Here is a 72,089-nt window from a genome sequence, read left to right on the forward strand (position 1 = left end):
GCTATTCTACTAGTCCTACCACACAAGATCCTGAATTTCACCATCTCGTGGTCGCTGCAACCAAGGCAGCCCTCAACCTTTACTGCTTCGACCAGACCCTCCTTGTTAGTGAGGATGAGATCCAGCAGCGCTCCTCTCCTGGTTGGCTCATCCACCATTTGCAGGAGGAAGTTATCATCCATACACTGGAGGAACCTCCTGGACTGTGGCTGGGTTGCTGAGTAGTCCTTCCAGCAAACATCAGGGAAGTTAAAATCCCCCACGACGACCACGGCCTGTGACTGTGAGGCCGCTCTCAGCTGCCTGTAGAAGGCCTCGTCAACTTCCTCACCCTGATCTGGTGGTCTGTAACAGACACCCACAACAGTATCGCCCCTGCCAGCCTGCCCCTTAATTCTCACCCACAGACTCTCAACTCGCTCGTCATCTGTCCCTGGACAAAACTCAGTGCATTGTAGTTGCTCCCGTACATAAAGAGCAACCCCACCACCCCTCCTGGCTGGCCTGTCTTTCCTGAAAAGGACATAGCCCTCCATGACTATATTCCAGTCATGTGAGCTGTCCCACCATGTCTCTGTAATTGCCACCAGATCATAATCTCCTGACTTAACACAGGTTTCCAACTCCTCCTGCTTATTTCCCATGCTGCGCGCATTGGTGTACAGACATTCCAGGGAGCGAGCTGAACGCACCGATTTCACTCTAGGATTATAGGAGGCCTCCCAGTCTTCATTATTCTGGAGTGCTGCCCCACTGGGGCAAGCCCAGCTACAACCCCATCCCCCTTCGAATCTAGTTTAAAGCTCTCCAAATGAGCCCTGCTAATTCGTGCCCCAGCATCCTTTTGCCTCTGTGAGATAAACCTTTCCCACTTGTCATTGTCCAGATTGGTGCCCTATAAAACCAGCTGTTATCAAAGAATCCAAAGCCCTGCCTTGTAGCACCAGTCTCGAAGCCAATCGTTTATGAACTGAATCTTCCCATTCCTTCCCACATCATCAGTGGAAGATGGAAGGAGTGAGGAGAAGATCACTTGAGCCCCAGACTCTTTCTCCATCCGCCCCTAGGCCCTGTAGTCTTTCTTCATCCCCCTCAGACTGCGGGAAGCAGCTTCCCCCCCCACCTGTCTGGAAGATCAGCAGCGGGTAGTAGTCTGTCAGGTGCACCAGGCTGGGGAGCGCCCTACTGATATCCCTGATCCGGGCTCCAGGCAGACTACACACTTCCCTATGATGAGGGTCAACTCTGCATATTGGCCCCTCTGTTCCTCTCAGAAGGGAATCGCCTACTACAATGACCCTTCTTTCCTTCTTATCAGAGGCAGTCTTGAGGTGCAAAGTCGACCGCCTTTTCCTATGTGGCCTTGTAGGCTGGCCTTGCACCACATTCTCACCGACCTCTCCTTCAAGATCCTGGGCCTTGAACCTATTACGGAGGGACACCTGGGGAAGCAGGGCAGGAAGGAGGGAGGGTTTCCCACAACGCCGAACTGGAACTTGCTTATGTAAAATTTCCACTGGGAAAATAATTTTTATCAGACAAAACGAAAGTCGTAACAGATGAACATGTTCCCCAAGACACAATCCCTGATATGGTGCTTAAGGACATGGTTCAGTGGTGGACTTGGTAGTGTTAGGTTAACAAGCTGGACTCAATGACCTTCCGGGTCTTTTCCAATCTAAATTATTCTATGATTCTACAATTCCTTCAAATGCTTGTCAGCTATTTCTCCTTCCATTCTAAGATATGCTAATGATAACTTCCTGAAATGTGGTTTGAGCCACAAGAAACTTCATTTATGCTTAATCTGACCTATGGGTTTTTGAACATAGAAGGGTTCAACCTTCTTTGCCTGGTTCTGAGACAAGTCATACAAACCTCAACTTACAACTAGAAGATCTACTGCTTCAATAAAAACAGCCACAGAATACATTTTGCTCTTGAGGTAGAATGTCACAGTTTAGCAAAAAGAGAAAAGTACTAAAAAGATACTGAACACTATAATTTACTCTTTCATAAAAATGGAAAAGGCATTTAAAAATTTGGAGGGAAAAGAAAATATTCCCAACCTTTCTCTGCACAGCAGAAGTAGGTCTTAAGACTTGCATACCCCACAACCACAGGCTTTTCATGGTTCTGAGGCACGGCCTTTTTTCCAAGAGGATGTTCCTCCTGCTAAGCCCTAGACCTCAAAGCTCACAGGTTCTCTGGTGACATTCACACTTATCTTCAGACTTCTCTAATGTTTTATACTTTTTTAATGCAAATGGCTCTTGTTGACAACCAAAGAAACCCCATGCAAACTTCGACATCCACAAGTACACTTGGAGTCGAACCAAAACAGCACTTAAAAGAAGTGATAATTCCTCTGATTCTCTCTGCTCCATCCTCCCTTCCCATATTACTGCTGCTTCTTTTCCCTCCCTAATGTTCTCTCCATTCTAACAGGAGTTTTGAAAAACAGGAAAGGATGTATAACCAAATGTTTCCAATAAATAGTCTCATTAATCTTCATGTAGCTTCAAACATACATGAAACAATCAAATATGAAATCAGATCAAGGAGTTGGAACTAGATGATCTTTAAGGTCCCTTCCAAAGCAAACCATTCTATGACTGTATGAAGCTACTTGGCCAGAATAATTAGAAGGAGAAACAACCACGAGCAAGGTTTGTTATCAAGTTTGATGCTGTACTTGATTTTCTCTGCTTGTACTTTCACAATTATTTGTTTATCCTCTCTTCCAATGTCTCTTGCACTGCTGCTACTATTCAGTTAACAGAAGCATAGAATAGTTTGGGTTGGTAGGGAACTTCAAATTCATCTAGTAAGAACTCCCTGCAATAACCATCTTCAACTAGGCCAGGTTGCCCAGAACCACATCCAGCCTGGCCTTGAAAGCGTCCAGGGATGGCACACTCACCACCTCTCTGGGCAACCAGCTCCAGTACCTTACCACTCTCACTGTTCATTTTTTTTTTCCACACATCCAGCCCAAATCTGTCCTCTTTTACTTTAAAACCATTACGCCTCAACCGATTGCAACAGACCTTGCTAAAAAAAAACCTCATCTTTCTTATAGGTCCCTTTTAAGAACCAAAAGGCCACAATAAGGTTACCCCAGAGTCTTCTCCAGGCTGGTCCCTTATACACATGAGCAGTTCACAACTCAAAGTACTACATTTCTTCTATGACCATATAGAGATTTATTTTTCCTTTAACATCTGCATCAGTGCCTTTCTATTGCAAAATTCTTACAGGTATCAATGAAATTATTTTGCCTGTGTATCTTGAAAAAGGAAAAAATCAACAGAACAAATACAGTAACTAAGATTCACCAATCATTTTTTTCCTGGTTGCTAAGCTCACTCTCAATGACTCCTGAACACACAGAATATTTTATTGTCTTCTCTAGTAGGTTATTATTTATTCCAAAAGTAAAGGATATAATTCATGAAGTTCACACTGATTTGCAAAGGAGAGAGATGTGTGGTGTTCACAGTTGTGTATTGCTTAAGTTTACACTAGTCCATGAAAAGCTTACTGTTGATAAATTCTTCCCCAGAAATAGGACTAAGTATATGTAATGGAAATTACTACACAGCATTTCAGGAAGAACTTTACTTCTGAAAAAGGAAGGCTAAACAAAATGAACAAGAGGGGAAATAAAACATAAAAAAAAAAAATTGCTTGATATCTCCTGTAACACTTCAAAGAATTTTTATTTTAGCTGGGAGTGCTTGCTAAAGTATGGGAAATTGTTATAGAGACCCCTCAATTCCACTGTTCTTTGGTCTCTTCTAAAAGGCGGAATGCTTCATGTCTCTCCTGAACAAAAAACTATTCAGGAAGGAAGGAAAATTACAACTACAGATACTCAAAAAAATACACACACACACCCCTATCTTGGTACTCTTTGCATAGAAAGTATCTGTTGAATAAGTCTACACATGCCACCAAAGACAGACAATTTTTTAAAGTTTTTCTATTATCTCAAAGTGAATTATGCAGTAATAATAATACTGCTGTGTCTTCTAAAAGTTCATTCTGAATACAATTCACATAAATTGTGTGAAAATAGAGAACAAAGCCAGGCCTCAAAGTAAGAGGCAGGCAATTTAGTTTTAAAACATTTCATTTACTGATATTGTTCTTATTCAATTAGAATAGATTCTGACCTTAGCTATGTTGGTGTAAGTTTACAACACTATTAAACTGCTGAAACTACTTCACATTTAAACCAGTATAAAGTCAGTTCAGAATATAGAAACTAAATATTGAAGTCAATAAAATAAAGGAGAGACAACCTAACATGGAGTCCATATACCACCTGGGTTATACAGATCTATTGATACTGACTGTAACAGAGATCAGACAAAACAATGCATTAATTGGACAGTATAAAACAAGTCCCCTGCAAAGTGGATTGTTTATGATCATTGATTATCTCCTCAGTACATAAGTTTACTAAAATGTAATCCTTTATTCAGAGGAGCTTCCATTAATCAGAAAATATAACATATAAACTTGAGGTATGCCCGGTTTAGATATGCTTCTCAAGCCACTGCTCTCTTAACATTTCCAATTACTCTTAAAAACTCTGCATACCTCAAAGCCATTTGGCTAACATGGGAATTATCTTATTAAGAACCACAAACTCATCCAGGACTTTTTCTTAAAATTTAATACTCATTCTCCATTACAGAGAGAACTAACAAGAAGCTGATCATATACAGATGACAAAATTTGCACTGATTACAGTTCAGATGTGGCTCATAAAGTGGACAAGCCACACAGAAACGCAGCTTGTGTGTCTCATTGTGTGTGTATCCTGGAACATGCATAACGGGCTCAGGGGAGCCCAGCAAATCACCCGAGGCAAACCACTGTCAATCATCTGATGCACTGTATGCCTGGAGAAGCAAGCTGTCTCTCACTGCAACAAGATCAGCGCAATTTTGTATCTGCAAGGAAATAGTACTTCAACTATCCCTGTGTTCTGAACTAAGCAGGAGCTTGCAGCCACTGCACTGTGCTGTCTCATTTCTCCAAGAAAGGTGGTATCTCTCCATCTACATAAACTGCCTAGAAACCCCGTGCGGTACCCCAGAATGCAGAACCACACTGACTGCCCAGGAATTTTCAGGTAAACTTGGACTGCCATGACTATTATCAAAAGAAAACAAACCCAGGCTACTCCAAGAAAAGATAGTGCAATTCTTTGTGGTTCTATAAAACATTAGGTCATGCTGAAACAATTTAAATGTGTTGATCTGCAAAGTCCACAGCAAAAGATGCCTGTTTGATATTGGCATTTGGAGGTATGAAAGTATACTTTTGATAACTCTAAGGTCAAAGAATGGAATTTCTGTGAAATAATGGCTGAATTCCACCAAAATTATAACTTCCATGCTGTTAGATTTTTACAGCTAATGGGCCGGTGTACTAAGAACTTTAGCTTTAGCTGGTTTCAATCCAATTAAAAAAAAAAAATCTTCTGTTTAAACTAATTAACACTTTGGATCACTAGACATAATGTTAATGCAGCCACACATTGATTTTTCCTGTATTTGTTCATCAGAAGTGCTGGTGACCACTTGTAATTCTAAAATTATCCTATGAATTTCAAGGCTTTTGCCATTTTGCAGTGGACCAGAAATGAAGCAGTGGACCAGAAACTGAAAAACCTTTGCCAAGAGAAAGGCACATTACCCAGAATTATAAATATCAAACTCACTAGATCACGCTGGCATAAGCCTCACAAATTAAATAGAACAGGGACTTTAATCTGAATTTGGAGCAAATACTATTTCTGGATAGAAGTCTGTCCGTCTCATGCTCTTAAAAACAAGAAAAAAAACAAAAATATTTTTGGGGTGTATATATATATATATATATGTATATATATGTATAGGGTATATACATATACACCCAAATGTAACTTTTTAATAAAAAAGTCCAACCAATTCCAGCAGCTACCTGTACCAGAAATGTCACAGCTAATGACTGCCATTTCAGAGAGTCTGGGCTTTGCAGCATGGCATTATTCCTTCATGCATTTTAATACAGATTCATTATTTCATCTTTACTCTCTCCTAAATCATACAATCTACTTTAGAGCACTCTATCTGTTCCACCCACAGTTATTCCTCCATATCAGATACTCTTGATTTCTGTCTTCCTTGCAAGTGTGAACAACTCAAATTACTAGGCCAGAAAAGTTATCACTGAAACAACAGCAAGTAGTCACTTTGTCAAACCACTCTCTTATCCTAGATTCCCAATATGCACCTAAACCTAGTTAATGTCATTGCATCTTCAGTAGCTTAGAGAATACCTTTTTCTTTTAAAATCCTAATTATTAAGATTGAAAGCCTGATCTTACAGTCCCTGATCAAGAAAATCCAATACCATCTTAAAGTTAGAAATAGGTTTGCCTTGGGAAAGGCTGAAGGAATAAGACTACAGGCTTAATCAAATTAATTCTAAATCACTTTGCTTCTCTTTCAAGCACTGGATGTTTCTGCTTTGAATCTCTGCATCATCCTATGTAAGTGCAGATTCTGGCTTGTGTGGGAGTGGTTCTTCTGACCATTTTTCCATGATTAAAATTCTACTCTGCTATACAATATCCTGCTTTATTCATCACTTTGTCTAATCCACTATATGCTTACTGATGTTGCAGGCAATTTTAACAGCCACATTCTGAACCACTGGCGGGTACAAATTAAGATGCAATAAAAAGATTCAGCAAGGACACACCTGCTTGTACAGCAGATTGTATCTGAAATAAATTATCTGCTTTCCCACATCTTTGATTAGGGCTAAATAATTAAAACATATACTGCCATGGATTATACCTGAAAACCGATTAAAAGCTACTACTATTTCAAAAGATGGTATACTACCTGCAAAATTACATTTTTTATTACTAGTATGTAACCACCAGTGAAGTGCTGCTGACAAACAGGAGCAGCAGAGTGAAATTAAAGGTGCCCACTTTAACCTATCACCTGGAACTGGTTCATCACTGAAAATCTGGCTCTCCCTTTTCATCATACTTACTTCCTTCCACCTTACTCCTTACTTACTCATTTGTGTCTAGAGCAGTAGAGATCTGAGATGTCTTAAAACTGCACTCTGCAAGGTCCTGGCTAGGGAACAGCCAATCCTTTTGGTCAACATTTGCAAATAAATGGGAGGCAGCAAGGAGAAACTAGTGTTGCCACTAACCGTAGCATTGAGGGATTGTGGGACAGAAATCATTAGGATAACATGGGTTATTAGCAGCTGATTAAATCAGGTCAGGGTAATCAATCACTGTTTTTCAAAGGTGGCCAGTGGGAGCTCAGCATGCAGCACAGATTCATCTAGCATCAACATGAAACAGAGTTATAATACTTAACTCTGCTTTATCAGTGATGTGAAATGTTAAAATACACTTGACAAATACTTTGCACTCTTCTTCTTTCTTTAATAAACTCTCCTGAGAAAACTAGAGCTATTAACCCCAAATGATTTCTTCCTTTCAAGTCTTACCTCATTCCTGCTCTATAAAAAACAGTTTTATTAGCTCCTTGAGAGGACATTGCCACCTAACAGAATACTGTAACTGCCATACTAAGTTATTGATGCATCAGTAAGTACCATTCTCTTTAGACTGACCCCACTTACACTGCAGAAAGGGGAAAGAAAAAAAATAAAACAAAACCAAAACAAACAAAAGAAAAAACAAACAACTGTTTCTAGCCTACTGAAAGACTAGTGTTCTAACCAACTACTACTGAAATAAGATACCTACACATCACAACTCACATAGGACACATACACAATACCATATCAAATGTTCAGGTACAAAATCAGTGGGTTTGCAAGTCCCCCATGTCATGCACTCAGAAATCTTTATCAGCTTTTTAAGTCATGCCCTTTTAGTGTTACTTACTTAGTACTGTAATTTAATTCCTAGCTGAAGACCTTATTTCCTTGCTGCTATTATACTCAATTTTGTATTGTTTGTTTGGTTTTGTATTACCAAGGTGTTCCATGGTTAAACTTGGGTGCCAAGGATGATGCATCATCTGTCCTTCTGTCCTTTGCTCCCCAGATATTTTATATACATTTATCAGAGACAAGACTAGACTGGAATCTTTTCCTCAAACCAAGGACATTTTGGGTGCAGGTAAATGGTAACTCAGTTTCATATAAACAGCAACAAACTGAGCTTTGAAAAGACCAGAGGTGGGGAGTCTTTTTAGCCTTCTGCTCAAGTCCCAAGCTCCCTACAAGTCACCTGTTTTCTCAAGAAAGTGAGAAGCAGGTTTAAATAAACCCCTCATAGCTATTTCAACCTCTTCACAGCACCACTGTTTTTATTCCTGTTTCTGAACTTCCTTTTTTTTTTATATTTCCTTTCTAGTATCAAAATTTAAGGGCTTTTTGGCACAGGCATGTCAGATGATAGTTCAGCTCTTCGTATCTTGGAGTTTGACTGTTTACATACTATACTAAGTACTTATATCCTCCTCAGACTATATGAAAGAGGGAAAGAGATTATTTCTCATAATTGTCATTGTGGATTCAAGATAAACCAGAATTCTGTCCATTACCCCCAAATTCCAAAACATTTACAATAGCTCACATAAGAATATTTCAAAGACATGCAAAACAGTTATGCTTTTACCTTCATGACTGGACTTCCAGCAAGATTTGAGTGACTACTTTTACATTTGGAAGAGAAAAATATACCTCCCTGGTTTTTTTAAGTTTCTTTCGTTTATCACAGCTGTGGAAAAAGTAATCAAGTGCAAATGGCTCCTCTTTGAATTCTGGATACACCTTTATTGATCCAAAACAGGAGTCCTACCCACTCTTCAGTTTGTCAGTTTGTTCATAGTTTCAAAAGTTTCAATACCTTTTTAAAATCAGAGTACCGCTCTGCAGTGATGCTTTCAATTACTTACTAAAAATCTACTTCTTGTTGTTCCCTCATCATATTGATCATATTGACTAACATCAGCCTGGATTCTGAAGCCATGAGCATCAGGTACCTTTGGCATTAACCACAGAACAGCTATCAGGCACTTAGATGCAAATGTTACCAACTATGCAACTACAATTCTTGGCTTCCACCTAAGGTTTCTTGTCTATTTTACATAATTCTGATGCTCAGATTTTTACAATTAAAATCTGTATCTATGAGAAGACCAGAAAAACCTCCCTCCTACTCTTTGTGCAGCTGCAGTGAGCACACCAGGTCCCCATATCATGAGCCATACACACAAACAAAACCATACACAGAAGCTGACAGAGTTGTTTTTTTTAAATAAATTCTCTACCATGTCCCATTTTATCTTCCTTATTATTTGGCTACATACATGGAGATACAAACTGCTTGCAGCTTAAAATCATGCACGACTAGCATTAGAGAAAAATCCAACTAAAGATCTTAGCTATAAAACTATGGTGCACGCAGTGGCAAAGTTGATGGGGGATGCAAAAGTCTTCCACCCCACTACACAGAATGCATACTAAAAAATTGTAACCAGGGGCATATCAGCACTTTTAGCAGAGCAGGGGAAAGAAAAACCTCTTCATCCCCATGACACACAGAAGCAATGGCTACATTATAGAGTTATAATCATAGAACTACCAAGACATATCAGGTGGCTGGAAACAGGTTTGTCACAACTTTTTACTCTCTTAGCTACTGAGACTGATTCATTGTTTGCTTTTAATGAATGCATAAATCAATTATTTTAATTACACAACAACATAATAGATGTTTTTACATCAAGGGGGAATAATAAGCTAAAATACTGGAAATACAACCTATATTCTCATTTTATAATTTATATAGCATGGCTAAATATTAAAGACAGAAAGAAAGAAGGCATCTTCAGAAAAGTCTATGCAAATCAGATGCCTACATGTCCATACTCTGAAGTGCTATACTTGTTTAAAATTCCTGAACAAGAAACCAACACATCCAACCCTCCAGAAGAGTAGAGAGTGTCAGAGTGGTAAATACAAAAGTAAACAAACTCACTCATTTATTAATCTGAGATGGCAATTGGAAAGACATAATTTTAGCATTATTCTCAAATACACAACCAAAATACACTGTCATTCTTAAGTCTAGAGGAAAAAAAAATATTCTAATTCAAATTCATTGGATAGTGTAAGCCTCAAAAAGCTTTTATGCCCTTTGATTTGCATCTCGGTTGCTGCACATCTTTTAGAAAGGCATGGATTATGGATACAAAGGCTACAAGCAATGATCAATGTACTGTAGTTCTTAACTAAGCCATCTCAGTAGTTTATTCTCAAAAACATTCATGTGCTTTCTGGTTTTAACTTTTCAGACTTCCACCCATTGGATCTTGTCGCATTTCTAGGTACTAGAAAAGAGATTTAGTTAAAGTGCCTGTATTTGTGGTATTTCCATGCCATAACCTTCTCCAGACAAGCTACTAATGACTGCATTCCTCAAGTTTTCCATCATAATGCTTGTTTTCTTGACAACAAATAATTCACCTCTACTCTGAACTCCCTCCAAATTTCAGCATACTTTTAAAACTGCTTATCACACACAAAAAAAAAAAAAAAAGGAAAAAAAAAAAAGGTGACAGTTGGTAGGCAACAGTGTCTTTTGAAAACTTGTCTCCAGTTTCTGGAGTAGAACACTTTCATGAACAAATCTCATGCTGTACTGGTTTTGGCTGGGATGAGGTTAGTTTTCTTCATAATGGATATTATGGAGCTATGCTTTAGATTTGTGCTGGAAACAGTGCTGATAATTCAGGGATATTTTTATTACTGCTCAGCAGTGCTTACACAGGCCAAGGCCTTTTCTGTTTCTTGCCCCACCCCATCAGGAAGAAGGCTGGAGGTGCACTACAGGTGACCCTAGCCGACCAAAGGGATGTCCCATACCATGTAACTTCATGCTTAGCATATAAAGCTGGGGGCAAATCAAGGAAGGGAATACCATTCGGAGTTATGATGTTCCGTCTTCCCAAGTAACAATTATGCCTGATGGAGCCGTGGTTTGCTGGAGATGGCTGAACACCTGCCTTCTGATGGGCAGTAGTGAATGAATTCCTTGTTTTGCTTCGTTTGCATGCATGGCTTTTGCTTTACTTATTAAACTGTCTTTATCTCAACCCAGGAGTTTTTCACTTTTACTCTTCCAAAGCTCTCCCCCATTCCACCAGAGGGGAGTGACCGAGCAGCTGTATGGCATGTAGCTGCCAGCTGGGGTTAAACCACAACACAGGCTCAACACAATGCCATTTAAAAAGCAAAGTGAACAATCAAAGGTACAGAATAAAATTGCACTTATTGCATTTTAACAAAGAGAAATACAATTGGACCATAGAAACAAGTCTTAATTCCAAAATTAAGACTTTGAAAATGTAAATTTGACCTGTGTGATCATGAAGACAACTGCAATACTGATAATATGGACTGCTCTGAAGTAAAACAGGTTAAGGGCTCTGTTTCATCTCCTGGAAGCATCATTTCCTATAAACAAAGTCAATTACTGTGTGCCCCAAAAGTATCTTTGATAGAGCCCTCAACTCCTTCAGTTTCTAAAGCAACTTCTCAAATCATTTCTAAATACAACAATTATCCGTAAGCAATCCTAAAAATATTTTAAAATGGAATAACCGAAGTGCTTTCACATAGATTCAGTCCTTTAACACACAATTACCTTGAGGGCAAACAATCAAAATCAAATTAGTAAACCTTAAATTAACATACCTTTACACTAGGATACTGCTTTTGTGGTGTTCACATACTAAAATTCTGTTGTCAACTGTTAAGATTACCACACTGCTGGAGAATTCTAGGCAAAACCTAAGTATCTTCACATTACAGCCAGTACTGCTACAGGCATCCTAAAAGCACTCTTAACACTAAGTTAAAACTAAGAACAGCAGTTTCACTTTGACATGTGCTAAATACCACTGAATATAGTTATAATTCCATTTTTATTGTAGCCATGCCCAGCACTCCTGAAATGACTTCACAGTAAGATAATTACAATGAATGGCCTTAAACTAGTACTGTTCCAGCTGAACATATATATATGGAGATATATATGGACAACTTCCCTTCAATAGAAATAGCGTCCTATATAATAAAAATGGAAGTGTACACCTGCTACAGAATCCCAAGAAGAGTGTTGGGATAGACAGGGATCTATCACTGAGTTTCCTCTTATCCCAAGGTGTTTTACCATTTTTTCCTATGTCATTTCACCTCTAAATATTCATTTTGCAGTGTTCATATTTAGGTTCATACAAAATAATGTTCAATGTAAAGCTTACTTAACATTTATCAACGTTTGCAAGGGATCGGCCTACATTCCACTATTGAATATAAATGTTTTATTTGTATTTTATCATCACCTGGCCCAAGTTAAACATACTTTCAACTAAGTTGGCTAATAAACCATCTCTCTCAGAAAAGTATGGGAAGTCTGTCAAGATGGAAATGTGTGTTCCACTAACCAATAGCAAGAAGGAAAGCTCTGACATGCAGCAATATATTTGGGAGCAGATTTGAATATAGTGGGAGTTCACAGACAGCAACAGTAACTAGATCGGGCATACAGATGCAATTCAATACTTCGTATTTTATTTGGGACACAGAACAGTGAAGAGCATCATTCAGGCTTCTTGACCATAACAACAGATGTCATCCACACAGTTCATAGAATCATAGAATAGTTAAGGTTGGAAAGGACCTTAAGATTATCTAGTTCCAACCCCCTGCCATGGGCAGAGACACCTTGCACTGAACCACGCTGTCCAAGACTCCATCCAACCTGGCCCTGAACACTGCCAGGGATGGAGCATTCACAACTTCCTTGGGCAACCCACTCCAGTGCCTCACCACCCTCACAGTAAAGAACTTCTTCCTTGTATCTAACCTGAACTCCCCGTTAAGTTTGAACCCATTACCCCTTGTGCTATCACTACAGTCCCTAATGAAGAGTCCCTCCTCAGCATCCTTATAGCCCTCCTTCTTCACAACATTTGGAAGTCTCCAACTCCAAAAACTTCCCATCTTCCTCCTTTGTACCAAAGAATTTAGCCACCCTGACAAGTTCCATGCCAGCTTATACATGCACTCAGATTATTTGCAAAATTAGAATCTGAAAGCTCTTTGGGGTTTGACCAAAATATGCTAACAGCTTTGGGGATTTTGTATAAAGAAAGCCAAACCTAAATTCTTGACCTTGCTGCACATTCTAAAGAGACATTTCTGGTGGCAATCTCCTGGCTATCTAAAAACTCAAGACCCTTCTGCCCCATTCTGAAAACTGCCAGTTAAAAATTACTTAATGTGAACCATCATCCCAAACATGCTTGTCCCTTGTATACTTCTACCACTTACAGAAGTTTGGTCCATATTTATAAATCAGACTCATGTGGGCCATTTTAAACTTCCTTTAAAAAGCCCAGTTTTAATTTCCCATCTGCCCTGTAAACTTCATCACTGAATAATCACATTGCTATATTGCACTTTATATCTCTTGTCTAAAAAATAAGGACAGAAGCAGATACCCGTATTTCATTCAAAAGCAGTATTTATTACTGTGACTACACAAAACACTTTACCATGAATGGATTCACATTCACATTGTATACAATTGTCTGTCTCCAAATACATGGGTACGACTCAACATTTTGCCAGTGGGGCTATGAATACACCCTCAGTCTATTAAGAGATCATATAAGTCGTTATCAATTAAATGCGCACACTCCACAAACTCATATACAAATGTCACAGCCTCAAGACAGCTTCAATCTCAAACCAGGTCTGTGATTTTTACACAGTAAACCAAATCTTAACCTTTTCACAGAAAAGTCACTTTCTTTTCAAAGGACAACACAATTTAAAGCATATTTTATAATAAATAGATATGGCAGCTTTTCAAATCCACCACTGCAGATTCTCCAGCAAGCTCTATTGAGATGAAAGTCTCAGTATCAAAACCAGCTAAAATACTACTGAAGAAAAGCAGGAAGTGATATTACACTTAACACACCTTTAGTGCCTCCAAATGCAAAAGCTTCTGCCAACACAGTTAAACAGCAGAAACAGCATGAGGAGCTATATGCATGCCTGACATTAAATAAAGATGTTCAGATTCTCCAAATGGCTTGAAAGTGCAAAGTATTGAAATGGGAAGAGTAGACAAGACATGACAACAGGAAAAAAGATGCCCTGCTCAAGGTGAAATGAAGTATGTTATTGAAGCATACTCAGAGTATGCTAGAAAACCAGATATATATCCCTTTAAATAACATGGAATTTTGCAGAGTCCTGAGTGGGAATTCAGATTACAGAAAACTAGCCCAAATAAAGTGCAATGATGGCCTAAGAAGTAATTATAGAATTTACACTTCCCTGGTTTAGAAACATTCTCCAAGCCCTTTCAGATGTGACATTATTATGTTTGACACAATTATGCGACCAGATAACATAAACACACATTAGTTGCCTGATAAAACATTGTCTTTTGGTTGCTGGCAACCCCATGTCAAAGGGCACAAAGAACTATGCTTAGAGCTGCCAGAGTTAACATCTCCCACCACAATGAAACTCACCCAAGCCAATTGTTTCCTGACCAGCCTATCTCAAAATATTCATGTGTTCAGATACCATCTGTCCCTGAGCCCTTTCCTAGGTTTTAACTATCTAATCAATTACCTGATAAAAACAACTGTGAGCTGCTTCCAAGCAAAAGACATGTTTGACAACACTGACACCAAGTGACAGAATTCAGAAAAATAAAAACCAAAAAAACTCCCACATAGAAATGTTCAGAGTATTTCATCAATTCTGTGAAAGAGGCAAGGTGTCTTTTTACCAAGAACACAAAGTGAAGACCTATTATGAAAGATGACTTTTTCACAGAAGCCACACATAAGTCACAGAAAATATGTCCAACATTAAAAATCTGTTAATTCTATTTCATCTTGACCTTGCAAGCACAAGCCAAAGACCACATACACTTGAGTTTATGTAATCTAGCCTCAAATTCATTTCTAAAGAAGAAAAAAATCAGTGGTTTGCATACATGGTTAATATCTGATTCTATTAACTTGTATGGACTTAGTTCATTTTTCAAGTAAAAAAAAATCCGAAGAGTACTCTTATGCCCTTTAATTGAAAAAAAAAACAAAAACAAACCCAAAAACCAACCAAACAAAAAAAATCCCACCAAAACATGTTAATTCAAAGCTTAATAGTCTGCCAAGTCTCAGTTGCTTTACCTCTCTGCTGACAAATAAAAAAAATGCAGTTCAACATTATATGCATTAAGTAGAACTGTCACCCCTCCTACTAGCTTACCTGCTGACATTACAAGAACCATAAACCCTACTGACAGAACAGTCACTCTAAAAACACATCGGTTTTCCCACCCACCATGTTTATGCACAGTATTTTATGTCTTTCTACCAAGCTTCCATGTTCTTACCTGCTGACGCTTGTGTGCCAAATAATCAAGATTTTCCAGGTCTTTTTGAAACTTCTGGTAGATTTTCTGTAGATCAGATCTACTGGATACATTTCTTAAAGATTCAAATGTTCTTTGAAACTGTGATGGTAAAAAATAAAATAAAATAAGTAATTCACACAGTTGCTGTATTTTCTGCTCCATTAGGACTTCATTCTACTAAATACTCATGTTACGGAGCTGTGTCACCTCTTGGGTATACTACCTTCCGGACATTCTCACAATTCTGTTTTGAAATCAATCCCAAAATTTAAAGCATACTACAAATGCCCTGTTTAATTAAATTAAATCCTCTAATTTGATAGCTTAGACTTGCATAAGACAAAATACTAGCAATCAACACAATCTCTAAAGGTTAGTTCTTTTTCTCTGCCATGTTACAGAAAAAAAAACCAAAAAACTAATAAAAGCACATGCAACTTTATAAAGGCCATGAACTCCTCATTCTATCATGCACAACAGTAGATCTTACATATAACAGGGTACTCCTTGTCAAGTTAATTTGCTTTAGAGTAATTTGCCAGATACTGACCTTGGGCAATGTGCTCACATTCTGTATGAAAGCTGTGACCTTAATTATATTCCATTACAGATCTTACTTCCAAATTTAAAATTTCTTTTATGCATACACTATTATTAAAAATAGTACTGGTATTTTTCAAAGAGATGAACACTACTAACCCAGCTTTAGAGATCTGTAACAGAAAGGCTAAGATTTGTGCGAAAGGAGAATGGGAGTTACAGGTCCTTTGCCACCTTCAGGAAATCATGAACCTTCTCCTCTGACTTTCTCTGTTTTCCCATCTATAAATATTCTTCTTCACCTCATAAGCATGTTGACAGCTGCAAAGCTGTAAGTAGTTCAGAATTGCTATCACAGTGATTACCACCAGAAGCAAGTCTATAAATGCTTATTTACAGTGATAGAATCTTGAAGAACTACATGTCTTCTGAATCCATCCAAAATACTGCCTTAGCTTACTACAGTTACAGGCCCTGTAGATGACGTACCTATTGTAAAAGCTTGCATATGGTACTGATGTCTAGGCAATGAGGCAAAGGACCAAAAGAAATGGACCGCTTTCCAGTCAGTTCTGAAAACCAAGTACTTCACTAGTAACTACAGTTCACATTTCTTTAATCCCACTGAACTGAGAAAATGAACCATAGAAGATTTAAAAAAAAAAAAAAGAAAAAAGAAACAAAAAATACTTCACTCATCTTCAGTTCTTTTACAAAGCTGACAAAATATTTTGACCACTGCTCCACAGTGTGATGTGCTCTGCGGGCATTTGACTGGATTGAGATCAAGCCCAAGCTGTACACAGTGTTGAACAGTCACTACGTAATTCCTCTTCAATGATAACAGAGAGATACATCCTGGATCTTCAGGCAAGTTAGCACTTCTTGTTCGCCATGTTGCAGCCTTTATTTCAGTCTCACTGCTCTCATAACCAAGAAGGAAGTTAAGGCAGTGTTTATATCTTCTTGTAATTTACCTTACTACACCTCATTCAGCACCACAAGAGGTTAGCCAGAGACTCTCTAGTTGCATTTAAAATGTGTGCTATCAGAAATTAAAAGAAAACTTTCTCACCCCATTCACTTCATGGAATTTTGTAACAACATGGGTGACAACATAAATGATAAAACAAAAATGCAAGACTGTTCTTTTCTGTTTGACTTCATTATCTTTCATTTTTCATAGAACCTGTTGTTTTCATGTTTTCTCTGCTCCAGAGGTGCTCTTAAAGCCCTGATTCAGAATGTTTGTTTTCACTGGTTCCCACTCCAGAATAGCCCTCCTAGGCGGAAGCAAATTATTTACAACATCTGCAAACATGACCCAAGTACAGTTTAAGCTGACCAAAAGCTATCCATAGTGCTCTCTATATATGTGTGGAAGAAACAGCTTACAATATATCTGTACAAGTTCATCATATATCTTCAGCTCCAAATCATGCCTTGTATCTGCAGAAATTACCCCAAAGCTGCTGCCCCCTGTAATGGGGTTGAGTAATACAAGGAAAAGGTCTCTAATGATTCCCAAACTCACTAAGTGGACATAAGGTAGCCTCTTCTTTGAGCTTGCTTTTTTGTTTTTTAATCATCAACATGTTAGACTACAGTACAGCTGTAGAAGCAGCAGTATCATCCAGCTAAGGATGTACTTAATACCACTTAATACCATAGCTTCAACTCTTCCTTTGGCAGGAAGTCTACTAGAAAGCTCACCCACTTCCTTATGTTCTGAAGCAACTTAAACTTTAATAATGCATTTAGCGCTATGAAAAGAGATACAAGAACCAGCATGTGAAGATGAGTAAATACAAACCAAATGTGTAATTCTAAGGATAATATACTTCAATAAAATAGACAAGTAATAGTCAGGACATCCACTTGGAAGAAATCTGTCTTTAGATGCAAGGAATATCTTTTTTTTTTTTTCCTCCCCAAAAGTAAATAAACAAGCAATTTTAAGAAAACATACACATGCTCTTTTCACTGCCATCAATATGAAATCAGACAAGTATGCCTTGGACATACAAAATTTTTCAGAACACATGTTAAACTTAAGATCACATCTGGACCTTTGTGTGCCATTCTGCTATCAGGTTGAACCACCATTCTGGGGTGAATAGCAAGACTGACACAAGGACATTAAGGTGCATTCATGAAAATTACAACATTCCTTTCAAAATTAAAAAAAAAAAAAGGTAAAAAAAAAATAAAAATCAACAACTGTAAAACTAGAGCCAAGCACCTTGACACTACAACACACAAGGTGGATAGCACACCAGATACTATGTTCTGAACATGCACTGTCAAGACATTGGTGAACGAAGGTTGGATGCTTATCCGACTGGAAGCCAATACACAATGGATGTCAAACTAAGTGGAGTAACTCTCGCGGTCCTATTTCAGCTATCTTGGAGCAACAAATACCATCAAAACTCTGAAAAGGATGAACATCCCAGATATGGATGGATGAGTGTTATTAATACAGCCACTTCATAAACATGATGCCCCTGATTAGTATGGGAACCTCCTCTCAGATAATGATCTAATCTAATTAGTAAGTGTCCTGGGTTCAGCTGTAGGAGTCATTTTTCTCCTTCTTAGTAGATGGTGCAGTGCTGTATTTTTGACTTTAGTCTGGGAACAGTGCTGATAACACACTAATGTTTTCAGCTGTTGCTAGGTAATGTTTATTTCAATCAAGGACTTTTCAGTCTCTCATGCTCTGCCAGTGAGGAGGGGCATGGGAAGCTGGGAGGAAGCAGAGACAGGACACCTGACCCAAACTAGCCAAAGGGGTATTCCATACCACAGCATGTCATGCCCAGTAAATAAAGCAGGGGAAGTTATCCAGAAGGCCCAGATCGCTGCTTGGGTCAGGCTGGGTATCGGTGGGTGGTGAGCAATTGTATTTTCTCCCCTTGTTATTTCCCTTACTATTATTATTATTGGTGCTAACCCAACTTTAGCAATTTTTTCCTTAACTCTCTTTCTTAATTCATAAGAAGAAAAGTTTTTATCCTCCCTTCTCAGTCTGTCCACCCACCCCTATATGCACAGTTTTCACTCTCTCCCAGGCACGGGTTTTGGAATGGCAACCTATTCCCTCTTGGTGCTTTCTCTCTGTCCTTTTTTTATTTTTTTAACTTTTTTTTTTTACCTTTTTTTTAATCTTTATTCTTCTCTAGAGTGTAGCAGATGGGGGTGATTTTCCTTCACTATTGCAACCCATGACCCTTAAAAAGGCAGTGGCTGAGCAGTAGAAAGGAAGGCTGCATATCCCTGCCACTACTAAGGGCAAAGATCTGCTCCTACTATACTCTGAATTATGCAGACACTCTGGAACAAATGGTAATGATCCTCTCAAATCTACCAAGCATACTTTGCTTATGGAGACCCTTGCAGAATACTCAGTAGGACAGGAAACAGTGAAAGACAAGGTGCCTGCAACAAAAACTAAGAAGTAGAATTCCCAAAGGAGCTGACCCATACCTAAGTCTTAGATGTGACAGCAAAGAACAGTTTTCAGTGCATGTAAAGACACTGAAGAGTATTGCTGATATATCTGCTGAGAGGTACTGAACTAGAAATAAGACTGAAAGTAAGGCTCTACATTGCAAAGAAGCAAAGATTGGATTTGTTTCCAAACCTTTTCATTTGAGTGTGTTTTTAACCCAGCAATTGTGTTTTTCTCTTGGAAATACAGCCACTATATTCCATTGGTTTTCTTGTGCTCTAGTAAAATAGGTTTGGGAGCCTTCATGCTTCACCACTTCAATTCTGGAACTGTAGTACCTGAAGCTGGCTAGTTAGGGTCCCTTCAAAGTCATGTTTCCAATAGGCAAGAAAAGGATAATGCTCTTTTTTTCAGTGATTCCCATGTTAAGACCAAAACCAGGTATTATATAAACAGAAGTGCAGTTGCTGGGGAGTCTGTTCCTTTGGAATGGTTTGTTAGAAACATTAAAAATATGACTGTTTCAAGAGAAGCCCTCGGGGCTGGTAAAGCTATTGAGTCATTAGGGAGTTACAAAGCAGCAGTCAAGAGGCCACAGTATACCAAGAACAGAAGTGGATCCAGGTTTCTCTTGCACTCAAAATTATATTAGCTTTGAAAAGCCCAAAAATAATTCTTTGGAAGCTGCTTTTTCTCTGTCATTTATGGCACATTACAGACTGCCACAGAATTTGCAAAGTTCAATAATAAACACTGTAGCCCTGAATACAAACAACTGTGTTCCACGTACCACATACTGACCTCATATTAGTAGCAAGAATCCTTTTCTGCTGGTTGATGAGAAAATAAGTATGAGCATGAACCAAAGGAGATGCCAAACCCTCTCCCTAAGACTCCTGTCATCTTCTTCATACTCCTTATTTCGGAGATCTCTCTCCATGGGAACAATCCATGCCCACCAAAAGAAAGGTGGGAAGAAAGTAGAACTTAATCTGGCTACTGCCATAAAAGACAATAAAAAAGTTTCTATAAATACATTCAAAACAAAAAAAGGACTAAAGAGAATGTACATCCTTTATTGGATGTGGCAGGAAACATAGTGACAAAGGATGGGGAAAAGGCTGAGGTACTTATTGCGCTCTTTGCCTCAGTTTTTAATAGCAAGACCAGTTGTTTTGGGGTACCCAGCCCCCCATAATCCAAGGGGTTAGTGACCCACTACACCACTTAAACACACACAAGTCTATGAGGCTGAATAGGAACCACATAAAGGTACTGTAGAAGCTAGCAAAAGTGCTCACTGAGGCACTTTCAATCAACCATTTCTCATCAATCCTAGCTAACTGGGGAGGTCTCAGTTGACTGGAAGTTAGCTAGTGTGATGCCCTTCTACAAGAAGGGCCAGAAGGAGGATCCAGGGAACTACATGCCTGTCAATCTGACCTCAGTGCCAGGAAAGGTTATGGAGAATATCATCTTGAGTGCCATCATGTGACATGTACAGGACAACCAGGTGATGAGACTCAGTCAGCATGGGTTTACGAAAGGCAGGTCCTGCTTGACCAACCTGATTTTCCATGATATGATCCACTTAGTGGATGAGGGAAAGGCGGTAGATATTGTCTGCCTAGACTTTATTTAAGCCTTTGACACTCTTTTCCACAGCATTCTCCTGGGAAAACTGGCTGCTCATGGCCCAAATGGTATACCCTTTGCTGGGTTAAAAACTGGCTGGACAGCCAGGCCCAAAGAGTGGTGGCAAATGGAATTAACTCCAGCTGGTGGCTGGGCACAAGTGGTGTTCCCCATGGCTCAGTGCTGGGGCCAGTTCTGTTTAATATCCTTATCAATGGTCTGGACAAGAGAATCAAGTGCACCCTCAGTAAGTTTGCAGATGATAAGTTGGGCAGGAGCGTCGATCTGCTTAAAGGTAGGAAGACTCTCCAGAGGAATCTGCACAGGCTGGATCAATGGGCTGTGGCCAGTGGTATGAGGTCCAACAAGGCTCTGTGCCAGGTCCTACGCTTAGGTCACAACCCAAATCAAGACTAAAGGCTGCCCAGCAGAAAAAGACCTGGTGGTATTGGTCAACATCCAGCTGAATATGAGCCAGCAGTGTATCCAGGTGGCCAAGAAGGCCAACAGCATCCTGGCTTGAACAAAAAACTGTCAGACTACAGAGGTGATTGTCCCCCTGTAGCTGACACTGACGAGGCCGCACCTAGAACACTGTTCAGTTTTAGGCCCATTGCTGCAAGAAAAACAGAGGTGCTGGAGCATGTCAAAGGAAGGATAATGAAGCTGGTGAAAGTTCTAGAGCACTAGTCCTGTCAGCAGCAGCTGAGGGAACTGGGGTTGTTCAGCCTGGATAAAAGGAGGTTCAGGGGAGACATTATTGCTCTCTATAACTACCTGAAAGGAGGTTGTAGTGAGATGAGTGTCAATCTCTTCTCTTCTCCCAAGTAACAAACAATAGGATAAGCAGAAATGGCCTCAAGTTCCACTAGGAAAGGTTTAGATGGGGCGTTAGAAAAATTTCTTTACCAAAAGGGTGATCAGTGGAACAAGCTGCCCAGAGAAGTGGTAGTCACTATTGCTGGAGGTATTTAAAAGATATGTAGATATGGTGCTCTAGGGACATGGTTTGGTGGTGGACTTGGCACTGCTAGGTTTATGGTTGGACTCAACAATCTTAAAGGTCTTTTCCAAATGATTATGTGATTCTGATAATTTTCAGTTTCACAACCTGACCCTGTGACCTCAGGGTAACCTACATTCTTTTTTCCCCCTTTTCATTTTTTTAATGTTTTACTGCATGATACCACACCACAAGAACAGTCAGAAAGTAATGTGAGGAGCAAGTTAAATTCTAGTTTAAACAGTTATGCAAGTCAAACCAAATACCTAAACCTGAAGCACAGGTAAGCCTGAGATGACTTACCTCTCTTTTTTTATGTAACTATACTGTTTTTCTCCTGCTCAAAACATTTTTAATGCTGATGAACACTCTGCAGGGAAGGGAAGAACAGACAGCACTATGCCTACAGGTTCCAAGTTCACAAGTTGCTGCTTATCTGCAGCCCTTCTAATTTTTTTTTTCCTGGAAAGAATTTTAAATAACTGTAAGCAAGCATTTTATAAAGATCACACTGTCTGAGGAATTAATGAAAAATACTGAAGACTTAAACAGTAAATCTACAAGCATGACAAGAAGGGAAAAAAGGCAGATAAAACATGTTGGCTCGGCATGATCTGAAATAGTTTAGAGAAAGACAGACTGCTAATGTGCTTTTGAGTGAAATTCTCAGAATTTGTCACCTTCTTGCTGTTCTCTCCTGATCAATAAATTCCAGCAATTCCATTAGTCTGTTAATTCACTTAATTAAATAATATGGAGCATTACTAACCATAGTGAATGAGGCTGGTAATACAGGTCTGAAACACAGTGCAACAAATGCAATAGCCCTTTGACTACATTTTTCACAACTCGTTTTTTTTAATTAGATACTTCAATCTCTAAAATTAGTATGGAAACTCAGATACAGACAGCTATTTATTTAAACTCTTCCCCATTAAAAAAAAAAAAAAAAATTGTGTTGTTTCAAGAAGGAACACCCTTTTTACCAGTGCGATGTACTTTTTTTCTTAGTCAACTCTAAAATGAACTTGCTGTTTGCACCATACTATCATAAACCAGCCAAATTCTCTTTATCAGTGAAATTTCAGAAAGATCTAACCTAATCTTCACAAAAGTATGGTTTTGGACATTTGGAGCTAAATTCCTGCCAAGTTTATCGAATTCCTCCAAAGAGACTGACCTGTTATTTGTAGTTCAAAACTTGCATTTCAGGGTTTTTGCAACAAAAATGTTTGTATTTTCAGCTTTTTACTCTTTTATATGAAGATTTTATTACACAGAAGTCAAAACCAGTCCAAAGTCTAAGTAAAATATACAGAAAACAACACTCATACACTATATAAACTGGAAGGGGGTAGCTGACATTCCTCTTTTTTCCTAGATATACTTAAAATGGCAGACGTGACAGGTAACACTAGACAAGACTTTATAGGACAGCTAAGTCATATTGTCATTGTTTCCTTTCTATTTTTATTCAGAGATTACAGATGAAATTAAAGTTTAATGATCCAGACTACATTCTATCAGTACATATACTGTTTCAAATGTTTTGAATGTCAGTGCTGGAATTAACCAGCTTTACTGAATGAGCAAGACTAAAAACCTTCATCAGTCTCTGATAAATGGGTTTGAAAAATATATAAATAGATCATTCTCCATTAAATATTTCCATATCGATTGAGAACTGACTAGTACTCTACAGAGTTCTTTGATGATGCTGGACAACTTTGTTTCATTTCATACATAAAACCAGAAAAAAAAAAAATCCTTGGTTAGAATTTTCATTTCATTTATTCTACTATTACTTTTTTTTTCCATTTTAAAAATTAATTTTGTCTCAGTTCTTTAAATTTCTCCACTTTATTTTATGAGAATTATAGAGATTAGAGTTATGGAAATAAAGGGCAATGAAATTTCCCATCTCTTAAATGATTCATAAAGCTGTAACATCCATGTCTGTGAAGAGAATAGGCTAGATGTATTAAACTTTTAGAACAAGAAAAACTGCTCATGACTTTTAAAAAGAGTTGATCTTAAGTCATATGATCATGCAAACATTAAGACTATTAAAGCTGATACAGCAAACACAAGGTCTATTTTCTACGCTGCATCCACTGTATGAATACAGTCTTTTTGTCAGAGCAATTCCACACTGAAGAAAACCGAATTCCTAAGGGAGTTCTAAAGTATTATTAAAGGTAAGGACTCCAAAAAGAGCAAAATTGAGACTCATTAAAATACTTAATTGCATTTAAATCTGGCTCAGTTAGGCATGAGCAAATGTTGTTATAAATTGAAGGATGTTCAGGAGCATATGTTCGAAGTATTCTAAGTTGATTTCCTGATTAGATATCAATATAAAAAGATACCTATACCACTGATAGCCAGGGCAGAGACTAAATAAATACGGGAAGTGTACCACCTTTCTCTAGGTACTAGGGTGAGCTTTTTACATAGACATTTTGGAGAGTGTTATGCCTCACTAATTTATTCTAAGAGTTAATTAAAGAATTCAGTTGTCATTCAGAGAACTAAATTAAAGTATGAAGAAGAACAAGAAAACTTAATTGCACTCTTTGCAGTGTTGGAGTTTTTCCTGAATATGCTTTTCATTTTGATTTTCAAATGGAAAACATGAAGTGAATTATACAGTTGTTTAGAAACACTGAAACTCTAGGAAGGAAAACTACGCATTTTATGTCTCTCATGTAAAACATACTGAAAACCTTTTAGAAGGATGCATCCAGGAATATGCAAAAATGTAATAGGCTACCAATGAGAAAGATTATAATTTAAGAAATTTTCCACAAACGGTTCAAAAGCAGTTCACTCCTCTTACAGCTGACAAATTTCATACATATGTAACAACACAGAAGTTTCTGCAAGTCAGAGCTCATTTAGCTTGTACTGCATCTCCAACAACTGCCAACATTTGATGTTTCAAACACAGCACTGAGACCCACACAACATTGTTTTATTATAAAATGCTGTTACTACTGTGAGTGGGAGCTAGATTTTCATTCCTCTGTCCTTACCAAACTGAACTTGCTTCAAAAGGGTCTGCTTTAAGTGAGCAGGTTCTCTTGTGGCATGAGGCATTATTAGAGGTGGCACTGATTATTCACCTCTACCCTGAAACATTAAATCAGTCAATGGAACTTACAATTTTTATCAGTCTGTCACACATTACTGAAGATGCTAGGAGGAATAAAAAAAAAAAAAAGACAACAAAACAAAAATAAAACAATTTCTTGCTCTTCCCAGCAAAGACACAGACTGAATGGAGTAAGGAGCCAGCGAAGAAATGTCAACAAACACATTTCTGTGGTCAGACACATGATCACATAATGCTTGAAAGATTAAAATCACACTGTTCAAAAAAGGAAGGAAGCTTGCTCACACGGGACACTATGGCTGACATTACAGGACCTTGAATTTATGTAGACAGGAAAGTATGTTGATGTTGAAGAAAAGAAGTGTGGACATTTTGCCTAATTCAGCAATAGTGACAAAATCACTGGTTAGCTTTATATGAGAAAAGAAGAATGAAGCAATCCCTTCTGTATAAGGAGAGCCAGGTGGAAAAAAAAAGGTGATGCAAAACACAACACTTACAATATGCTTCCAAAATACATTATTCCTTTGAGTAAAAAAAGTAGGTGGCTTTTAGAGAATATTTTCTACTGCACATTTTTTAAACCTCTGCCAGCATTAGGGCTTTCTAGTCTTCCATCTGCAGTGTACAAATATACAGCTGGAGTTGGGGGGTTGCTACAGGCCTTTCTCACACATCTTCCCCCTCTCCTTCTAGTTGATGTCTCCCACAAAATTAATTGAATACAGAGATAGATCCTTACCTACCCAGTTCTTTCGCTTGTAAATATCCACATAAAATTCCACCTTCAAGATTCTCTACAAATAAATTATTCCCTACTACTGTCACGAACATCAAGAAGGCTTCATGCATGAAAAGCTATGTAGCAACACAAGCAATAAAATAGGAAATAACAAATCAAAGGAATTTAAAATATAACTATATGGATAACCATCAGTTTCCCCAGATCAAATATGCTCAGTTAGAAGACTTCTTTTTTTTTTTTTTTTGGTATGTTCTACACTATACTTCTACCAATTGCCAAAGTGTTATGTGCATGAGATCCTCAACCCCCAGGCACAAAATAAAAGAATTTTCAATGCAGAAAGAACAATGAACAGGCACTTCTCTGGCTAAAGGGAGCCCAGGTTAAGTAAAATTCTACTCACCACAGTTAAATGTTCCAGTAAGTATGCCACATCAACCATGTCCGCCAGAACTAGAAGCCTTGTGACAGCTGTAAGCAGACATCGTGCTGCTTGGACAACAGCTTGCCTCTTAGGCAGATAGCAGGGATCACTGGTAAATGCCTCTGCTGATACCTTTAAGGCTTGACCTGCAAAGTGAAGACATAAATTCCCTTAGACTATATCACAACAGCGAGGTTGCCTTGCCTTGACATGAAGGTCAATTATTACAGATCATGCAGAATGTTCCACATTTTGAATTATGTCCCCTTCCTGATCTTCTGAATCATTTAATTTTGAAATAATTCCTTTGGCAATCACACTGTTTCTCTTCACTGTACACAATGACGCCAGGAATGCTTTGTTAAACTTTTCCAGTCACTGCTTTTTTATATTACTATGTACTTTGCTGATCTTGCTATTAAATAATTCCTGGTTACAGAAGGGAATCAAATTTTCTTATTATAAGTTAATGGAATGAAAAATCTCAGACACTTGAACATAGGACTGACATAAAATACGTGAAATCTATGCAGTGGAGCTTTTAACAGTGCCAGTAGACAACAATATATTGCTCTGAAACATGAAGATTTGCAAATGAAATTTAACAGCGAGAACAATGACAAACACCCAAGTTTCCTTTCAGCAGTACAACACCTACACTGAGAAAAAAGAAAATGCCATCACACATTTCTAAAAGCATTTTGAAGTCTATTACCATCTGAAGAGCTTTGCTAGTGATGGCACAACCTGGAGAGAAATCACTCTATGCAGAACAGCACTGGAAAAGTCTCGTTTTCAGCACAGATTAAAAAAAAAAAATGACCCATTAAACTCTCTATAACAGCTTGGAAACCAAAGATAGGTTGATCAAAAGTCACAAAAATTAATAGTTTCAGCTTGCTAAAATTAGGAAACATCATCGTATGTACTTTGTACAAAGCATGTACTAATCAGGAACTACTGCAAATTTATAGATACACATACAAAAATAAGGGATTTCCTGTAATTACATAGTTACAGACTTTCATGTGCTCCCTCATTAGGAATTGAATGAGAACTATTCAACTGCACCGGTCTGCCTGACTGGTTCTATGTGTGACTTCATTTCTCAAGACAAGTTTTACTGCTCTTAATAGAAACTGCATTTGAGACAAATACTGAGCAAAGGCTACAGAAATAAACCTATTAATTACTTCAAAGTACTTATACGAGCACCTGAGATAATACTGGCCTGATTCTCAGAACACTGGATACTTCCAACATGCTGAAACTCATCTGTTTTCCAATAACACCCATCTTTAATAGTGCTGTTTGGTTCTCTCTTGGATTTGTTGAAATCTTTGTGCAAATCATGTATCTTAAGTACATGCTTAGCAAACTCCATAAATAAATAAAAATCATACCAAACTGAGATCAGGTTCTAGCACCTGCTACATCATAAGCCAGTGAAAATAAAAAATACCAATTTCTTGTGCTCGGGACAGCAAGTTTGAACTTTTCTCTAGTAGTTGGTGAGATAATGCACCACAGCTGAGCATATCACAACAAATACAACTACAGGAAATTAAAAAAAAATCAAATATTAATCAGAATGACCAATGTTTAAGGTTTTTATTTCCCTAGATGCAATGGACAGAAACACCTCTCCAGATGAGTACCCTTTTCAGTGCTAAAAGTTTCAAATCACCAATTTGAGTCCAGTGAGAGAATAAATCCTGCTAACATGCATACGTATCTTTAGATGTAATTCTGAAGGTGACTACTACAAATATTAATAAATTAATAGCAATTTGGGAAGCTTTAGTGTGATTTTAAGATGGTAACTCTGGAATTTCCTTGTGCCTTAATAAGGACATGGGAAATATAATCCATACATACTACCATAAATCTAAAATCCTTGCCCTTTCATTTCTTTCATGAATAGAAGCAATCAGCAGTCAAAGAATCCAAGGGAAAAAAAAAGAAAAAAAATACCAAACCACTGAAATGAGAAGTTATAAACCTTAGGCAGAAAGACCTAGGAACTTGCAAGATAACAACTTTGCAAAACTGAGCCACAGCTCCAAAGCAGCAACAAAGGCCAGCATTTTCCCATGTGACTGACAACCATCTTGCCAGCATTACTGGGGTAATAAATACATTAACACTTTGCTCAGTCACTCACTCTTAGCTGTCTACTGAATGCATCAGCCAATAACCAACTACTTTTTATTTTTTAAGTTCAGTAGCTCCTGCTAGTAGTCTCTTTGCAAACAATAAAAGGGGTCCAAACAAAACTGGCCGGTAAAGCAGAGCTACAGATTTGAAAGAAACTGGTTGGGAGTGGAAGAAAGTTGAAGTACTCAGTCGTGAGAAGCCAGACAGGAGTGAATGGTGAGCCCAGAGAACTGCATGTGCCTTCCAGAAGTCAACGTTGTTGAAGGCTATTGTGCCTTCCAGAAGACAACAGCCATATAATCCATATGGTGTCCTTCAAGCACCTGAGAAATTTCAAAACTTCAGATAGTCCTAAATCCTGAAAATAGTACCATTTCAATGCTGGTATTTTCTTGGTACTTAGCCACAAACATGATTAAGGGACTAGAGCACCTCTCATATGAGGAAAGGCCAAAAGAGCTGAGGACTGTTCAGGGTGGAAAGAGAAAGCTCAGAGGGATCTTATCTGTATATATAAATACCTGAAGGGAGGCTGCAGAGAAGATGGAGACAGACTGTTCTCAGTGGTACCCAGGACAGGGCAAAGGGCAATGGGCACAAACTGACACACAGGAGGTTCTGGCTGAACACCAGAAAAGTATTTTTTCCACTGTAACTTAGCTGTGGTACAGGCTGACCAGGTAGGCTGTGGAGTCTCCATCCTTGGCAATACTCAAAAGCTGACAAGACATGGTTCTGGGCAGACTGTTGGCCCTGCCCGAGATGGGCGATTGAACCAGATGACCTTCTGAGACCCCTTTCAACCTCAGTGCTTTCGTGACTGAGTGTGTGAGCAAGGACAAGCCAGAAGGATGTGAATATGACTAACTCCTTAAAAATAAGTTGGACATAAGCTGCGATGGCTGGATGAACAACTATAAAATCATGACCCTAAAACAGAGGTATGAATGAGATGCAGGCTGGGCAGACAGGAGCTATGAATACAAGCAGTAGAAAATTACAGCTCCAACAACAACATGATGTTAGAGCTGTCTTAAAATGGAGTACACAGCATGACAGGTTGATGCAGTTTTATCCATTTTATTGTAATTCTCATCAAGTGGATGCTATTCCATAATTACATGTCACAAACATTTAAACATGGAAAATAGTGCCCTTTTAGTGGCACACAAATACAGAAGCAGAAAGATGGGAGAATTCATAGTATTTCAATTATTTTAGACATTCAAATGAGAATTAATTCAAGGTACCAAAGTCAGGATATATCATAACTACATAATTATTGGAAGACAGATACGTCCAAGAATGTCCACTGATTAACATACACAAAAGGAAAAATAAAACCAAAACAAAACAAAAAAAAGAAAGAAAGAAAACCTATGCTCAGGCATGGGGAAAGATAGAAACACAGTTCCCACGTAATTTTTAAAAAAGTTAAGAGGATCCATGCACTATACACAGCACCAAAAATATCCAAAAACTGTCACTGCAATTCCTTTAAAAACAAAGTAAACTGTAATCCTGTTGGTAAATTTGCTGTTGGTAAATAGCTGACAAAAGGCACACACTTCTGCTGGGCTGCTGGCTGATTGCAGGCAACCTGTCTACACAGACACTTGCAGGAACACCAACTGCAGTCAGGGAGCACCACTTAGAGACAGTGTTCAACATCACACTCTGACAACAGCTAAATGTTCTTTATTGGTTTGCACAAGACCATCGGAATTATGCTTTCTTCTTTTATTTCTTTGAATAGATTTTCTTTCTTCTAAATCCCATTTAAGGACCACATTTCCATTTGTTTTTACATCTGGTTTTCTCCTCTCATTTTTTAACAGCAACAGTGTGAAATCCACATGGAATGCAGTGAATTTACGCCATTCTTCTATCCTCCCACAAGGAGGTATAGTTGCCAAGAAAGTCCACTCATCTGAACTGCACCCTTAGAAGCTGGTGGATTTACAGTTCCAGAGAAATACAGTTGTAAAAAGGAGCTAATTGACTAGAGGAAGGAAGGACAGTAAAGAGTCAGTAAAAAGAGAGGATTTTGAATGTCCTAGTCTCAAACTTGACAGAAACAGGGAGGGGGGGTAATCTCAATGGCTTATACTAATAATAGAAAACTTACAAAATTATTTACACTACTATTTGCAAATTCAATTTCCTTAGGCATGAACTAACACATAAGCAGAATCACTACCAGAGAAGGTTGGGAGTCAATGTCACATTAGAACCCAAAACAACCTACCCTTTCCAAAAAACAGGATATTAAGCAATACTAGTAACTGGTATAATCATCTGTTCGCTCCCACAAATACCATCTCCATCTGCTACAGCAAATAAAGGATCCTGCTTCAGCCAGCCAGCTGTAAGTGACACTGTAAGTGTCAGGGCAAAACAGATTGATTCCTTCTGCATGTTCCTAATATTCAACACCATAGTAACTCAGATTCTCACAATAGCTTTCTGTAGATATTAAAGGACATTTTTCTTCTGCCACACAATCTCTTACCCACTGAGATACCACTGTATTCTGTTGCACTGCAATTATTTCAGAACTGCATTCCAGGAAGTTCCACTTCCACATGTCATACAGCTCTTCCTAATGTGTAACCAGAGCCACCACACACCCCCTTCATACCTTACACCCATCTCTTCATTCCCCCTTTCCCACTCAGGAACACCTGATCCAATGATGGTGATGTCAGAAGCTTTTTTACAAGGGATCTATTCTTGGTTTGATTAAAAGGGTGTACAGGACAGGTTATTTTGAACCACTTGACTGTCTAAATTCTGACTCCCAAAATGAAAGTCCCTTTGATGCAGACCACACGCATGTACCTCTTAATGCAGGATGAGAAAACTAAGCTTATTTTTAAGACTTTTTTGGGTGACAAATAAGAATATAGTATAATACAGGAGATCACTATCCCCTTCCTGTAGTAAATATCCTTACAGTATGCTCCCCATCTTGCCAGTGAATGGTAGTTTCTTCTATGCCACCAAAGTCTTGTCTCCCCTGTTTAATGCCAAAAGACATTAAACATGGACATCTGAAATACCTTTCTTTTTTTTTTTTTTCTTATTTCCTGTTAAAGGGTAACTGAAGGCTCAAAATGTAACTCCAACAAGTAACTTGCTTTGAATTCACTGTTATGTGTGATGAAAGGCTTATCTAGGAACATGCTTAGGCCTGATAACAGCTAGACACATGGAACATTGACATGGCAATAGATAGAAACAACTCAGACAACAACTGTTGTGATTCTGACCATATATAGTCAGTAGGCAATGGCAATAAATACCAAACATTTAAGCTATGCTTGTACAATTGTTTGAAACCTATAAGCAACCATACCTTGACATAAAGGCAAAAAATCACTACCCTATGTATAACGCTTAGACTTCAATGCAAATTCCTACGAGAACGTTTCCCTACACAAACTACACTGTTTGTCTTAAAATTGATTAAATATCAGAACTGGGACATCAGTTATAGGCTGATACATAGTGTCAGAAGCATTCATGTTTGAACAATGCTTAGAACCACAGAATCATAGAACAGATAGGTTTGGAAAGGACCTTAAGATCATCTAGTTCCAACCCCCCTGCCATGGGCAGGGAGACCTTGCACTAAACCATGTGACCCAAGACTCCGTCCAACCTGGCCTTGAACACTGCCAGGATGGAGCATTCACAACTTCCCTGGGCCTTGCTTCTTACTTCTTTGTGTAGAAGTCAGTTATTTTATCATTAATTCACAGCACATTATGAGTCAGAAGGCAACTTTTTGAAATCTGGCAGCAAGAATTTTTCAAAATACTTGTATTTGGGTTTATTACACTACTTCAGAATAAAAATGTGAACGTGAGTACCTTTAACAAAGCTTCACCAAACCAGATCAACAGGAAAACATAGCATTTCTAGGTGATGCACACAGTCCACCACTCAGAAGTCTGCCTGATGACTCAGTAGAACTCCAGAAGGTGAATCAAGATGTGGACGGAGATAGGCCATGGAGGTAATGCGGGAAGATGGGGAAGTCCAATGTGTACCTCAAGGGGATTTGATTTTAGGGGAAAACAGCCAATGTTTGTGTGTGTGTGGATGTATGCATATATATATATATATATATATGAGACAAAAGTGACGGTATATTGAAAAATGTGGGATCTGAGCATGGCTTGAATGGTATGGAATAAGGGGGGGATACTGTCCTGGGTTCAGCAGTAGCAGTCATTTTTCTCCTTCTTAGTAGCTGGTGCACTGCTGTGGTTTTGACTTTCAGCCTGGGGGCCAGAGAGCAAAGATTTTGGAATGTCACCAGAGGAGGAGGTGATGTGTGCTGAAGAGGAGAGCAACTGACAACGCAGAGGTAAACCCATCTGCACTGCTCCACTGTGGCAAGATATCGCTGCCTGGGTGCAGAACCTGGTGGTGAAGGCCAATAGGCTTTTGGTATTGCTGCTTTGGAGACAGAGGAAAGTGGCCAGTACTTTATCTCCAGAGCTGAGGTAGGTTTTCCATCCCACCTTCTCATGTCTTCTCCGTGATCCCATAGGTAAAACCACAGGGTGGCCCATGGTGTGTACCTCCTGTATCTTCTGTGTCAGGCAGCAGGAACCCTTTAAGCTTGATATCATCATCATACTGGCTGCAAAGAGAGGCCACTGTTTGCTGAAGGTGTCCCAGGACCACAGAGAAAAATGACTACTACTGCTGAACTCAGAACACCCCTTATTCCATAATCATTTGAGCTTCCTTTCTCAAGAGGAAGCTCAAATTAAAATGTGGAGGCCCTCTGTATTAAAATGATCAGCTCCAAGACTATAAATCTTCAATAAAACTTTGCAGATGTCAAAAGAAGCAGAAACTAGATCTATTCAGGGAACATGCCTGCCACTCATTATAGCAACACCTCCTTCTAGGTGTCACTAACAGAACTCATTTGAGAGACCAAAAGCTCATCTACTGACATTTGTCAAGACTGAACTGTAGTCAGCAAAGCCATAGCCATGTCCCCATTTCTGAAGACATTAGATGAGTCACTAATGCATCAGATGAATTAAATATGACAAATCTTCCATTTATCTTACCTTCACTGTTCACTACATCCTATTTTGCCCCTTTCTTCCCCAAAACATTATTATAAGCAAGATTAGCAGCAGCATGTTGGAAAAAGCCTATCACTCCTCTGAAAGGAATCCCTATTAATGAGCTCCAAAAGTATCAAAGCAGCATTTTCACACTAGCAAATGACATTCAAAAGAAAATAATTTAATACTCATGTTACGGATTCAACTCAACAAGCTGAGTGACACAAGTGAAAATGCAAGAATTGGTGAGAGAGTATTTATTAGTTCCAGATGGTATGCAACTCTGGGAATGATAGTTTGGTTCACATCTGAATGAAAATACAAGCTGTAGCTGCATGTGAAAATTCATAACTTATTTAAGAGCATGTTAATAAACACAGCTGCTAGTCACCACAAAAGTATGCCCACAGAAGATTAAACACTATATGCTATGACATGCATGGCAGGTGATTGCATGCAAGCACAGTTTATGATCCACATCCTTTAAAAGAGCTTGAAGTAAATAACATGAGGCATTTAATAGCAGCAGAATGTGGCTTGAATAACAGGCAATAAAGTTACATATAATGCAGCATATCACAAATCAAAAATGATACACAGCTTCAGAAGACTAAAAATATCTGCAATATTAGCAAACTGCTATTTAGTTTACAGTTGTCCACCAACTTCTTAAAATTAACTTCTGCAGTTTGGCAAATTCTTGGAGGAAGATCAGCTGTGAGCACTAAATTTGTCATTGCATAATGGTAGGTGGTAACACAGACTTAACTTTCTTTTAAAATGTATGAGGTATAGATAGTCTACTTTATATTTTATTTTTTTAGTTATCTCTGGTCTTGGCTGAGAATAAATAAATAACGAAAATGTGAAATATTTTTATATTATCTATGTATAAAAATCAATATGAAACTATGTGTTTTATTCTTGTGTTATCTGCCTGGAATGGATGGGCAAACTTTAAAAGTATTCCACAATTAATGATTTTTTTAAAAGCTTTAGCTGATCAGTGTGACAGATAACAATGACACTTGCTGGTCATAACGCTTTTAATCACAAAGGACCTTAAGGTATCTCAGACACCATACGCATATATCTAAAATGCAGCCACTTCTGGATCCAGAGGAAGCCAATAGCTAGTAATCATTACCCTGAACAACAGCAGAGACTCAGAAACTGCCCCTGCTGCACATCGAAGATAACAAAAAAAAAAAAAAAAAAAAAAAAAAAAAAACCAAACAAAACCCAACCCAACCTGATTAGGTTGCAACTTTAGTAACAGCAGGGTGACATACAGACCCAATTTAAGCGGCTAACACACAGTCCTTCAGGCAGAGGGAAGATTTCTGGTTTTAAATTTTTTACTAAAAGCCCTTAAACCCAGATACAGGTAAATAGGTCTTTTCAAGAGCATTAAAGCATGCATTAACTTAAGCTTGTGCTTAACAGCCACTAAAATTAAGAAGGTCCAACCTGTCTCACTTGGAATGTTCTTCCACAATGGGGTCCAGCTTGCACACTTTACCTCCTTACAAGTAGCATATGAGAACATACAATCAGACTACTCAAAGTTCAGACATTTGCACATCATAATATATTTCTAATGGATATCCTAGCTCATTTTGATAGCAGTGTTACATGGTTAAACTAATTCCTTGTGGTGCCTAAATTAGTTTTCATATACTTACTCTCTTTCTGGACATCAGCAAGTGCTGCATGAAGCTCTTCTTTAAACACAATTGCTTCCTTGGCAATTTTTTCCCCCTTGTCCAACAGATTCCATGTGGCTTCTTCCACAGACGCCAACACGACACGAGCTCTTTTGGAACGGCCCTTTTTCTTACTAGAAGGATTCTGTGGACAGTTCACTAGTGTTGTAACCTACATTTAAAAGAAACAAAGACAATAGAGATGTAAGTTCATTATAAATTCACCTATTATAGTTCTCAGATTTAAAAAAATCAAATATAGTTAAGAGTAAGCAGTGCTGTTCCCCCTGATTTAGAGAGAGACAGGCAAGCTCAGCATACATACTGAGAATGGGCAAAACTCCTGAATTGAATCTGACAGATATACTTTTACTAACATGCCTCATCTTTGTATTCTTTCTGTATGATCAAAGCAAAGTCAATGGAAATCTCACTGTCATTTTAACCCTGATGCAAATTCCTGACACTGCTTATTTTAAAATTTCTTCATGATGAAAAAAAATTACTACTGCTATCAAAGGAAGCTTCAGCCAAGGCAGGAATTACAATCAGTGCTGAATCTTTCCATCTCTCAAGCCATCTCAGAAGTAAATACTCCAAATGAGTACAGACACATTTCAAAATGCTTTCTTCTCTTACAAAGCAGGATTGCCATGGTCAGAACTCAGCACCTCAGAATTCTCAGGGGGCTCTCAACATTATAATTGTACATAATTTTATCCAGAATGTAGGTTTACTGCAGCTTTGTTCAAATTATGTTTTTTAACAATGCACTTCAACACCCATGAAGAACTTATTTTTATATAGCATCCCACTCCACATTCCTCATCATCTGAGCACAGCCCCCACATTCCAACAGAATGTTTCTAACAGACTGGTCTCTAGGGCTTTGCTTGAGCTGTCATGCTAAGGAAAGAATCTTAAAAGATTTAAAAATAATAGTTCTATATAGGTATTTTAAAATATACTTATATATTATACTTTTTAATTATAATAATTTATATTTTTTTAATTATGCTTTTAAAATATACTTTAAAATAGCTGCAGTACAGCTTGGGGTTTGAGCTGCTCTATGGAAGAGTGCTCCATTCACGGGTAAATATGTGCTAGCTGTGTCTTACCTCACCTCTAGATCTTTTTCATGAGATCACACACTTCGGTGCTTTTCATGAATCAGTACTTTTAAAAGTAACTGACAAACATCCTCTGGGAAGCATTTCTATAAACACATCTCTGAAAGACAAAAGCCCTGACCCCTACATCATTCATGTGGAATTGTGGGGGGAAAAAGGATCAGCCACTTGACATTGATGCTTGGGCATGTCAGAAGGGAGACAGTAACATAAATAACTCTAGCTCAGACAGTTGAAGAGGACTTGGGTATCTTTCTGACTCTGGCTTCAAAGAAAGTAAATGAAATTATGTACTGCACATAAATCAGCCAGCTGATACAGAATGCACTGTGGATAATAATCTTTATATCTTTTATTTTTACAAATCCTTTAAAATTAGTTCTAGAGCACTTAATGCAGTTTTCATAATCATATTTTTTAAAGCAGTTAAAGAGAGTATAGGCTGATACTTCCAATAACAAAGACATAAAACACTGTAAAAAATTAGATACTGCCCCAGAAATATATCAAGTAAAAGACTTTGTGTCTTAACTATTTAAAAACCATTCCCAGAAAATGCATGTTATTTCTCAGATTTTTACTGTAGTCTCCTCTATATGCAAAATACCATTCTGTGTACTGTTCACTCATATTTTTTGGAGGAAAGGAAACAAAACAAATGGAAAAATATGAAAAATGATTCCTGCGCGTGAAAACTCTTGACCGTAACACTCTTCATCTTCAACTGCCAGGAAATATCAGAAGCAGCTTCTGAACTCAAATACAACTCAAAATTTGATAGGTCATTCTTGGCTCTCGGAGATTAAGTATATAGAACTACTCTGAGTTTTCTAACAGAATCCCACTGAGGAATGCAAAAAGTTCATGCAGATCCTACACAGAAAGAACAGAACTACACAGTAGCTAATATAGTGTGCCCCTTTGATCCACTGTCAACACAGCTTGTGATGCTGTGGCAGAATACCAAGTCAAAATGATATCTTTACAGAAAAAAAAAAACAACAAACTAAACAAACAAAACAAACCACCCCCATTAATCCTGCTTATGCCCAATTGCATTTCCCAGTTATTAACACCTTCTTACAGCCATATTACAGCAGGTCTCCCAGGGTTAAACTGACATCATTGTCCAGAGGTTGTTTTGTATCTCTGGTAGGAATAACAGAGCTGTACTAGAAGCACAAAGCTTTAAGTGATATTTTCAAGCCCATATGCCATCACAGCTGCAAAGCTGAATCATGATGTTGTTGCCTGTTACTGGCATTATTTATTAGGCTGAAAGGGTGGGATTTTTTGTCATGATTATCTCAAATGCTGAATTCCTAAGGAACTGTGCAGCAGTTCTTCCAATGCTATATTCAGTTCCTACCAGCCCTTACAGACAATCTTTTAATATTGCAGTAGTTAAGAAAACAATGCCTTGGTACCTTGGGTATCAGAAGATTTGGTTCACCTTTTCTATTAATAAAAAAATTATTTTTAAATATCATAAAGCTTTTTTTGTTTAAAATTATTTTCAGTGTAACTACAATCCCTAGATATTTTTAAAAAAACAAGACATGAACTCAGTGATCCAATGAGAATAGCAGAATTGTTTCAAACCCTGCACACTGTTTCAGTTCCAAAGTATTGCTCATACAAATAAATACTGGTTTATCACTTTCAGTGTGCATAAAGCAAACTCACCATAACTAAAACTCATATTACATCATCAAAACTCATCAAAACCAAAATAACACATAAAACTAAAGCCAACAGTGTAAGTTTTCTGTGTGAGCAGACTTCTGTCAGTGTGGATGATGGGTGAGAGTAAATGACTTTCAACTTGCCCATTTTTCATCAGTGAAGCAAGAGACTCTAAAATACATGGATTTTTCTACATACTTTGTAAAACGTACCTATCTCTTGCAGCCATAAACTTTCCTTGGCTCATATGTTTGCATAAAATATAAAGACATGGGAGCAATAGGTTTTGAAGAGGAAAAGCTCTTAAAAATACTTGCTTATGTATACATACACACATAACGCATATATTAAGTATGTGTTTATAAATAAATATATAGAAAGAGCTTTAGCTACAATATCCAAATAAGCAGCAAATTCACAGCTTGTAAGACTTGCAATGACTGCAAAGACAGTTATGAAGTGTTTCCTACATTAAGTGATATGAATCTCATCAAGTCGTATCTTTCAAAACTTTTACTTGTAATATAGTTTGCTACAGAAGCAAGTTTATACCTAGCCATAACTGTAATCATTACATAGTATAGCAGAGAGATTAGACAGACTTCAGTGTCTCAGGACAACATAAAACAAGAGAATATTTTCCATTATATTAACTGCTATACATTGTGAGTAAATCTAGTAGAAGCATAACAAACATTAGACATCAACTATACAAATGAAAGTGCTTTATGATCTACTGATTGCTTCACACTACTTCTCCATGACAGAGTGCATCTCTAACCTCTAATAAAAGCCCGGAATTAAGGAACGACTGTTTGTCTGAGCAAGTACTCAATTTACATTAAGGCAGCTGGCAGCTGAATTATGTCAATTTGGACAACTATCACTTTTAATGTGTCAGACACAGTGTCAGAGAACTTTACCTGAAAGCCATCCTTTCAAAACTAATATCCTTAAAGCACCTGGAATGAAACAAAGGCCACAGACAGATGTAACCCCTTCTGGTGAGGAGGCAGTTGGACAGGATTAAATAAAATTTTCTGCAATATATAGAAAACAAAGTAATACAGCCCCAAGAGAATACAGATTGTAAGGCTGGTCACAGAATTACACTAATGCAGTTATGTCATTTCCAACATATGAGTTTCCCTTTCTGCAGAGCCCTTTACAGCACTTTTCACTCAATATGTAAGCTTCCCTTCCACAATCCTGTTCTGAAACAAAGAAAGCATTAAGGTTAGGAGGAAGAGACAGTCAAAATTGTATTCTCTTTGAACCAAAGCATTTCCATTTTTGACAACTCAGGCCTTTTAAAGATGCTTGAGAAGAGCTTTAAAATAATATATTAAAAAAAACAAAACCCTGTTTTGTTTTGTTTTGTTTTAGAACTGTATTTTTTTGTTATGTTAGGGGGGGCTTGATCCTGCAGAACTCAGGCCAAAATTTACATTTCTTTATCTCCTCTAAAAATAGCCACAGTGTTGCAGCTGCTTGAGCACAATCAGGCCTACTGGTATACAAGAGTAGGTTTTAAAATGCAGTCTATCAAGACCTCTACTCCTAGTACTCTGAAACTGATTTCATAATCCATCCTCTTAGGACACTCCAGCTTAACAATTTCCCACAAACTACTGAACTGTTAACTGAGGTTTTAGACACTGTCGATCATACACAAGCAAAAATAAATAAAGACAGAAAAAGTGCATCAAAGGCAGGAGAAAATGAAGTAATGATAAAAAGAAAAAAGTTACTTTCTGAAGGAAAGAATCTTCCAGAAGGAACAAATGAGTAAGGGAAGAAAAGAAGATCAAAATAAGTCAAAAATAAGAAATTTCAAAGATTGTAATGAAAAAGGAATGAAACTGGATGAGTTAGTGAGAGGCAGAAGTTTCAAATGGGGAAAATACAACTTTATTAAAGAGAAACTTACTTCAATAAATTAAATTATTTTTAAAAGCAACTTTTCTTATAACTAAAACATGATCAGTACTTCTTTGCTTTTCCTAGCTTTTAGTGCACATACAGCACTTCTGGAATAAAGGACTTTTCCAACATGACAGTCCAAATAAACATATGAACCATCACACCAAACATACTCATGATGTTATTGTCCTCATCTTTCATCTCTGTATTCTTCTTCCCTCCAATCATTATGTGCTGACTCTTTAATTAGAATCTGACTGTTCCTCTCTATCTGGTCACCATTCTTTGGCAAGCCCAAAGAAACACCATGCAAAGGACTGGCTCCAGACAAACAAGGAAAGATGTCATCACAGCAGTGTGTGTGAAAAGAAGTGCACTCCTGGAATAAGAAAATTTACCATGTACCTAAGTGGCTAAAAGCAGTCAAATGAGTTGCACGATTTTTTTTTTTCCTGTATTATCTGTCCAAGTAAAATAATAATAGTTTCAGTCATAATTAAATGTTTATATCAAAAAAAAAAGTTGCAAATGGAGAAAAATAATTGAAAACTTGGTAGACCTGCCTTTACTTTTTTCTATTAAGCTATACACCTCCAATTTTTGCATGTTCAGAAACAGTTATAGCCAGAGTACAGTCCTCTAACTGGCTTTGCTCTGGGTACCTCAAGTCACCCTCCCAGTTTTATTTGTCAATTGTTAACATAACCTATTAAAAAAAAAATTAGTCTTGTAAGAGGCATCACAAAGAGCTCAACCAACCACTGAATCTACTTCATAGCAATTATACCTGACCATCTTCACAACCTGGAAAACAACAAAGTATTCTTTGTACAATAGCAAGTGAAAGGAAATTCTGAATAAAGTCACACCTATCTACACCTACACTAACTACTGTTAGAGCAGAGACTGCCATGTGAACACACCCCTAGGTACCAGGAAAAGAATACTAAGTAAGCAGTGTATAGCTGTGATAAGTAGTTTGATCTACATCATCTTGTCAAAGCTGAAGGACAATAAGCAAACACCCTTGCATTATGTGTAATTGACTAATTACATGCAGGCACCCCAACATTTTTGTTCTAAGTACGATCAAGAGAAATTCAAAACAGCTTGAGTTTCAAAATAGATATCCTTTCTGTTCTTTACCCTGAAAAATACTGCTACACAGGTCTTTTAACACTTTCATAGTTATACACATTATTTGCAAAATGAAGTCAGGTCTTCAAGTATGTCCTTTCCATTGTACTAAAAAACTCATTTGTAATCCATGCCAAATAAAAGATACAATGAGATAATCTTTAATACACTAACCACTGGATACTAAACCAGTTAATACTTGAAATAGAACTGGAATATGTAGTGAAATTGCTCCTCCTAAAAAGTAAGTTTTATCAACAAACCTGAAAGCATTTTTGTAAATCCACCCAGTGCAGATGCAATTCTTTCCAAAATTCACATAAAGAAACTCACCTACAGATTTCAAGGCTTGTCTTTTACACCCTGTCCACTACTTGCAATACGAAACTTTTCATATGTTGGAAATCCATTTGCAGTGTATTTGACATTTGAACATGGTTATCCAATTTATTATTTGCAATACTAAACTACCTGAATTATCAATGGTTCCAGTAATTTCTCCACTGTAAAGGTCTGGATCTGCAGATCCCGAGGATCAATTTTCAGTTTAATGCTTGGCACTTTTGTTGACATTTCACCTAGGTACAAAAACAAACAAAAAAAAGAGATAAGCAACTATTAGCCACAACCACAAGTCTCACTGCCTCTATGCCTCTGTACAATCAGAGTATAGAGGTGGTTCCAGAACAGGCTTAGAATTTCAAGAGATTATTTTTTTCAGATTCCTCATTTCTAAATTGTGACAATACATGCAGATAACTCCATAAACTGTAAAATTACAGATTTAAAGTACATGTAATTCCTTGTCTTCTGTTCCAGAGAATTTACCATCTATTAAAAAAATACATACAGCTAATTGCATTAGAAGACCTTTGAATGTTAAGTTCTCTAGTAGTCAATAAAAAGAAGCTTTAAAGCCAAATTATACATTACATTATTGAATTAAAACAAAATCATTAACGCTATGTGTACAATACCTGTATCTTATCAGTTCCAAATTGCAATGGTCATAATAAACTCTTTAAGAACAAAAATACAGCAGCCCTTAAAAGTCCTGACAATTAATAGCAGGAGAAAGTGAAGCATTTAGTTATTTTATACCCTGCAATAACAAGTATTTTCTAAGTGTCAAGAAAGCCTATTACTGAAGTCAATAAGATGAAAGTAAAGCTAAGTAGTGTCTTTCAAGTGAATAAATCATTCATTAGGACCTTGATCAAAAGTCTGCTGATATTAAGGCTTTTCACTGAGTTCACTAAGCCGTGGTTCAGGCCTTTAGCCACAGTGCAGTGTGTGTGTGCCAACTGAGTTATAACTGTGCTCTAGTAAGAATGCAACTGATTATTGTCCCAAAAATAAAAGACATTTTAAATTTTCCAGTAACTTAACTTCCCATAAAACAGCTCTGCAGAGCCCTTTTAGCCAATAAAGACTTCAGATACAAATATAATGGATATCTGTCCTTTTTAAGCAGGACTTATTACAACCATTGCTGCTGTATAATAAAGTAATAAGGTACTGCAATTGTGAAGGCTAAAGAGATACATTGTCACCTTCCAGTGAGCCTAGCATTGGTTTAATACAGGACAGTAGCTTTAGGGTTTCTATAGCAAGTGTGTAGAAATAGATCTGAATTGTTTATCACAGAATACTCATGTCACATTTCACTTGCAAGCAAAGATAATAAGAGCAATTACTGTATTTTACATATTTAACTTCTAGATAGTTGTACAAAACTCCAAGGAAGTAAAGCTTGAGACTCCCCAAATCACCAGTGTCAGCAGTTCTCTTTCTGCCCAATGAATCAGTAGGTAGGATACTCCCACGGTTTTGAAATACTCCAGTTTAACTTACCCCTCTGTTTGAAGGCAACTGAGCCTTCTCATCATTCACTATTTCAGAAACAAGTGGTGGCTCCTAGTCAGGAAAAGGACTGCAGCCCTTGTACTAGCTCAAATTGTTAATGTATGATGAAGTTGTAGCTATGCAAGTAAGTGTACAGATCACACCTATTATTCACAAAGCCACACTGCAACTGTTACGAAGTCCTTTGAGATGGATGACTCCATACCTTCTGCTGGTTCTGTTTTACTCAAGGTAAAATACTTTACTCACTGAGCTCAGATAAAAACAAGCTGAAAACACAGCAAAGCTGTAAAGGGTGGTACGTCTGGGCATGCCCCTAGAAGGCAAAGTACTTTGTTTCCAAACTTTGCTTAACTAATGTTTTCAGAATTTCAGACCCAGGATAACAACAAGCAACAGAAGACATCAAAATTCAATGAACTCAAAATATCCATGAGCACATCCAACACAATAAATGTCCTACTGAATCAGATCAAAAGTCCATCTAGCCCAGTATCTTTGTTATGATCAGGCTATCAACTCTTAACAATACACTGTATATGCAACAAAGCAAGAAATAAGGTAGGCTCTTTCCATCTGCTGTTTAGTAGAGGAATGACTAAGAGACAAATCCACAATCACCCAGAGGGCTTCCTACAACTACAGATTAGGTCATCATGAAAAAACACCACCACCTCACTTTTTCATTCTATGCAGAGTTATAATAACATCTTGGTGCAGAGACAAGCTCTGCAACAAGAGCTTAGTCTTACATCTCAGGCCAAAGACATACCCACTCTGTGCTCATACAAACAGTTGTGGGTTTTTTTCACTTTTTACCGAGAGTGATCCTTCCTGTTAATAGCCATTGGTTCTTCACATATGGAAACTAAAAACAAATGTGAAACCAATTTCTCAACCATCTAATTCTCTGGAAATACACTAAATATATAATGATGTAAGTACAGTCTGTAAACCACAAGAGCAAAAGGTCTAGTACAAAACGCAATCTCAATGGGACAACTGCACCATTTTATTGAACAACGAACATTCAGAAAGGTTGTGTGTCTGCAAAGTTGATGAAAATTCAGGCTTTCTTATAGCTACAGCTATAGAGTTATTTCCAGCAACATTTGTTTTACTAGCAAGACAGCTATCAGCGGCCTGGAAGCCAGGTTCCCACTGACATTCAGACCTACACACAATTTCTTGAATCAAAGCAAATATTAATGAGACCTCCTTTTTTAACCTGTTAAAGTAAACTTTCCTAAAGCACTAATAACTTGCTCTGAAAGTCACAAATGTGTGTCACTGACATCCCTGGTCTCCTCAGCTTTAATTCCAAGCCACATTGGCTATTTAATAGCTTCTTAAACTGCCTCTCCCATAACAAAAGAACAACATACAGCCAATTCCACAGAGCTGGCAAACAGTGTACCATGTCTGTGCCTGTCAGCACAATGGTGCAGCCTATGAACATACAGCAGAGAAGCACCCACACTTCTGAAAAACTGCTTCTGCTGTGTCCACCCCTGAACCAAAAAGGCTTTTAATTAAAAAAAGGTATTCTACTCCAGCTCCACTGGGATGGCATCAAACCACATAATGTCACATCTTTGAAAAGACAGACTTTTTTTTTTTACTATCTGCAGTTAACTGGTTCTCTGAATCTTTGGTCAGCATTTCAATGAATCTGCCTTTTATTAATATTTTAAAAAAATATCTTTATGGTATTGCTGGTTCACAACCCTAGTATTTTACATTTTCACAAGCACCCGCGTACACAGGTACTACTGAAATCCATCACAACAGTTGCAAATAGAGGGTATTGACTATGCTGTGCTTTTTTTTTTCTGGTCAAGACATACATCAGTTGAAGGGGACATGTAAGAACTGGATGGAGACAGGACTTCATACCTCTACTGAGATTTGAAGAAATCACTAGATGATTTTCATGTTACTTTTTCTGCAGATACACTCATGCTTTAACTTTGCAGTGGCTTCCCCTCAATTCCTTGATATAAGAGTATTAACTACTTTACTCAAAATTCAGGAATAAAAACTTTGCTGTTTACAGTAGGAGCTGCTCTCCATTTTCACAGCACAACTTCCTATACTACAGGTCGTCTACAGTGATCAGATCTGGTCAAATCTGGCTGATAAAAATATAATTGTAATTTTCTGTAGTAAGAGACTACTGTGCTCCAGAATCCTGAGCAGTTTCAAACTTGTGAAGCTTTACAAATCCAATTCTACTTCTGCAGATCTCAAAAAATGTGAGTACATGTGCTGTGACTTTCCCCTTTCTGAGTTTTGGGGTTATTTCGGGAGCTTTGAGGTTTGTTTTATAATCTTAGCATATTATCTAACATAAGCATTTTTATTCTTTGCTTGAGCCCTGGCTTGACAGGCTTTTGAACTAAGCAATAGCTTTTTAGCCTTGGGTCAGGGGCATAACTTACCATTAACTGAAAGTCAATTGCAAAAATAATTGTTTCTGAAATTTTCAATTATATGCTAAGGTATACATAACCTACTTAAGGGCTTACTTGCTGACTGGGCTCACTTGCTGATTCTAGCCTTTTTAGTTTTGGGGTTTGTTTGGTTGTGGGTTTGATTTTTTTTTTTAGAAAAATGTTAATGTGTCCTAAAGCAGCCAATTATGAAAACAAGCTTGCAAGCCAATGCAGTGAAAACTACAAACTCTTAAATTATCTTAACACCCTGACTGCATACTTCAAACTTATCAGGCTCTCCTTACTGTTATTTACCATACTAGCTAGTAAGTATTTATATAGGATTTTTTTTAATCAAGGGTAACAGGTGATTAAGAAAATATGTACTCAGTAAAGATTATTTGGGGAGGGGTTGCTGATATTTCCACTTAGAAAGTGAATTTGTGTCCTTCTAGATCTTCTTAATTAAGATGACAAATTTTTTTGGTGCTTGCCTCAGGAAAGTAAGAATTACATGCCATCTTTTTTTTTTTTTTTTAATACATATGTTTACTCCAGTATAATTTGCCCTCTAATTACAGTGGGGATCTTCATGGCAAGATATTTTGGTAAAAGACTGCTATAACCCCACACTCGGCTATATTAACCTTTACAGTAGGTGATTTCAGCACTGTAGACCAGTAGCTCTTACAACACTTAGGATGTTAAGCATGTGTCAGAAGATACAGTTGTGTCTCAGAACAGTCAGAAAAGCAGCCACTTGCACACTCCTACCAAGTGCTACAAACTTTAAGATAATGAGAATTTTGTCTTTTCAGCAGAGGCATCCAAACTGAAACCGACGAGTGTTTTGGTGTAGGAAAAAAAAAGACACCAGAAAAACAAAGTCAGTATTCATTTGCAACACAATGTGAACACAGTACCTGCAGCTTTTAAACAATCTGTAAGTACACTGTATACAGGCATAGATAAACTAATTAGAAAGCAGAGCCAAATACATTCTGCATAAATTAGAAAGCATTAACTTTAGAATCCATTTCCTGCTAGATCATAAGAAAGCCAATAGCACATCACTCACCTATCCTAGAATATACACGGTCCATATTCAGCACTAAAACAACTGTCTATGTAATTTCCTTGTGTTAGGAACTACAGTACAACTGCTACGCCTCACTATTTGGCTTCTGAGGCATCTACAAGGGACTTTCTGACAAGCTCTCCAGTGTATTTCAGGATGACTGACAGGACACAGTGGCTGCTGGAGGGGTGGCAGGGGGATGGGCATCCTTAAAGCTATATACTAGAGCACAAAATATGTAAAAAAAATAAAATATAAACGCTTATGAGCAATTACAAGACATGAAATATGTCATTACTGATAGTTTTGGTACTTAGAATTTTCAGCACAGCTACTGTTTTCCCATCCATTCTGACTGTATGCCAGCTTCTGCCCCAAGGCAATGACTCAGTTTCAGACTTCTGAGCTGGACAGCAAAGAGATTCATATGGCCGTCACCCAGTAACTTGGTACCAAATTTGTTTTCTTTATGCGGTTGGGTTCATTTTTTTCTATTATACATTACACTACACTGACATAAAATATATTATCCTATCAATTTCATAAAATGCACAGGCCTATTGCCTTCTAAAAAACAGGAAAGACAAGAAAAATATTAAACCAGTCTGGATTAGTATTTTTAAGCAAGGTACACATGGACAGGACACCTGAAGATTTCGAAGACATGAAAAATTGCTGAGTATATGTAACAGAGTATGCTTTAATATTTGTTCTTAATTTCAATATTTATTATACAGCTTCATTAACTGGTGCCAACACTGCTACAGAGTCAGTACATCAAGTGCAAATCACATTTTACAGAAGCCACAACAGTCGCTGTGTTTTTAATCATCTAGCTGATAAACGAAGTAAGACATTCAGAATACTAAAATATACTAGTCCTGTTTGCAATACAACAGCATGGACTTTTTTTTTGTTTTATGCTTGAAGACTTGCTGTATTTTGTGGGCCAGATTACGCCCTGGTATAGACAGATACCTCTGACAGCTGGGAAGGATGTGGCCCATTTAACACCAAAGAAAACCTATAATGCACCTGCCAAATTCTTTAGATTTCCACACAAACCTGTCAGGTTCATTCTAATCATCCCAGATTTTATCACCTCTTATCACTAGTAACAGGAAACATGTCTGTTAATGCATAGACATCACAAGGAAAAAAGAGCTGGAGAACTGAAGGCAGCACCAAAATTTGAATCTGTTAGTATTCACTGAAGACTACCTTTGTTCAAACACGTTTTACATTTAGGAATTTAGATACGCAGTGAAGTAACCAGAAGATCATTTTTAATGCTGAGAGGGAAAAAAAAAAACAAACCCGAAAAAAAAACAAAACCCACATTTTTTTCTCTTACATTCCCTTTCACTTGCCTCTGTGTCTACTACAGTACTTTTTCAACCCACTGGCCAAATTCAACCACATTCTGAAAAGTAGCTGAAAATCCCAAGGACACAAGATTTTCACCAAGTTCTTCAGCATCCTTCTCAGCATAAACAGTGTCATATGTCATCCCTTACACCGAATCTACCATGGAAAAAAACATAGTGTAAGCCCTGTGCTTACTGGATGCTGGAAACTCCATATGGCAAGGAACAGGTTATGACTCACCTAATGGCATGGAAACCTTTAACTAAGGTTTCTGGAAAAAAGTTTGAGATGGGTGAAAGTATTACAACTCAATGAACTTGTGTCATGCAGACTTTCTGATATCTAGTGATATAACAAATTAAGACAATATTCATAACATGCTCTCTTCCTTAACAGTCATCTCTACTTTTTCTACAGCATATTTCATCAAAGCACTTTTTCAGGCAGAGGCCATTTTCCAAAATCACATAAGGAAATACAGTCATAGAGGAAAAATTATTTACTTAAGATCACACAAAATGCCAGTGGCAGAAATCAGGGATGGCGTGCTGGGATACAACCATCTGGTCAGTAGACTACCTTATTCACACCTTAACTGGGGCCAATAAGCAGGCTAAGGATTACCAGATACAATTTAGAAATATAAGACTATAATCTCACCTTTCATACTCAGGTCAAAGTTACCCAGATGCTAGCACTTTGTCATAATAAGGTCAGTTAATGAATTCTTCTCCCTTAAACATACTATCACAATCACTGCCTTGGTTGAATGCATACACACACTGATAAATTCTAGATGTTCCATCAGAGGTGTGAATTCTATGGCCTACAGCTACAGAACTTTTGGCTTTGCACTAGCATGCCAGACTCTGCCTTTTAACCAATACCTATCCTGCTTGTTTTAGAAATGCTTTGCCAATCTTATCTTAACACTTCTTCCAGGTATTTTTTTGGAGGTACTGTAGCTTTTGGTCTCAGAACTGTAGCTGTAATATTTAAAATACTGAAAAAGCATTTGCTTCAAAAAAGACAAAAGAAGACAGAGGTGTGAAGTAATATGGCAGCATTTCATTCAAAATAGAAAGGTTTTCATTAATACTCTTTAGACCCATTTCAAATTCTTAAAGAAAAATTCTTTCACATGAATCTCTGTGATTCACCACATGCACATTGAGCACAGAACAAGGATCCCTCTCTATTTAAGTGACATAAAGTTCCTACATGGATGGCTATCCTGTGCTGGTAACAACAGGTTAAGAGGTCTGGCTCCAAGCCCTTCCTTTTGTTATCACTTTTAAAGTGTTCCTATCTCTATTCAGAACCAGAGACTCTGTTTAAATAAAGTTCAAGTTGACCTTCCACTAAAAATAGGATTTGTTCAACTCATTAAAAAAATGGACAAGAAAAATATCAACTAAGAGCTACTAAAAGGATTTTAAATTTTATTTTTATTAAATGCAGTCTCCTCATTTCCCCTTTTTGTTATTTGCTGAGGGTTACCTATTGCAACATTATACTACACTGTTTTGCTTAATAAATGTCTTAGTTGCAATGAGTTAAAACCCATGGTTTTCCCTTTTCTTTTTAGAGCTGCTACTCTTGAAAACTTATTTTGTAGTTTCATACCTATGCATTACCCCAGGATGTGTCACCATTACATACCACTTTATGTAACTATTTTCAAATTGACACAAAGGTTTGCATTATTTTTGTCCAGTGACCCCAACAGTATAACCCTTCTTCCCTGTTGTCTACAGACACATACAAAACAATCTCAAAATTAAAGGTAACAAATGTGACTGATACTTCTAGCGTATATATTAATCCTGAGAAATGCATGAAAACAAAAGAAATTTCTCAAACTGCATTGTTTTGGATGTAGCAGCTACTTAGCTAACACCTACAGAAGCACCATCAAAAATACAAGGAACAGGAAATACAGTATTTAAGCAAAACCATAATCCCACCATGTCACGCCTGTATACATGGCCAGACCTCTGACATGCAGATTAATTCTTCCAGTGGGGTTCCTGGTGCTGTATGCCACCCTATTTCCCCTATCAACTCAGACAACCAGTTTCAAATCAAAATGCATCTCAGAAGAAAAGGCCTACTTAGTTGATACATCATTTCTGGTAGAACAGCTTCAGAAATAAAGACTTCAGAAATAAAGACTTCAGAAATAAAGACTAAAGACATTCCTGCCCATTTATACATCTGCTCTCATTACAATTCAAAAGGACTTGGATAAAAAGCAGCCAATAAAAAAAAGAAAAAAAAAGATACAAAACAACCAAACACCAATCAAGAATAAAAAAAAAAACAAACAAAACCAAGTTTGTTTTGAGGTGGATTAGCTTCCTAAAATTAACCAACTGATTAGGAATAGGAGAGAACAGCAACAATTCATTACACTTTTTTTTCTAAATGCCTATCACCAGGCCTAATGCTTCACTGTTGGATGCCTTTTGGACTTCACTAGCTGTGAGCATAGTTCTTGTCTTTAATAAAAGGAATCCAAATGGATTTTACATAAAGAAAAATGTGTACATGAAGTTTTTTAAATATGTCAAGTGTTATATTGAACGTAACAGCCCTCCATTACTCCTCGCTCTTAAACAAGTGCCTTTCATATTTTAAAATCAAAAGTAATTGCATAAAATTTCCTTGTACAGTAATTCAGTATTCTAACATTGAGATGATAAATGTATATTTACAGGTACCTTCCTTGAATTATATGCAAAATCAAGTAAAGTACCAAGAGACAAGCTAAACTTTTTACAATAACAGCACCCATGAAACATTTATACTTCCTTTTCCAGTATTCCAACATGCTTTTTCATATTTGGAAAATAGGCAAACACATTGTACAACTTTGACTACTGGCTTCAAGTGACAAGTCCACTATGATTTAAAAATTTGCAGAACATAAAAAAAAAATGTTTAAAAGTTCTTTTTCTAGAAAGTTGGTTAAGAAAACTCAGCTTTTTAACTCAAACTTTTGAGCTAATTATTTGATTAAGCAACTATAGTTCCATTCATAGCTTCATGTACTTTCACTAAGTGGAAAATTCCCTGCATTCCTCTTCAACCTTACCTTTAGAATTGAGAATCTAACAAGAGATCCTAGAAACAGCTCCGTGAAGAACTTGATGCAGCTTGACTCCAGAGGCACTGACAGTGAGACAGCAAATGGTTCCTGTCATTCCTAGTCTCTGAGAAACATGGGGAGGGCTATACTGATTTGAGACCTCCTCCTAAATTGTTAATTCCTGTCTGGACTGACAAGTTGCTACTGAAAATACCACTTAAAAAACCCCAAGCTCATTCCTACACTTGCAAACACAGTTTGGCACTGAGCTTCTAGACCTTACATCATACGCCATTTAAGTCAATGGCAAAGGCCCCTGAAAAATCAATGAGGCTTAGTTCAAACATTAGAGAGGAAAGGGAAAGAAGGAAAGCAAAGGCCATTATTGTAAAACTCAGGTCAAATATAGTTGCAATGTACATATTATAAAAGTTCATATGAACCATGCTTTACATGACAACCTTCTTCATTTACCTTCTCAAAATATTCAAAATATATTTCTAGACAGACAACCCCACATTTATAAGACTTTCCACCAGGGCAGCCATTCGAGCAAGGGACATGAGTGAAGTTATAGCAAATTTGAGTACCCTTAAGTGTAGTATGCAAAAGCATTCATGTAAAAAAAATCTAGAAACTCTGAAAAGGCAGAGGTTGCTCACTACTTCTATCTATTCTGCTAGAGACTCTCCATTCTGCTGCTTAATATCTTAATGGTACTAAACCATTCAATCAGAAAAATTGTATAAACAGCATGTGTCAGGCTGAATTTTCTTTTTGGAAAATTTCAAGTGCAGCAATTTGGCTATTTTAGTTGATTTAGAGGTAAAAAGGGTAGATACAGCATGAAGGTTGAGGTAATCTGACACCAGCTAACACCACTGGAGAGGCTCAACTAGAAGGAAAGGAAGAGAAAGAAAGGAAAAAAAGAGAGCTGAGCAATGGGCACACAGGTGACTACTCACAGGTGAGGCAAAAAAACCAAGCCTTGGACAAGCATAAGAGAGAGTACTGAAATAACTGGAGGGAATGAGGGAGAGGGGAGATCAATCACATTAGGCCCTATCATTCAGTGGCCAACAGATTTCAGTAGCATCTTCTGTGCTTGAAGCATAGAAGGAAAGATTTGAAAGGCAGATAAAATGTGTATACAGAAGATATTACAGATTTTGTTCCCCTGTAAAAGCATCGAATATTATTCACAGAATAAATATTATCCACAGAACAAATACTATTCACATAAACTAAGGACACTTTCCCAGAGGATGCAATAATTTAATATGGGGAAATGTACCTACTATTGCCATATTAAACTTACAATTTTATTCAGAATTCATTCCTCAGAATTTTTCTCTGGGTTCAACCTTGAAACCTTCAACTCATGAATTCAGAAAGCATGAACAACAGTAGTCAGACCAGAAAGCTTCCAGAACAAGAGATTTGATTTTCTCGGCACTATATTAAATCTGAGTGATAAAATGCAAGTCTAAATCTTACTAACTGCAGTTACAGTACTTCTCAGCATTTCTCAGCTCTCTTACTTCACAAATGCTATTTGAAGGTTAAGAACAAACAAAACCAGAATTCACTTAACTGAAAGACTGAATATAGGCAAGTGGAGTTATGCAGCTGATACCTATTTTTCAATCATTAAATCTTTGTAACTACATCAGTGCTTCATAAATTAAGCAAATTACTACAGTGGTGAAGAAAGATCCTCCTTATTTCAACAGGTACACTAAGGAGAGGTGTGAAAAATACTGGTTTTATTTAAAGTTCTTTGTTCTGGATTCAGTTGCTTAACCTAATCTGCTAGTGCCACCTTAGATACTGTAGGGCATTCATAATACAAGCCCCCAGGGCACTGTAGGTTTCCCAACAGACTTCAACTACATATGCCAGGGCTGGATATGAGGATGCTTTATGAAGCCCTATGTGTCTTAAAATGTCTCTAGATATGTATGCTCTGGCACCTGAATCATTCACAAGCTGTCTTTAGCTTAAAAAATAACCCCTCCTATTCATTTGTTGCTACAAAGCTTTTCTACTTGAATCTGGCTTTAATAGGTCACTTGTGAAGATCACCTGTGAAAGTGGCAGGCACATGTCATTAGAAGTTATGAAGTCATGCAGTGCCACTGCAAATATCACTGCAGCACCATTTCTTAAGCACCTTTAAAACGCTCCACACACAATATCTAAAAATATGTTAATGGTATAGGGTACTGTAAACTACTATATTACTGTACTTTTCTGTGGGGGGCAGAATGTATCAAAACTCTCAGAGACCATGGGAAGGAGGAACTACAGCAGGCAATTAAGAGTGACTTTTCAATAGATGATCCAGCTTGCGCTCTACCTCTGGGTCCGTGCCTCCATCCTCACACTTTTCCACTTTGGCTGTCTTCCAGATTTCCTTAACAGCCTTCATGTCACCTTGTCCATGCCTCTAACATCTGCTCTCTATTACCTAGTCACAACTACCTATAACTTCACATCTTGTGAAATTTAATCCTTTAACTTCTATACCTAGCCCATCTTTCACTACTAATTTCTTAATCTGTCACGCAGTGTTTTGCTGGACAATCCAATACAATGGCATCCACACAGAAAAAAATAAGCTCTCATCACAGAAATACCAGTCATTTTGCTGTGAAAACTACATTAAACTAATCACAAAATAACACTTGTTGGATTTTTTCCTCAACTCCCTTGTTCTACACTTATTTTAAAAACTATCTTTTTAGACAGACTATTTTTCCTTTGTTCAACTATTTTTCTCCTTTTCTGTTAAATCTAAGAACTTTACAAAATATATGATCATTGTTCAGGTACTTACAGAACTCAATAGCTTCTTCCAGGCCATAAACTTGCCAATTCCTCTGACAAATTGCAAGAACTCTATACACTGCAGTCATTTTATTCTCTCATACCAAGGTACTTTACTCTTGAACTTTCTAAAACACAATGCACCAACCAAGCTGCATAGCCACTAAGCAATATTAAAAGGTTTAACCCAACAGAGAAAAAGAAGCTAACAGCAAAAGGACTCAAAACCCTACTCCAAACCCTTCTTCCCCTCCATTTTTGTCCCCAATTTGTGATGATTGTTAAGGATTACTTCAAAAGCTCTGGTAACCTCTGAGCCGCAGTCAGAATAGCCAGATTTTGAACAAGGGTCTTGCCTCCCCAAACCACTGAAAATAATCACCTTGTCCCAAAAGACCCTGAAAGCACTTTCAAATTTTGCTGAGGGAGTTCCTGGAAAAGATATGTGTGTGATATGACAGAAACAGGGCAGCAGAGGTGAGTGCATGCATCTCCCTGGAAAGTGGGCTGGCAAAACAGATGAAAGATGCTACACTAAAACACAGTTGTCAAAACCCCTATACGAAATATATTTTCACCTACTTAACATGCTCGTACCATTCATGCCACAGAAGTCAGTTTAAAATGCCAGAACAGCTCTGAGCAAAAAAAAGCAACCAGATCTGTAATACACCAGAGCACTACCATTGTATCTAGAAACACCTCTCTGAGACATTCTCTTTTCAGTAAGGGATATTCATGTACCTCTTTTTGCCCCTAAGTGTCTTCCCAGTTTCTGTGTTGAGGGAACTGCCTCAACAGCCTGCTGCATACACACACTCCTGTTACAACCTGTATTCTAACATTCCCAGCTCCCTGTTTCCATCGCTCCCTTCTCCCACTCTCTGCTCCTTCTCCCACTCTCTGCTCCTTCTCCCACTCCCTGCTCCTTCTCCCACTCCACAGGACACAGATGCTCTTGCCCTATTACTTGGGGTAAGCTCGAAAACCCACGCGGGCTGAGGGTGGTCCGGAGGTGAAGGGAACTCACCTGCTGCCCTCTACTCCCCACGCTACTCTGCCCCGCCTCTCCCTGAACGGGAACAGAACACGGTCCACCTCACCCCGCCACAACGCTCAACCCGCGCCAAAGGCCGCGGTCCCGCCCCAACGGCTCTGCTCGCGCCACAGCCCCAGGACCGGGCACCCGCCCCAACGTCTGCCTTCCCTCGAGCTACTGACAGGCGTGCTGCGCGCTGCCTGTCGTTCTCCGTTTGTACCTTGACATGTAGTTTACAGAGGGGGTCTCACCCTCTTCATGTACCCGCTGCCCGCCGGCCTGGTGCTTCTTCGACGAAGTTTCTTCCTTTACACCGTGTGACAAACAGCTCTTGTTCTGCAGTGTGTTTGCAAACAAGAGAGCTGTCTCCTAAACACATTCGCGTGAAGATCTGACACCACAATGGGCATTGTGCAGTGCCGTGTTTGCTTCAGTAATCTGGAACATGCTAAGCCAAAGGAAATTCTAAACCCGAATTACTTAGCAAAATTTCACACTGCTGCAGGAACCCCTGATGTTAGCTGTCACTTGAATCACTTCAGAAATATTTTTTTCTTTTACAGACAGCACTTTCCCATATTCCAACTGGCCATTTGCCTTCAGCTGTTATCTGTAAGTAAATTCAGTTATTACTAATTTCTTTCTAAGTTGCTTTACTAGTTTATTCAATTTTCATAGACGTATTGAGGAGACCTAATGTAATTCACGTTTATACATTATTAACCAAACTTGTCAGAACTCTAATTGAATCCATAAACTGTAATTTTATACAAACAATAAATAATATTATGTAAAGACAGAACTCTCTAAAAACAGCCTGCTTACAAGGCACTACTTCCCATTACTACTCCATACAGTGCAGTATGAAATTAGCAGTATGGAAGCTTAATTGCAAAATTAATCATATCACCATGAGTGTCAGAAAGAAAACAGCACTGCCTGCAGTTCCTGAACCCATGTTTAAATCTTCCAGGGATCCACACAAGGACAAGATGCAAATCTCAATACTTCCATTGCTTGAAGTTTATTTCTTAAAACTATCTTTTGGAATTTTCACCAGGAATATTTTTCTTAAGTACGAAACACAAGCTATAAAGGTAGGAATAACCAAAAAGCAAAAATTATTATAATATCATGAATATCACAAGGTTCTCAATTCCACAAAAGCACCTTATCGTGTTTCTCCACATGCAGCCTGCCAGTGACATAAAACATCAATATAAACCTATAACAAACTTTTAACAATGAGTGCTAATATTGTATACCATAGATTTCTGCACAAGCAAAATGCTAACAGTAGATGTGTAATTAGTAGATTTTCTAATGTTGCATAACATGTATATGTAGAAGCTTAATTTGAAACAAGGACACTGAGTTGAAAGACTTGTAAATTGACTTCAAAGGATAATCTCTTCTGTGACTCAGTTTTAGCTTTCCTACATTCAAAGTTTTATAATTCAAAATATACAAAGTATTTTGCTTTGTATGTGTAAAGAATTGCAAAAGTTTATTCCTACAATCTACCACTGAGGCTTAACAGGAATTAAAAGTAAAGTGGTAGTTTACCCAGAATAATTGCAACCTGCTGATACTACAAATAGATTTTATGTTTAGGCATAAATGTGATTAAGCCAGTCATTGATCAACAGGGAGATTTTCTGATGTTTTAATACACAATTTGTGTCGGGTTCATTAATTCACTCACATTCTTCAAGGGAGATGTAAAATTTACTCGAATATTTTAAATTACATATAGGCACAAAGTTACTGTTCCACTGACATGGCTGTTTTTCTTGCTAACTCAGGCAGAATCTAAGCCAATTTTTCTGTTGCAAGCATCACAGATACAACATATTAATATTTCTATCAGGAATAAATGTTGAAACTGTTGTATTTGTGAAGCTGATAGAGACTGATTAAGTAAGAAGCCACAGAGGAAATGTATGATAAGGGGTGGATTAGGCATTACTGACTGAAAGTTGCACTTGAGGTCAAAAAAGGCAAGAAAATGGAAGTGTTGAAATGCTTGGGGCTCAGTCCTGTATTTTTAAAGAAGACAGTAACAATATAAAGATTACTTAATGCTGAAGAATACATTTGAACCTGATTATAACTTGTACATTTTTTCTACTGGTTGGTTAAACTGTCCATATTCCTAATAAAAATTCTGCAGTATCTATCATCTTCACTTACAGGAGTTAGACTTGAAAAAAATATGGGCAAAGCTATCTAGTACCATTATTTTATCTAAGTCCTAAACCAAAATTTTCTTTGTTATCTATTCCAGAGACCAGCTCTTGCTAGTTTTAAGTAATAAAGTAATAAATTAAGAAATAAAACTTTTAAGATTCTTTTGGGAGGTAAGTTTACTTTCCTAAATGCACTTACCCGGTTGGAAATGTCATCTGTTACCCATGTTCTTTTTTCGACCAGTTACATCTTCATTAAAAGCCCATGAGATACACAAAAGCTTTTTTGTGTGTTTACTTCACCTGTAGTACTGCCATGAAGAAAAATTCTGGGCACTGATGGTTTTCATTTAGTTTGAATTTCCAAAGCAGGTGTATTATAATTGCATTTTCAGTTTAGGAAAACTTTCTAAATACCACAATCCTGGAGGCTGTCAGCTGTAGTTCTTATTCCCACTTAAAAACAGGTGCCATACGTTCAAAAATTCTAGATCTATAGAACAATACATTAATAAAGCCATGTTATATGCATGAATTCTGATAATGAACCAATTCTTTGACAATATCATTGTATGCACATTAACCATATATATGCATAAATTTAGCTAATTTTAGTGTATGACATACCAAATGCTTTAGTAGGCTGTTAGTCTCATAACTAGTCATCTTAAGGACTGCTCAATGGCTACTGGAAAGCATTTCTGAAGAATTTCTCACACCACTCTGAAGAAGGTGAGCTTACCCTTGCCCACCGCGGACAAGGATCTCCCTCTCTGATGTCTGTAAAAGATGACCTGAGCAGCTGGCTGCAGCATCTAAAAGCTAAGTGCTTACTTGAATGCTGTGGAAGATCTATTCTACTCAAACTACCCATTTTCTCTCTCTCCCCTTACATTGCTTCAGCCCCTTAAGGTAGCCAAGTATCTCAGACTTTAAGGTCTTTAAAATAAGATTATGTAGAGTAGGGCCATGCTTTATTAATTAAACACCTGTACCTGCAGAGGCTCTCCAGTACTTGCAGCAGACCTTATTACATTTCAGGAATTTCAGAGTTTTACTTCAGGCTTGTATCTCAAGGTTTTAATGACTTTTTTAGATACTGAACTTCCCTATCTCAGTAATTTAACACCGGAATGCTATTTTAGTTGAGGCTTTCTTTAGAATATTTTTAGTGATTTCTGTTGTAGTAAGATCACTTTCTGTGTTGGGAGCACAGTAGCTTCATAGTGAAGCGCTAGAATTCAAATAGCACTCAGCAAATGATAACATTCTCCCTAATCCCTTTTTGATCACTGCTCATCTGCAAAGATTATTATATGAAAGTGCTTAAACCTGCTCTTTCTGCATGTGGTACCTCCAAACACATCCTATTGGATTTTTTACTTGCAGCTTGCACAACGAACACTGGAGGTCACTCTAGCATTGCTCAAGTAACAATTTTCTCTAAATAGAGACAGATACCAAGTTTTTCAAGACTTAACTTGAATTCAGTTGGTTAAATATAATATTTTTTGTGTCATTTATACAAGTCAGACAACTCTCATGATTTATTATGTTTTACTGAACTTGCACATTTAACTCAAGTCCTAGATCCTGTCAACACAAAATAAAGGCACCTATCATTTAAAGGAAATAATAAGTTTCTTCTTAGGAAATAAAGACTCCTAAATTCAAAATATAGAAGCTGGACATTGCAAATTGTGATAAAAAAGGAACACTCATTCTGCTTCCAGGTTTCAATGGCACAGAGCACTGCATGTATGTTCTGTATGTTTCTTTACAATTCTTTGTTCCTTGTAAGCTGGCAAAAGCCTATGGACTTAGAATGGTTAGGGTGTAGGGTTTCGCCTTTCAAGGAAAGCCTGAGGGAGAACAACTGAACTCAAGTGTTCCCTCAAGCTCCAGATCCAAACCCTTAGACCACAGTCATAGCTGTTTCTGTGTGAGGAGGATGCGGGGGGAGTGGGTGAACAACCGAAGAACAACAGCTATGGTTCAGTCTCTTCAGGAACAGTTGGAACAAATACCTTACTTGAAGGGTATTACCAAATTTGAACTTTGATGTGTTGTTACAATTTGGTTTCCTTTGGCTTTGAGTACTAAGAAGTTCTTGCATTCTGTAAGATTTTCCTAGACCAAACTACTTGCATGGATTTCTAGTCTCTTTTCTGTAAAGAAAATAAATCTTCAGCAGATGTGTTAGTGTAGAAGAGCTCTGCTTTTTGTCTGCAAATCAATTTACAAATAAAAATTAAAAAAAAAGCAGCAGCTTTGACTAAAAGTCCCAACAAGTCTTTTCTGGCTTTTACACCTGAGAAACACTTGTTTCTCTACCAGCAGACATCATCTCTGACTGTCTCCACCTCTATAGCTGTTCTTTAAGAAGTACCCTGTGGCTATAATGCAGTATACTGAGGGCAGTACTTTTCCTCACCCTGCTCTTCACGCACTTGCTATTCACGTTATCATAAAAATTTGGTATAATCATGCTTTTCGTCTTCATATATATGAAACTAGGTACACTACGGGATAAAGACAGCATCTTACCAAGCTTATGAGAGCCTTACCCAAACACACAAAACTCGATGAACATTGGCAAAACTGTCCAAATCACTCTTAAATATAAGCACATTAACCAACCACAATTTAAATGAAGATTATTATGACACTAAACTACTGAGTTGGATAGGGGGATATAAAGCAGGATAATAAGGACCATTTCATGTGTTAATGTGTTTAAGGTGTTCCTTATTACCTAAAACACAGCAAACAGCAAAAACATAAGTTTTTTACTTTTTTTTTTTTAATATCCCAAATAATACAGAAGGACATACAGGAGAGAAAGAAGAAAAACACAGATAATAGAAACAGTAGCATTGAACCCTATGCATGGAAGTGAAAAACAACAAATCGCTAATATGTAGTGTCAATTTTTCTGTGTCAATCCAGCCTTCTACTGCCTACTTTAGAGAAATGATTAAAGGTCTGTTACCACAACAGGCGTGAATACATATAAGGGACCATCCATGTTCCTACACAGTGGTCCATAAACACTGCTGTCATTCTTGTTTCCCATTGAAACTAATGATAAATTTGCAACTGTTTTCCTAACTCAGAACTGAACAGCCACAGCTAGCTGACAATGACCACAAACTGACCTAACTCCCAATTGTTAATGAGCAATTAAAGATGAGGAATCAAACCTTTTTAAAAGTTGTAACAACTTCAATGGTAAAGAGAATTTGATAAATGTGGGAGTACAACAAAACAGCTGAATCGTAGAATCACAGAATAGTTTGGGTTGGAATGAACCTTAAAGCTCATCCAGTTCTAACCCCCCTGCCACAGGCAGGGACACCATCCACTATACCAGGTTGCTCAACCCCATCCAAACAGGCATTAAACACCTGCAGGGATGGGGCCTCCACAACTTCTCTGGTGTCTCACCATCCTCACAGGAAAGAACTGCTTCCTGATATCTAATTTAAATCTGTCCTCTTTCAGCTTACAGCCATTATCCCTTGTCCTAGCACACATGCCTTTGTAAAATGTCCCTCTCCAGATTTCCTGTCAGCACCTTTAGGTACCGGAAGCTGCTATAAGGTCTCCCCAGAGCCTTCTCTTCTTCAGGGTGAACAATCCCAACTCTCTCAGCCTATCTTCATGTGAGAGCTGCTCCAGCATGCTGATCATCTTTGTGGCCCTCCTCTGGACTCACTCAAGCAGGTCCGTGTCCCTCTTGTCGGGGAACTGAGTTCTTTTGAAATTACAGAAACACCTTGTGCTTTCTATGTCTCTCTGTCCTCTATATTCCCCAGGTTAGGTTGGAGAGAAAAGTCCTAAAAGATTAATTTTAGAAGACTATTTTGAGATCCTTATTAATCCAGCAATACTTCTACTGCTGAGGAAAGTTAAGGAATTATTAAAGAGTATTTCTTAATTAGTAACCCATACAAAACAAAACAAAAAAACCCACCTAGAAAACAGAAATGGGGTGGATGGCTGGGAAGAGAAGCACAATCATCAACATCCCTTCAGCTATTAAATAAAAAAAAAAAAGTGTTAACAAAAACTGTGACTCTAGAAAGGGAAATAGGGTAAAATTCCTAGCATAAGCATACCCAGCAAACTGAAGGGATGAAAAGGGAAATTATTTGTATCCACTGCAGCATTTATATAAAGTCAAGTAAGATTTAATTTTCATTATACTACTCCTGACACAATTAACTATTGCTAGGGTAAAAAAAAAAACAAAACACCACCACAGTGAATGAAATCACACATAAAAGTTACAACAGAATTCTTGTTATAGCTGAGGAACAGAACAGTAAAACCAGGAAAGGTATTTACAGCACCACTGTAAAAATGAATGCAATGCCTGATAGTTACTTGATTTTGTAGCACAAACTGGTTGCATTCAAACTAGCAAATCCAAGCGTGCCTGCAAACATTCCCAGGCAGAATTTGCAGGAGCACAGAGTCTTTACGTTTTAGGTTGAAAACCCTAGCAGCATATAAAGTGACATTTATTTTTTCCTGAGCTGAAAAGCTGCATGAGTAATTCAGTCAAGTTACTCCGTACTCTGGAAAAAGTACAGTGAACTGCACCGGCTGTCTTCTCAACAGCAAGAACTGATCGTTTATAGCAGTGAAAAAATTACTGTATGAAAGATGGCGCTAATTTCAGCTGCCTAAAGCCTCACGGTACTGAGCAGAATGGAATTCTTTTAACTGGGGAGAAAGAAAGGAAATTTAAAAGGTGACAGTGGTTGCTAACACGTCTGCTTCCCCACACTCAAACAGTACTCTCAAATCCACCGGCACGCACTCCCGCAGTTCCCTCTAACCGGGCACGGCTGACATACAGTGTACACCCGTCCTCTGCAACGCCACTGCTACTGCGAGGCGGCCACGACGGCGCGCGGGGGCGAGCAGCCGTGAGACGCGGCGGTGCCCATTGGCTCCTCGCACGGCTGGAGGCAGAACTTCCGCCGCCGGAACACTGGGTAAGGATTTCAGCCCAGAGGATTTGATACCAACAGCAGCGATGGCCGAGTGGTTAAGGCGTTGGACTTGAAATCCAATGGGGTCTCCCCGCGCAGGTTCGAACCCTGCTCGCTGCGGCCCCGTGGGGGTTAGATTTTTTTGTGTGGAGATTTTATTCGTCATGTCTTCTTTCACTACTAAACATGCTTCTGCACCAAGGAATATGGTATTTATCCGATTGCAACTCATTAGGCTACACCTATGTACTCCTCCCCTGCTTTTGTAAAGAAATAAAAGCAGTATCAAAGCAGCAATAGGTCCCACCCGTGCCTGTAATCTAGAACAGATGAGAGAAACTGTGTAATGCAGTTTTAGGTAACATTCCAAATTAATAAAAAGAAAAGAGTCAAAATACTAAACAGAGTGGGCAAGCTTTGCACTAAGCCCTTCTTTTTCACTGCATCTCTGAAGAAGTTGCCAGGTTTTTTACTGGCCATTCAGTCTTATTTCCAAAAGATGTTTCACTGCTTCAGCAGATCTGAAGACAAAGCACCAACCCAGTAAATATTATTAGGAATTCCGCAATTTCAAAATGTCCTTTTCACTGGAGCTTTGTGGGAATGAAAATGTCAAATGACTGACACCAAAATATGTGGTTATTTTGAATTTTATGTTGAAAAGCAGGCTGTTGGAAAAGTAGCAAAAATCTCCTCTAAGGATGTATTTGCATTCAATGAACCTTTTCTCCTTGAAACTGATTTTCCTTAAAATTTGCAGTTGAAAAATAAAAAAGCAGCCACAAAAATAAGCAAACAAAAAAGTTATTTTCCACCCTCACCCTTCAGCAAGATTTATTAAAATGTTTCCATGAAAGCACTAAAGAACCATATGGTTTTAATTGCAATAATTCTTTGTAATTCCAGAAGAAAGTAAGGACTGCTAAAAGGCCAACTAAAGCTACATATGCATCAGTAACACTAGTGTTTGGAGTTCAGTGCTCTCCTCTTGACACCTATCACTTTCATCTCCATTTTATAACAAAGAGTTAAAGTAGTACTGTCCTGATCTGCTTCCCTTTTAAACCTCAGGTATAACACTGAGAAAGAGCAAGGCAGTAATAACTCTGGTGCTGGAGTACAGACCCCGAAAGGTGCATTTGGGCTTAACCCATGTTGAGCCCATGCATACCAACATGTACCATCTCTGCCCCTCAGTGCAATTTTCCTCCCCAAACCTGGCTCAGGCTCACTGCACAGTACCGTTAGGGATCAAGGTGCCTCCAGACAGCTAAACAAAGAGATGCTCAAGATGTCAAGTTCCCTTGCATCATCAGCTATCCACACTAAAGCAAGCAGCCTAGTCCTTTGGCAGTGGCAGGCCAAGGATGGACGTGGGAAGACTTTGAAAGCAAGGACTGGAAGTAGTAGAAAGCACCAAAAGCACCCAGGTCCAACCATCTGGCACAGTCTCTTACTCCTCTGGAACTTTCTGCTCATCCTCCTGCCCCACCTGATCCCATCAATATTATTCACACAAAGTTGCTTATGAGGAGAAGCTGACAGTCCTCCCCTTGGGGGCTCCACGGAAATTACTGCCAGTGAAGGATCAGCTCTGACAATCCTGGCAAAATAAATGTAGTTTCTGTAAGGATTAACGCCTGATAGTCAAACTGCATCCATCTCCTTAGAAAAGATGTTTCCCTTTGGTGCCAAGAGTCCTTTGATATTTTTGGAGAAACAGTTTTGACAAAGAAACAAGCAAATCATTTTGTCCAAAGCACATCAAGACTGGAAACCTAACAAACACTGGCAGCAAATTTCTTCTAGAAGTAACCCCTCTTCCTTACTGCCCCACCAGAAGAAGGGAACAAGATCAAACCACATGAGGATAGAATCAAGAGGAAAGAAAATTTGTTTTCTCCAGCATCCATCACCTGTGACAGGTTAGGATATCCATCAGAGACATAAAATGTGTAAAAGTTCCCAGTGTGTATTGTGCACTATCCTAATGACTCAGCCACAAGCCTTTCAAATCTGGGACAAAAAAAATACATGAAGAGCCTCATCTTCATTAACATGGGCGGAAGAAAAGACTAATAACTGAAGGTGAAAGAACAAACATACACAGTGTCTCCCATTACGGGGGAGGCTCGGTACCTCTTATAACAGCAGGATGAGCACGTACACTGGGTTGCAATAAAAATACCCAGCATAAACTAACTGATAAATATCACCTCATCTGACAATGACAGAGGCTGACTTAGTGAATTGCTTTATCTTTTGCTATGTAATTTTATCAGCCTCACAACAGCTTCACTGCTTACCTTCCCAGCAGTCCTGTCTCTCATTTCAGATATGAAACTGTAAGATAGCAATGTTCGTGCTCAGGAAATTAAAACTACCCACTATCTCTTTTAATCATCAGGATACTTGCTTCTATTACAGAACATATATACTGCCTTTTTTTCCCCCTGTCCTCCACCCCCATTCAAAGAGGAAAACAGGCATTCAGGAAATGACCTTACCTATCATTAAGCATTATTCAGCCTGAGATTTCAAGTCATATACTATCTGTATTCATCATCAAAACTTCAAACTCTTATATTGCCACTTGGGAAACACTGGCAAAACAACTTGGCAAATACTGGCAAAATAAAAAGCTTGTGTAGAACTAGAACATTGTCAATCCTACATTTTCAGCATTTGCACAAAAACAGCAGTAATTAAAAAATATATTGATTTTATACAATTCAAGAACATCCCCTCCCCTTGAGCTGCTCTGTTTCATTGCAAACAGCTGGCTAAATATTTGCTTATTTTTAGTATTACAAAATTGATTGACAGAGTTTCAGAGACCTAGAAACAGTATTAAACAACATTCCCTATTCTCTGTATTTTATTGTCATCATCTACTTGTACCCCCATCTGCTACCTCATAACTTCCGGCTGAAATATCATTAGCCCTCACTAATGTCCAGTTACAGCCAAGTTTAATCCATACTTTTGACCAGACTTCAGAGGAACTAGGCGCACCTCACAGGTGTGCTTATTTTCATACCAATCTATGCCAAGTCATTTGGAGCTACAGCTAACAAAGCACTCAAGCATGTTAATGCTCAGTCACTGCATAGTGAAAGCACACTCCAAGTCAGACTCCTCAGGTATCCAGAAGGTTCAGAACCCTTTGCTACCTAGCTAAATAACTCAGAAGAAGTGCTAAAGAAGAAAATGGGACCTTGCCATCCCTTACAGGTAGCAGCCCTCTTTCTCCAACTTTAGATACTTCTAATACATAGCATCTGCTTTGTTGCTGTTGTTCCCCACCCCACAACTGTCCCTTATGCAGCAGTCTCCATTTTGCAAAGAAAGTTAAATTTTCTGTTGCCACTGAAAAGCTGCGTGTACCTAACTCTTGCCTCTTAATCACATCTTCACAGAGCTTTAGAGATCCACCTTACAACCCCTGCTTCAATTAGTATTTAAGCATATTAAGCATGTTATGTGCTTACCAATGCAGAGGCCAAGGCACACGTTATTGTGGATAATGGGGCTTTTGCTGGATCTTTTTATGCTACTTGCAGAAAACTTCTAAAAATACTATGTATTTAAAATAAAATAGTAATAATAATAAAAATGAAAAAACGCAGTTCAAACTTGGGAGGTAGACCCTGAATCAGCTAACAGACTGATTTATCAGCTTATTTCTTTTATTACTAATGTGAGGGAGAACTGGGCATCCCAGTTACTCCAGTTAAATGTTCTTACTGGCCAACAGGTCAGGTCTCACCAATGTTTTCCCAAAAGCAAAACAGGCTGCACAGCTTCCTCTTGCTTTCATAACTGGACTCCCTTAAGCTTTTAACCACTGCAGGTACAAATAAGAAATTCAAAAGGGATCTCTGTGGTGGGCAGAGGATTTTAATTTAACAAAAAATGAAAACAACCCCTTTTTGTATGCATGCGGTTTTATTTGTTGCTGATGGAATTACTTGCCTGCACAAAAATACAATGTCAATACCCAACACATTATCTGGGTTTACAAAGAAGAAAATAAACAATGTAGAATATGAAAAGTCGTCCAAAATATGGAAAACATATTAATGCTGACTAGCCTGATTCTTCATTCTTCACCATACAAAACCTCGATAAGACCCTGTCTACCCAGCCAGAGCCAGGAGGTAAATTAATATTAAGCCACAGTGTGAGAAACGGTCTCTAGGTTCAGGCAGGCCAATGCTGGCACACACACCAGGGGTATTAGCTGTTCACCAATAAATCTTAAGAAGAAAGTTGCTAACTGGAGAACTGAAGTTCAGAAACTGCCTTCCACAATAAATAGCTGGTGCAAAAAGTATACTTGCTTAACAAATTAGAAAGTGAAGGGATTTCTAGGAGTGCTTGATCTATCACGGTGACCTTCCTGAATAATAAGAACCTTCTTATTTAATTCATACTGTAAGATCACAATTCTCCAACAGATTAAGTTTGTAACAGTATTAGGCATGTGTGCACTATAAATCACTACAGGAAGAACAATGCAGTGGAGAAGTGAACCAGAATACACAGTTTAGAAATAAGCACAGTTTTGTTTAAAGCTCATTGTCATATGGCTTTTGGAAGATAATTACATAATAGTATCATTTGCTGGAGTCTAACATTGACTTTTGATTCTACCAAGAGTATGTTCTTCATAACATCACAGCATTAAGAAAAATATTATTCACTACACAGTATTTAAGAGTACAAGAAACAATATATAGGATGTTACATAACGTCACAAAATTACTTCATATTAATACTGAAAAGGGCTTTGCTTAAGTTTGCTCATTAAACAAAAAGACCTCCACCCGTAATGCTCATATCATGTGTGAGCAAACCAGTATTAAAACATTTATTCAAACAACGTTCACATCGCAATGCATCAATACAAAATACAAATAGCTTATAACTGCTGGAAAAAACAATACTGAATCGTTGAACAGATGATCTTATGTGTACTTTTAGATCTCATAGTTTCTGAATTTCCTCAGAAGCTCTGACGGAGCATCCCCTGACCAGCGGAAACGCAAGTGCCAATAATTTGCCTCTGAAAATCCTGAGGTAAAAAGAGAAAGACAAATACATTATTATAAACATGTATAAAACTAAGTTGTCTGAAGTAACACTCTGTAATCTTATCAAGAAAAAAGTAAAAGAATGGTCAAGGGATCTTGACTAGCAGGGACAACCTGTATTCCTGGCACCACTTGAACAAGAACTCAAGCAAACACCAATCTTCAAGATATATATCAGCTGGGAACAGTCTAAAGGAGAACACCAAAAATAACGGCTATACAGAAAAAGAGGGCTTACAAAGAAAAACTGAATAAATTGCATTTGCTTAGTCTAAAGAAAAAGGGAGAGTGACATGTTGAATCTCAAGTACATGAAAGGCAGCAGTGAGGACAGAAGCCACAGATGGCTCTTTCTTTTTTTTTTTTTCACTGTGCAAAATTTATGATCTATGGCCTCTCAATGCTAAAATGTGATCTTTCTATATCAAGAAGCTGAAACCTATTACCAGGCTTTGTGTTACAATCTCTTACTCACTATGAGTACTGTAGCCATAATTCTTACAAACAAGCAGATATGAACTGAAAATATCCCAGTTTAATAGTGGAACTCTATATACAAAATTTTCCTGGACCAAGACAAAACCATTATCAATGTCCTAACAACAACTATGAACACTGAAGGGCATACAGGCCCTGTCAAATATCTTTTAATATTAACATTTATTAATATAAATATATGCCTACTGGATAAATTAAGTAGGCATTTGATGAGTTTGATATTTTTACCATTCAGATCTCTGGAAATTAAACTAAAACTTAAAAAATATTATGAGAAAGAAGATGCCTGCAAAGAAAGATCACCATTACAAGGAACAAGATGATGGTTTATTTACTTTGAAATTTTTTTGATCTACAAAGGATATAGTGACAATTTCATTACCAAAAAATAGCCAATAGTATAATGTCATAAAGCATATTTTTAAAATATAAAATTTTCAGTTGCGCTTCACATACGTTTGTACAATTTTCTTATCTATTTTCTGCATTCCACCCATGTTTGGGATTCAGTCAGGTTTTGCTATCCTCATAGTTCAACATAATTTCCTGTTTGACCAAGCTTGGAAGAAATTACAGAACTTTGTTTAATAGTAGTTCTCTAATAACATAAGCCTAAGGTTATAAAACCCCTGAAGAATCAAGCAGAACAAAGGGTGGCCATTGTGGTAAGTAAACTTTGATTCAAGCATACAAACCTAAGCAGCAGACAGGAAATGGTCAAATGACAGCTTTTAAAATACACATTTATCCTGCTGCATGCACTATTTAAAAACAAACTGTTCAAATGGAAAAGAAACCTTCAACTCTCAATTTTTAGTCCTCATTAAGTCGTCAGGTGCAAACTGTGCAGAAACACTGAATGACGCATAAAAAAAAAAGCAAAATACCTAAATATTTTGACAGTTTTTAAAGTTATTTTAAATAAAATCACTGAAAATAATTCCCCTCCTCCACCCCCTCCTTTCTTTTTTTTTTTTATTTTGATACAGCAGTAAAACTGAACTTTCCATTTTGGTTTAATTTTTTTCTTCTCCAGTTTTGGGGTTTACTAGCAATCAAGCAAAAAAACATGGGGTAGGGAGGAAGAAAGGTCTGAAAGCTTCAAAGTTAAATAAATAATAAACAATGTAAAACCCAAAACAAAATCCCAACCCAAACCCACATTAAAAAAGCTACCAGTTAAACATATTATTCTGGAGAAGAATTCTCATGACAAAGCCTGCTTTTCGGGCCAATTCCTGGATAATGCAGTTTTCTCTAACTTCTGGTTTCACTTACTTGGGGAGTCTGGATTCTTTGAAGACTGTGGTTTCCCATCAGGAATTGCAACATCATCTTGCTCCTTGTTCCCATCTGACAGTCCTTCTTCACTGTTTTCAGTCTTTTGGGTCCAAATCTCACTAGTTACGATGCTGCTATTATTCGAGCCAGGAGCTTCCAGCATTTGGTCCTTCTTATTTTGGACAGCCCAATGCATTGACTAAAGAAATGCAAAAATTACGAATAAAGAACAAACTACTATGCTTTAAAAGATTTTTAGTGAACTTCTCTTTTCTTTTTTACACTGTTGTAATGAATGGTCAAACAAAGCATATATTACAGAGAAACTTGCAGGACAATAGGATAGAGGAAAGCACAGCTAATTACAGAAATAGCATTTGAGAGGATAGTTTATCTCAGGGGACGAAGAACAAAGTACAAGTGCACCAAATAATTCCAAGGGTGTTTTGATCAGTTTCTTCTCTCATGTCTTTAGACGCTTTTTAAAGAGGGCTAGCGTGACTTAGAAATGTCTGTTTTCAAAGCTGTCTTTGACTTTAAGGTACCTTTTGAAAACAAGATGATTTGGAAAGATTCACTATTGAAGTCTGTGGAATTATTTCTATTTGGAACTGAACTAAGCTTGATAGGATATTTCGAGCAAACATTTAAACTTAGGCATAATGCTTTAGTTGAAGAGGCTCTCAAGCTTCTCTCATAAGCAGAACTGAGGTGGGCAGAACTGGCAATATGAGTACATATTCACCTGCCCTAAAATATGACCATGCAGACTTGTAGCTACCATTCACCCTCATAAGGAAGGAAAAAAAAATAATCAAACATTACATAATTAGGATCTAATAGGAATATGCCACCACATTAATTCACTAACAGAATTAGGAGGGTAAACAACCATCAGAACACTTGCTTGTCACAAATCACCCCATTAGCCTAGCAGGGCCCCTCCAAAGACGTGTATGAAGCCCAGGGTGCCAGGGAACCTAGATTTTTCAATGAGCTCTTTATTTCATCACACAGCATGAAAACCCATCTGATAAGCAACATACCAGAAGGAGAATATATTATACACAGGTCCTAGCTTTAATTTTTAAAATAATAAAAGGGTCCTACAAAAGCAAAGTGTGCTGAAGTGTTTAACCCTTAAGTTGCTTAACCCTCAAGTTAAACCCCCACTCACTGCTGCATTTTCTCTGGACCAGTCCTACCTCCCCCTGCTCCTGAAGGCCCAGACTTAACACACCACGAACCGTTTTCACAGAATTGCTCAAGGCCTCCCACTGCTGGAATGGAATGGTAATTTTGCTTCGTCGCCAGTAATCGTAACGCGCTCGACTCTCTTCATTAGTAAGAATTTCCTTAGCTTGCTGCAGCTTCTGAAAATTCTCCACTAGAACAAAAACCAAAATGATACTGAAGTCAGTACTTCTTTTCAAATAAATTAATTCAGATGTGAAAGGGGAGCTGCCAACAAAGGCTTAGAGCAAGCAGAGTAAACGAGGCACAAGAACTAAATCACAAAGGTATGTGTGTGGTTGTTCTGCTTACAACTTTGCACAGTTTAGCTGACTTTAGGATCATAGCACCTTTGGTGGACAACTGATACACTTTTCAAATGAGGCACTGGAGTGGGTTGCCCAGGGAGGTTGTAAGCACTCCATCCCTGGCGGTGTTTGGGGCCGAGGTGGACAAAGCCTTGGGTGGTATGGTTTGGTGTGGGGTGTCCCTGCCCATGGCGTGGGGTTGGAAGTGGATGACCTTGGGGTCCATTCCAACCCTACCTATTCTATGATTCTATGAAATGAGGATTAAAATGCTCATTTGTCTACCATCTTCAAAATCTCCTAAATTTAAAGTCCAGAGAAACTTACAGCAGGCAAAAGGCACAACTCGCCCCCTTCAGACTTCCTTTAAAAAGAAAATTAAACCAGTCAGAATGCTTAGAAGAAACATGCTTACATCGACAGCAGCAAGGAAGTTAGAGCAAAGCACACCACCAAGAAAAAACATAAGTGGGGGAAAGGGGACAGGATGGGGCACAGCACACAAGCGAAAATTGACAAACAAGAAGAGAAATCGAAATATAATTTAAATAACTTGTGCATTTTATTAGATGTTTTCTACATATACTAAAATGCTGTCCTGAATATCAGGCTGCATGAATGAGAGCTATTTTTTTTTCCCTACAGAGTAATTTGTCATTAAATGGTTACTAAGGATGCAGCTGCATGTTACTATTTGTAGAAGGGCTATAAAGACTTAGATTTTATCTATGAGTCACCTGTATTACAGTGATCTATTATTATTACTATTCATTTATTCCAGTCTACAAATTAGAGAGATTTCTTTTGAAATACACTAAGCCCAAATGCTAATCAAAATTGATAACCTGTTGTTTGATTTATAGTTAAGGGGGCAGTTCTATTAGGTTTCTTCTTTCTAGTGTTACTACTTTTCAAGAAATAAGAGGTCTACTTTAATTACTCTTTACTGAACTTTAAGATGATGAAATAAACAATAAAAAGTAAACTTTCACTACTGCTGTAAAAAGTTATTTCAAATAAATACAGCATGTTCAGGTAAATGGAACACAACATTTCTCGTCAAACAAGGCTGCTCTAACATTTGTCACTTGGACTCTTTCTTTCAGTTACTTCAATTAATTGTGGGTGGTGATGGCGTGAACCACATGGACTGTGGGGTGGTGCAAACAGAACAGGACCATGCACTGGAATAGTCTCTTGCTTCCCTGCTGCAACAGCCAAAATTTCCAGCAGACAAGGTTGATTCCATTGGTTTCCTTGGTACTTGTGAAATCATTTATAATAAATGATTACTTACCAGGTTACTGTTATTAGGTGGTAGATCACCTCCCAAACACCAAATCTCAGGGTTTCCTTGTAAGGCATTCTGAAAGCCCCCACCTATTTCACCGTTTAACCTCTCTATCCCATCAGCTTTCTGATTCTAGGCTAGGACAGCACATCAATAAGGAAAGCCAAGCCCTGCTGAGAGCTCAGCTCAAGGCAGTGGAGTACGAGTCTCATT

General features: G+C 37.9%; 2 protein-coding genes and 1 non-coding gene across 5 annotated transcripts in view; 1 reads left to right on the forward strand and 2 right to left on the reverse strand.

The window, feature by feature from the left end:
* Positions 1-15,426: 15,426 nt before the first annotated feature.
* On the reverse strand, positions 15,427-55,442 carry LOC130608540 (catenin alpha-3-like). Of its 3 annotated transcripts, XM_057426526.1 has the most exons (6): positions 55,198-55,442; positions 51,116-51,231; positions 41,743-41,849; positions 35,372-35,564; positions 26,413-26,579; positions 15,427-15,616 (listed from the first exon to the last, which is right to left on the reverse strand). In XM_057426526.1, exons 3-6 carry the CDS (start codon positions 41,842-41,844, stop codon positions 15,464-15,466), a joined length of 615 nt encoding a protein of 204 aa, XP_057282509.1. In that variant the 5' UTR covers positions 41,845-41,849; positions 51,116-51,231; positions 55,198-55,442; the 3' UTR covers positions 15,427-15,463. The 3 variants fall into 3 exon arrangements, with proteins under 3 accessions (XP_057282509.1, XP_057282508.1, XP_057282510.1); XM_057426525.1 differs by lacking the exons at positions 51,116-51,231; positions 55,198-55,442 and adding an exon at positions 46,651-46,785; XM_057426527.1 differs by lacking the exons at positions 51,116-51,231; positions 55,198-55,442 and adding an exon at positions 43,126-43,234.
* Positions 55,443-62,207: 6,765 nt separating this feature from the next.
* Positions 62,208-62,289, forward strand: TRNAS-UGA (transfer RNA serine (anticodon UGA)). The gene has a single exon. It is a non-coding gene; the product is annotated as a tRNA-Ser (tRNA).
* Positions 62,290-66,049: 3,760 nt separating this feature from the next.
* The window catches only part of DNAJC12 (DnaJ heat shock protein family (Hsp40) member C12), a 9,077-nt gene continuing 3,037 nt past the window's right edge, over positions 66,050-72,089 (reverse strand). Inside the window, exons 3-5 of the mRNA XM_057426523.1 lie at positions 70,292-70,431; positions 69,042-69,243; positions 66,050-67,246 (exon numbers count right to left, since the gene is read on the reverse strand). Of these exons, the coding sequence (XP_057282506.1) occupies positions 67,152-67,246; positions 69,042-69,243; positions 70,292-70,431 (437 nt within the window). The 3' untranslated portion in view covers positions 66,050-67,151. The remainder of the gene's footprint in view (positions 67,247-69,041; positions 69,244-70,291; positions 70,432-72,089) is intronic.

The sequence above is a fragment of the Pezoporus wallicus genome, unplaced genomic scaffold, assembly GCF_028554395.1.
Source record: "Pezoporus wallicus isolate ANWC-B61680 ecotype Strahan unplaced genomic scaffold, APGP_CSIRO_Pwel_v1 contig_8492, whole genome shotgun sequence".
In the NCBI taxonomy this organism is placed as follows: domain Eukaryota; kingdom Metazoa; phylum Chordata; class Aves; order Psittaciformes; family Psittacidae; genus Pezoporus; species Pezoporus wallicus.

Coding starts and splice junctions, on each gene's coding strand:
- LOC130608540 (XM_057426525.1), bottom strand. CDS start 46,675: ATGGACCGTGTATATTCTAGGATAG. Junction 41,850..46,650: donor CCGTGTATATTCTAGGATAG/GTGAGTGATGTG, acceptor TTTTGTACCTAG/GTGAAATGTCAACAAAAGTG. Junction 26,580..35,371: donor TGCTGATGTCCAGAAAGAGA/GTAAGTATATGA, acceptor TTCACTTTGCAG/GTCAAGCCTTAAAGGTATCA.